At 42.3% G+C, this 71184-nt stretch overlaps 3 protein-coding genes across 6 annotated transcripts; 2 read left to right on the top strand and 1 right to left on the bottom strand.

The window, feature by feature from the left end:
- The first annotated feature begins 24703 nt into the window (after positions 1–24703).
- KDM8 (lysine demethylase 8) lies at positions 24704–33061 on the top strand. Its single transcript, XM_076351020.1, has 7 exons — positions 24704–25210; positions 25577–25743; positions 27713–27845; positions 28777–28818; positions 29884–30033; positions 32646–32738; positions 32837–33061. Exons 1-7 carry the CDS (start codon positions 24704–24706, stop codon positions 32999–33001), a joined length of 1257 nt encoding a protein of 418 aa, XP_076207135.1. The 3' UTR covers positions 33002–33061.
- Positions 33062–33978: 917 nt separating this feature from the next.
- NSMCE1 (NSE1 component of SMC5/6 complex) lies at positions 33979–51313 on the bottom strand. 2 transcript variants are annotated; one of them, XM_076351021.1, is made up of 8 exons: positions 51209–51308; positions 49956–50099; positions 39618–39739; positions 38318–38395; positions 36821–36967; positions 35726–35842; positions 34696–34816; positions 33979–34228 (listed from the first exon to the last, which is right to left on the bottom strand). In XM_076351021.1, the coding sequence occupies exons 2-8, from the start codon at positions 50071–50073 to the stop codon at positions 34152–34154; spliced, it is 780 nt and encodes a 259-aa protein (XP_076207136.1). In that variant the 5' UTR covers positions 50074–50099; positions 51209–51308; the 3' UTR covers positions 33979–34151. The 2 variants fall into 2 exon arrangements, with proteins under 2 accessions (XP_076207136.1, XP_076207137.1); XM_076351022.1 differs by lacking the exon at positions 38318–38395 and having other exon boundaries at positions 51209–51313.
- Positions 51314–51728: 415 nt separating this feature from the next.
- IL4R (interleukin 4 receptor) lies at positions 51729–70974 on the top strand. 3 transcript variants are annotated; one of them, XM_076350718.1, is made up of 10 exons: positions 51729–51896; positions 57104–57217; positions 61046–61187; positions 62045–62199; positions 63275–63429; positions 64042–64198; positions 64999–65098; positions 65722–65791; positions 65929–66005; positions 66110–70974. In XM_076350718.1, the coding sequence occupies exons 2-10, from the start codon at positions 57139–57141 to the stop codon at positions 68337–68339; spliced, it is 3165 nt and encodes a 1054-aa protein (XP_076206833.1). In that variant the 5' UTR covers positions 51729–51896; positions 57104–57138; the 3' UTR covers positions 68340–70974. The 3 variants fall into 3 exon arrangements, with proteins under 3 accessions (XP_076206833.1, XP_076206832.1, XP_076206834.1); XM_076350717.1 differs by having other exon boundaries at positions 51729–52203; XM_076350719.1 differs by lacking the exons at positions 51729–51896; positions 57104–57217; positions 61046–61187; positions 63275–63429 and having other exon boundaries at positions 62075–62199.
- The last annotated feature ends 210 nt before the right edge of the window (positions 70975–71184 follow it).

Genomic DNA, 71184 nt, shown 5'->3' with positions numbered 1-71184 from the left:
GAAACTTTAATGAGGGTCTCTGATTTCCTCCAGACTCATAGCTGAGACACAGATTTGGCTGGGCCTTTGATTTGGCTGTCGGAGCATGCACGGCACCGCATCCTTCATACTGTTCATCCCACTGGGGCTGGGGGAGTGATCAAGCTAAACAGCTGTGATGAGGGAGGAGAAACAGCAGCACGTCTGTAATTGGGAATTTCAGTTGCTGAGTTCAGAGGTTCTGTTGTTCTAGTGACTGTTTTGCATTTTCTTATTCCAGCAGCTGTCCCCAGGCTCAGTAGAGAGAGCCTGTGCTTTTCTCAGTTTGGAATACTTTTCTCCTAACAAAGAAACAACAGTGCAGTTCCTTTAATCTACGAGAAAGCCATTTCAATTCAGCAAAAGGATACTTGAAACATCATGGTTTTAAGAATTCTATGCAATCTCAGCCACTTCTCTCTCTGCCAGGGAGCATATAAAAAATTAAAACCCCAAATACTGCTTCTTGCTTTTCTAGGCCCTAATTATAAATACATTTTCACAAGGAGGAATCAACTTAAGCCTAATATTGTGTGAAATCTCATAATTTCAATACAGTCTTCACTTGATGTGGATTGGTAATTGGAGCTGTGGGAATCAATTTTTCCCATACTTGTAACACCCAAATGAGTATGAAATGTGTTGCAATTGTTCCATGCACGTCTACAGTTCTGCACTTTGCTTGGAGTGGAATGATCATTCTGATGTATTTTTTATAACAGAGCAACGTTTCCTCAGACTTTGATGTTTCACGTATGGAGCTATTATAACCATTTGCCATTTAGATGCATGATCCGTGGCTAATCTCTAAAGCTTTGATGCATGCAATAATTATTACTATTGATGTCATTGCACCATATTTAAAACATGAACATCTCTCTGTAAGTCTCCAGCTAACAGAAGAGGGAGGCAACCAGTTCACACCAAGGCTGGAAATTTCCTGTTGGTACAGAGTAAACCTCTGAAACAGCGTAAGGTGACATCCTGTAACCTTCAGTGAGGCACTGACTATGATGAATGCAAGGGCTCAGAGAGCAGGAAAGTGATGCAATGTGTGCTCTGGTCTCTGTGCATGGAGAACAGCTCTGGGAAAATGAGCCCTGGGGTCTCCACACGCCACATTCTGACAATCTGCTCTTGATGGTTGACCCTGAAACTCAGCCATATGACATGATTCAGGCAACTCCAACACCTAGGGCTCTGAGTGATTTTATCTCTGCAGTGTGTCACTGGCATTCAGGAGCCTGGTGTTCACTCAAACCATGGTTTTCAGACCTGGCTAAGCAGAACAGCTGGAAGTTCCCCAGAGCTCTCCACTGCCCTGTCATGAAACCTGGGGCTGGATAATTGGGGCATTGTCATAAGGGTTTTTCATGAGGGCTACAAAGCAGTGTAAAAGTCAAACATCATCTCTCCTGGTCTAGTTGCTTTCACATATTGACATTTAACCAGAACTGCCTGTCCTTCACAGATGCACAGGAACATGGGGAGAAAGTGAAAGTCCCCAGAGAAGTTTGCTACTTGTGCATAAATTTTGGGTGTAGGTTTAGCCTTGGAGGAACAAATGTCATGTTTGTAAAGTTTGAAAGATGCCTTGACCTGGCTTTGATATGCTGCAGTGGAGCCAATGTTTCTCATGAATTTCATCAAAAAGTTCACTTCTGTTCTCCTGGAAACTCTTCTTACTCTTTGTCTGCTTCTTCAGCTTTTTGGGGACCATCTTTGCAACAACAAAAGCCAAAATGGTCAATGGCAGCAGCCTGTGATGAGCTGGGGACCAGTGGAGAGAAAGAAGCAGCCACTGGATTACGACAGAGGAAACAGACCCTGGAGAATCTTTCTGGTGCAGGGGGCAGAGGGAGAAAGTTGGAGTCCCAAAAGACTGTGAGGCACCAGTAGCAGAGGAGTTCAGGACAGTTTGTCAGGCCAGCGCCACACAGTGCAGAAAGCTGCGTTTCCAAGCGTGAACATCTCTAGGCAGGGAGCAGTCTGACAGATTCGCATTGTAGAGGTCACTGAGAAGGGCATGCTTTAATGAACACCTTTTCCACTACCTTGATTACACTGTGCAGAATTATGGCCTGCAGAGAGGCGTGCTACCCCAATGGGCACACGTAGGGTACAATGGCAGCCTGGACACATACTGTGCAGTAGTGGCTGCGTGGCCAATCTCCCACAGACCCCCTGGGGATGGTTTGCTCTTCCATGCAAGTTGTGGCAGGTGTGGATGTTTTTCATGGAGATGAAGATAAAACTACACTTTGGGAAGCAATTACTGTGACACACCTGCAGAGGAAAAAACAGAGCGCCTCCACCACCAGACTCCTGTGCACAGCCTAGAGACCCTGGCTGTGCTAAAACATCTTCTGGAGAGGGACCTCCAGCCCCGCCAGGCAGACACTTGCTGTCGAACCACACCACATTCCTCAGCCTGGTGTCTCAGGGAGAGCCCCTGCTGCTGTAAAAGCATCTCATGTAAAAGTTGGCCAGTTTTAGCAGGCTGAGTCTGAAAAGCAGAAGTGCAGTCACCTCTTCAGCCTAAGCCCTGTTATCCTCTGTCTCTCCTACACAATCTCACAATAGCAGTGCTGGTCTGCTCACAAGTCTGGGAGTAGTTCTTACCCCTGAGACAGTAACAACCAGTCAGGGCCAACCAGCTAACTAACTGGCCCACTAACTAACCAGCCCTCGCATCACACACACAGAGGCACTGAGTGGATGTGCCACATCTGAGGTTCCACAGAGCGCTGACCGCGCAGGCAGACCCAGCCCTATAACGAACACTAACACTTTTTTCAAGTGTCAGCTAAATTACAAGATAAGGAAAACTAACAATGCTCACAGCTGCTGTGGTCTTATTTGCTGCAGTAGTCTGAACGTATGTTTATCATTAGAATGTATCTAGAGCTCTTCTGTTCTTGCAGAAGAAATGCAAACACATTTAACAGGCTGCAGGAAAACACCACAGCTCACATGGCACTACCCCAGACTGGGGAAGGCCAGTCCCTGCTGGGGGAACACATGCGAGGCAGCCATGCAACTTGCTGCCCAATTACTTTCAATGCAGAACTGGCCCCGCATCACTGCCATGGCCAGGCACAACTTCAGCCAACTCTGCACTCTGGGAGCGCACAGTGCTTGCACCAACCACGAGTTCAGCCCACGGGTGGGTTCATCTTCTAAACCAATCAACAGTTCTCCAACAGGGATTACAAAGTGGTTGGAACCTGCACAGCTTAAATCATTTGGTCAACTTGCCCCACCAACCCCCGCAAAACAGGTGTGATTCCTTGGTTTGTTCTAAGAGCACTGGGAGGTTTAGCCCTGGTCTCCACACTCCAGCAGGCTAGGTAATGTTACAAAGCTGAAAATGTGCAAATGTGTGGGCCTGTATTAACACTTTCAACTTGCTAAAATGTACTTTATAGGTCTCCAATTACACCAAAGCAAACTGCATTAATATATTTAGTTAACTGTTCGATTATGCTACCAGCAACCATTTGTGGAAAGTCAAATTTAACAACTCTGAACATCTAACTAGTAGGAAAAAAGTTACGTTTTGATTGCACATGAATGTTAATGGTCAATAAATTCTCAAAGCTTCTGTATCAGAATAATTTTGGTGTGCAAATCCTCATTTTTGTATCAAGAACCAATATTTGCTTTAATTATCTTAGCATAATGCTGTATCTACAGAAAAACTTATTAGAAAATAACAACAGACAGAAAATAGACCAAGGTCTTCAGCCTAAAAAGTCGCATGGGTCTGAATGCACTGGGAGGAGTCTGCTTGGAGCATATAGGACAAGATTAGTTTGATTCTGAAAAGTGGATGGCTTAAGCTAAGCTCAGCCTCTTCCCGAGGACACCTGGAAGCAGCCTGCAGTGTAGTCTGGCTTAAAACAGCCAGCTCACACCAAGCTAAAGTTGTTACCCTGCATCTCCTTACAAGGAAAGATGTGCAACCAACAAAACTCTGGCTCTTGCAAGCCAAGCCAAGTGCCAGGGAGACAGTCTGTCTGGACAGGGCATGCCCTTGTGCCCCTGTGCAGTGAGACAGCCTTTCTGCACTTCCGTAAGAGGTGTTAATTATAGGCTGCCTTTGCCTTGCTCAGACTCCACTGGTTGGTCTGACATGTCATGTCTGAGTAGAAATTTCATTGATTTTATTATGTACAGCCAGTGTTTTACATAGCAGGATCAAGAGACAGAAGACAGAAAGTGATTAGCTGAAAAAGAGAACCAAAGCAGAAGGCCAGCAAGGGCAAAATGCAAGGATCAGGAGTCGAGGGCAGACAAGAGCATCAGCAGTTAGGGAAGAGAAGAGGCTCTTTGGAGCCACAAGCCAATTACACATAGCAGAGACATTCACTGTTCACTGGCTGGATGGCCTCATCTTGCCTCCCAGCCTTACTCTGCCATTATGATCAGAGCCATGGCCTTTACTACCTCTGCCTCTTAGGAGGTATATGTGGTTGCCCTGCTCATGTGGTCCTGACCTGCTCTGCTGGCTTCAGAACCTCTCCTCCCTAGGCCCCTGGTGACTTAGGCAGCTGCTGGTAATTCAGGAGCTGAGCCCTGCTACGCGAACAGGCTACAAAAACTGCTCCCAAAGATATTGCATGTAGTCAACTATCTGGAAGAAAATGTGAATCCACGCAGAGAAGTGGAACCAGAACTCTATGCAGGTCCTGACCAAGGCAAACCTCTTCCCTGGCAGGCAGAAATTCCTTTGTTGGCCTTCAAAGGCAGAGCTCTGCATAGCTCCTGGAAACCCCAGTGGACACCCTGGTGCTCCCAGTATCCATCACCTCCTTCTCAACTGCTTTTAAGATGATCACTGTACATGCCCTTCCTTTCCTTTTCTTTAATCTACCAAACTAGAAAGATCGTCAGTGTCACGGTTAGTCCAGCTGTGCTGTATTGTCATTTCATCCCAGGGGCACAAACCAGGGAGACACAAGTGTAACTTATTCCTGTATGAACACTGTCTAATGTCCATGCCTGACAAACTAACAGCACAGAAGACAGACATAACAAGAGCTTGCTTTACAGATCACTTTATCCCCTTTCTAGTTAATGGAGTTCTGGTGGCAAAATTAGTGAACTCTCCAGTTCCAGCTTCTAGGCAGTACTACTGCTCTCTTGATCCAAGACTGAGCAAAATTAGCAAGTTTGACATACTCCCTAGCAAAAGCCCAACTGCTCATCTTACCAGTGTGCAGAGAACAAAAAAAGTGAGTGCAGGAACTAGATTCACAGCTGGTGTAAATCATACTAACTCCACTCTCCTCTGTAGGGTTGCTCAGTGTGGAGCCAGCCCAGCACCATGAAAAGGCCTTGGCAGTGTTCATGTATTCCTATTTTACCTCCAAAACAAATGAGCTGAATGCAGCATCGTGATCTTTAGCTGGTGACAAGAGACCTAACATGCTTCAGCAGGATGACACAAAATGTTCCCAGATATCTTTATCACCCTCCAGGGCACTCCATTTGATTTCCCCAGCAGAGATCCTTGGTAAATCTACATTGTGAAGGAGAGACCAAGTTAATCTAGAACTGAATCAGGCATTTCATTCTGCAATACAGCAATACAGATCAGAAAGCACTAGGAAGGAGGTTAAACAAAGACAGAATCTCTGTGAAAGGGCAACATCAAGCCCCAAGCCTGTTAAGACCGAGTGTTGCCTATTCAGAACACCCTGTGGTCACAGCAGGCCTGCCTCCACTGGAAACAGCCACCTCACGGAAGCTCTCCTTAGGCGTGAGGCTACTTCCCAGCCTGACATTTGCGTATCAGTGAGATATCTGCAAAGTCTAAACACAGTTTTAAAAATAGATGAATTCAAGCATCAAATAGAGTAAGTTCAGAATGCAGGTAATAATAGTAATCAAGTCTGGCCTGCATTCCCTCCTATTCTGGACCTGGCCAAGAGACCCGCAGAGCTGCACGTAGAGATGACACGGTCACCTGAGCAAATCTGCAAAAGAACCTCTGGGGTATTTAAGCATTCAGTGGCAACGTAGCACAGCACAGTCTTGCTTTAATGTAGATTACCAGCTGCCCTTCATGAGTCGGGTTGTTTAAAACAACAGAAGAACCGATGGGGTGCACTTTTCATAAAAATATGTTTGTGTATCTAAACGGCATGTAATAAAGTTCCCTGGTATAACACTGATTACACATTAATCCTAGGTGTATGTGCCCAGGGTTACATACGTTTCCAAACTAACAATTCCAAACCAACACTTCATGTAGATTGCTTTGAATTCACTGAAATAAGAAGCACAACCAGCACAAGGTCATACCCGTCCCATCCCCTCCTGCTCAGTCCTCATGCGTGTATCATCAGTTTCTGGATGATGCACAAGAATACCATAACTCCTTATCTCTTGCCAGCCTACAGAGATGGTGGAAAGTCTGTGGAGAAGTGACTGTGCATCCTAGATGGCAACAATTACAGTCACTGCTTAGCAAAGACACAGAGAAAATGGTGAAGGATGAAATGCCATGCATGGAAAATTGCAACAACTTTTTCTTACTACCTTGGGTTCCTCATTTTTTCTGCGCAGTCACTATTACATGACAGTGACTCCTAGCACAGTTAGATCATGGCCCTCTGGGGCCAAACACTACACATAGACACCATGTGAAACTGTCTTTACCACTGAAGTTTATATTCCACTGGATATATTTCTTCTGAATACCAGAACAGAAAACAGCAGCTGATGCCTGTATAGCAGAAAGGTAGAGCTTGGTGATAAAACAGCAGACCTTCATCACTTTTCTGCCTGTGAGTACTTTTGGTGCTTGTAAAACTGTCCCTGCATCACATCTCCAGACAGAATTCTCCTCATTTTTCCCAGTGAGGCCAGAAAATGTCTCAGGGATACATTCACAACAGCTCTCTCCAAGCAATTAAGGAATGAAACACCAGCATCCTTTTCCTCTACTCAGCCCTCCCTCCCTTCCTGTCCAGGATCTTTTTGGCCAGCTAACTAGTTAGAAGAGAGCCACATTCTGGGCAACTTCAGGAATAAGGAAAAGTCCCAACTTCTTGCAGCAAAGTGCCAGAGTTGCTTATCATCTGGATACACAGAAGAAATACCTGTACAGTATATAAATCACCTGTCATCATCCTCCCTGGAAAACTCATTATTATAATAGTCTAATCATTGTGATATCCACTGGTATTACTCCCACTAACATTAATCCTGATTAGTTCATCTGGTATTAATGTAGATGTCACAAGTACTTCCATGTGATTTTCCAGGCTTGTTGTGTGCCTAAGACCATCCTGGATTCTGCTTTGAGGAAAAAAGCTGTTCATTCATCACCTTTAAGACACCAAAGTCCCAAGATTCATTAACTAAGCTGATCCTTTCCCTTAGGTCTCCCAGTGTCTTCCTCTTAGTGAAAAAAGTACTTCATACCATGCCATTGTGCAAGCTCCTTGGTCTAGGGGATTTGTATTTTCATTTTGTTATTTTGTGTACATTGCACAGAGCTGAGCGCAACATCAGTGCTCAACAATTAACAACAACCTGTCCACAACTCTGAAGTCTCAAAATCCATCCGATACGTAGGGTCAGTCTTTTAAAGAGAGGGGAGCAGCTGGGGTTTCCTACATGTGGTCTTCTGTGTCTGCGCTCTCCCCTAGACAGCAGACACAGGCACCAGGCATTTCATGTCAGCCTGTGGCAGGTAGCACAACTGCTGGTGAAAGGCATATTCTCCTGTAGTAACAGGAATGGGGATAACTGTCTGCTCAGCCCAGGCATCTTATCACAGAGCCAAGAGTTTTACTACCAATTCCTTCAATGCTCTTTTACATTTCACTAGCTCTGCCTTAGACATGGCTGGAATATAAAGTATAATTCCACGTGAAGGAGCATCAGCTAATCCATGCTGCCCTCTTCAGGAGCTGCTATTAAACCATTACCAGGGTGCAGCACAACCCTGCTGGGCAGGGAGTAATTTGGACTGGTTTTCATAAACAGTCATATCAAGAACTTAATTTTAGCAAAGATAAAGTGCTTCTCAAAAGGAAGGGCTTTTTCTACGGCACTGAACGCACTCATCTTCATCTCAGGCTCATAGGAGCAAGAATCAGCTTTTCTTCAGGAAGAATATGCACGCAGGAGATGCAAAGGAAGATGAAGAGTAGGGCAGTAATGACAGTAGCTATACCCGCTGCCTGTAACTGGGGGAACGAACAGATGGAAGGAGATGAAGGGTAGCAAAACCCATACTCCCTGCTTCACGTTCTGATGCAGTGTATAGGACACGCATGGGGATTCCCTGACGGCACATGCCATCACACCCACACCACAGTGAGCTCAGCTGCTTGATCAGAGTCACAGACTAGAAACACTGGCACCATCCTACTTCAACAGAGGACTTTATAGCTCAGGAAGCAAAGCATCCATTGACAAAGCAGTTGGTCCACCCAGTGACAGAAACATGTTGCCCCAGCACCAAAAGGATGGGCATGTCACGCACAGGAGAGGAAGAATGCCAGGAGCCGATGTGCACACTTCTCTGGGGCTTGTCCAGTCATAAACTCCTGAAGTAGGTGTGGAGAAGGGGTGAGTATCAAACAACAGGGACATAGCAATCAAAATGCAAACATTAATAGATCGCATGAAGTGGGAACAAGGGAGGATTTTAGCATTACATCAGTATGGGGAAAGACCACAAAGAAAGTCTTTGAGAGAATTTCAACTAGTTACGTTTCATTAAGAGCTAGAATTCAGCACAATGAGGCTATGTTTGAAAGGTGCAACTCCATCTGGGAGGGTCATGGTATAGCATGTGCTGCAAAGGCCTGCCAGTAATGCTGTCTCAGTAAAAGGCTTTTAGCTTCTTCCCATTACACAAGAGGAAAAAGCTAGACCCATCATATCCAAAGAAGCTATCTGGAGGCAAGCTATGGCACATTTCAGAGAGCGTGTGTTTATAGTCCAATGATGTTTAAATCTTTTGCTCCCATCTGCCATCAAGGGACATCTTTGCATTTTGCTTTTATTTATCACCAAAGTCTATTCTCATTCCAGCCCACAGAGGCTAGTGAACAGTGTTTCTTTATTTTTCATTCCAGAGGATTATTACTTATGTTGAACCCATTTGTCCTTAACAGAGATGTAAGATGCAATTCCCTAGGAATTCAGATGTTATTTAAAGTTCTTTGCCAATATCCAATTTGCCTTTTATTTATTTAGGGAGCTATTTCAGCAGGAACCTTACTGTTGAGAGATGCTATGACTTGTTTACAGTGCTGGTCCTGAAGGCGCCCAGGAGCTGGGGGAGTCGGGCAGGCGGCAACATTACAGATTAAGGAAGTAATTACAACAGAGAATACAACATTAAATAAAAGCAAAAATAGCAAAGACAAGGGAGGAAAAGGAAACATGAATTGGGAAAAATACACTGGTGCTTAGGATAATCACAGTGCAGGGACTGGAGTGTGCTCCTGAGCAAGCACTTCCCAGCCAGACATCACCTCACTTTAGAGTAGCTCTCCCCGTGCATGTTGTGACCGTGTATGTGGCTGCTAGCTGGGCTGGCATGTCACCTTTCCAGAGGCTATCAGCCAGGCCTGCACTGACGGGATGGCTCCTGGACCACCATTCAGCAGAAGGTCTTGTCTGGCTGCAGCAGAGCATGGGGCTGGTAACTCCCAGCAACAGACAGGTGAATTCCTGACTCTGCCCGACTCTGCTCTGTTGCAGACACACTGTGCAGCCCTGGGCAAGCCTCTTCACCTTCTGTCAAAGGTGCTGGGTGACAATGACACTTCCCTTCTCACTGTCTCACAAGAAAGGGATATACTTGTGACCGCCTGGAGCTGCTTTGAGCCTGCCTGATAGGAGAAGAGGAACTGAACAAAATCTTGCAGCCGGGCATTCCCAGGCCCCCCTCGCAATACAGCTCGCAGACAGACATGCAGCAAGGAAAGGGGCTGGACTCGGTCAGGTACCAGGGGCTGAGTAGCCTCATTCACATGGAACTTCTCTGGGAATAAGGCTCCTTGTGCCGAGAACTAGCCAGGTCCCTGTGCACAGCACCACGCTGCCAACCAGACACTCCCTCTGTGGCACTCGCTTGGCAGCACCAAAAAAAATGCATTCTCCTTAACTGTAGAGGCTTCTGAAGAAGCATTAAGAAGGTACATCTGTGCCCCAGACACAAAGTAGCTGCTAATTATTCCTGCTGCTATTAGTTTCCTTTGGTCTCACTCTCTGATCATTTAATGGGAAGTAGATTATGCAATAATTGAATGTTGGAACCAGCAGACACATACCCCCCCAGCAGGGGATACACATTATTTACCCATAAACAATATTCCAAGGATTATTACCATGTAAACTGTGATTAATTAAATTCACAGGAATTATTTCTGAGGCATGTAAATGGGAAGACTCCTGCAGAGGAAAAGCTGGGGAGCTGGTTCCATCCTGACAGCAACACAGGCATGGAGTGAGAGCAAGCCCTGAACTTACCCCCATGACTCTTGTGCTACACAGTGAGGAACAAAGCGTGCAAAGGAATGGGAATGGTGGAGACTGGAGTCAGTGTCTGCTTAACCCATCCAAAATTTCCATCTAGAAAGGCCACAACCTCCTGACGATCTGGGTTCCTCCGTGCTGGGAGGCTGCTATCCCCTTGCACAGGCATTACAACACTCACCAAAAAGTGTATAGACTTAGATCATCATCCACTGCACAAAAGCCTCCATAAACATACCCAGGGCCTCACTGACTGTCTCACAGAAAACTCAGAATAGATCCTAGATGCTAACTGAACCTCTTTGTCCTCTTTCTTCCTCCACCCCAATCAATCAGCAAAACATCACGAGATCAGCAGCTCACCTACCGATCTCCAGTGGAATCTGACATCCACACAACAAGGCACTTGTCTCCTGTCTTTAGATCTGACGTCCACTGCTGGCAATACAACTTTCACTGCAAGAACCAAACACATCGCAGCCTAAGGTTGTAGTTATCTCTGACGAGCCAGAGGGAAATTTTAGAGGTAAATAAAACAACAGTAAAAAATATTGGCCTTAAGTGTAAACCTATGTCACATGCAATTTCTTACCTAAAATATGTCAAATTTAGGATAACATAGACATGTAAGAGTGGCCACATGAGTTCAAACCTAAAGTCCATTCAGCCCAAGATCCTGCTTTTGGCAACAGACAGGAGAAGAATCTCTAGAGAAGAGTGTAAGAATTAGGAAAGCACGTAGCAGCACGTCCCCAGCCTCTAGTGATGTGCATACAGTTTGGAAACTTTCTGAGACAGAGTGGGGTGGGTCTTTGATATTTAATATTCACAGATGGATTTTTCTTCCACAATTTTATGCTTTCATTTTTTGAAACTTTTAGCACCTACATCATCCTGGCGCAAGGAGTTCCACAGCTCCAGTATGCACAGTGTGAATAAGTATCTCCCTTCTTTTTTTTGCTTTGAGTTTGACATATGTATTGTCATGTCCTTCCCTCCACCCCTAGCTCCTTCATGAACAGAGGCAGTGAACAATCATTCCTTCCTCATCCTTCCTATTCCACATGATTTTATACACATATATTCCATTTAACCATCTCTTTTCCAAGGCAAAGCTCTCCTCATAAAGAAGCCATTCCAGATCTCTGATCATCTTTGTCTTTCTTGTCTAGCATTTTCTAGTTCAATTCTTTGCTTTCTGAAATGGGGGAGCAGCACTGCATAGAGTATTCAAGGTGCGCAACACCAGGGATTTATGAAGGACATAATCCTGTTACCTGTTTTGTTCCTTCTCTAAGAACTCCTAACATGTTATTTACTTTTATGACTAAGTGCTACACCAGCATTTCCATGTAAGTATTTATTACAATCCCAGGCCTCATTCATGACTTAACAATCACCTCTGTACCCATCACTGTATACACAAAATTAGGATTGTTCCTCCTTCTGCTCATCACTTTCTGTTTCTCTACACTGAATTACATCAGGTCAGTCACTCACCACATAGAAGAGTTTCCACAGTGCTCTGCAGTGAACTCCTATTTTTCCTACCTTGAATAGCTGAGAATTGTCAGCAAACACAGTTATCGTTCATCCTTTTCTCCAGACCATGTATGAGTATGTCAAACAGCTGAAGCACGGATCCCCACAGGATTCCTCTGGTGACTTCCCTTCACCGTGAAAACTGGCCGTTTACTCCTATATGCTTTTCAAGTTATGTGTCCATCTGGGGACCTGTCCTCTCATCCCATAGCTGCTTGATTTATTTAGAAGCCTTTCAAAAGGGACCTTGCTGAATCTTTTTGGAAATCCAAGCGGAATATATAAATCCAGTTCTTCTGTCCCTCATGTTTGCTGCCTTCTCCAGAGAACTCCCAAGAGATTTGTGAGACATGCCTTTCTCTACAGGAGTCCTAAGTCTTCAGTGTGTCACATTTACTCATGTGCTACTGACTTCATGCATTCCTAAAAGAACAAGACACTGATTCCTCCCGCACCCCATGCCATCTCCAGGTTTTCCCTGATTAGGTTACAATGACTGGTGCACAGGGAGTTTTCCCACGTGGTAGCATTGACATTCCCTGGGAATATTCAGCCAAATGTTCCCATGAAATCCTGCCTGAAGCTGCACTGAGCAGCACAGGACAGCTGGGAGAGGTGCCCCCACTGCGGAGGTGTGTATCAGAAAGGTCAGAGGTGGTGCAATGAGGGGAAGGTGAGCACTCTCATTCCATTTGCATGATGATGCTCCTTCTCCGGGGGCACAGGAAAGCTCCCTGGCTCTAGGGTGCCAGTCCACAGCTCTGCCATTGGCAATGGGCTGTTCATCTCTGTCCACTCACAGCTTTTAACATGCTCTGCCACAGGGACTCCCAAAACCAGCTTCAAAACAAGGGGTTTGGTTCCATGCTCCAAATAGCGGCACAGGTGCAGCAGACAGCAGACTGAAAGAGCATGTGTAACTTGGGAGCCATTTGTCACAGATTTTGTTTAATTTCTTAGAGTGAAGAAGACAGAAGAATATAGGATTCATCACTTTAAATTCTATATAGTGACAAACCAGCAAGTGCATTTAACAACCGAAATATACTTTATAGACAGTAATGGATACTGTTAAAGTGTAACCTAGTATTTGGATTATCAAAGGCAGAGTCTATCAATTTTTGGTTTTGTATTAAAGTTGTTTATTCCATCTGTTGAAAGTGGCTCTTTGTGATTTCACAGGGCATTACACTTTATGTGTCTTATTTGCTGCACCCAGAGGAATTTCATTCTGCTACGTTAAAAAATACCTTGGGATGCTGGCTAAGCTTTTAACTTTCCAGAACACGCTGTTCCATGTAACTCCATCCCAGCAGTTACCTTCTTTGAATGTCTAATTTATACATACATATACATATATAATGTAATTCACATGTCATATTGCCTTTGTCACAATGAGGATTCTGTCTCTATCCCGTTGTGCCAAATCCATGGTCAGCAGCCCAGCTTCTACCACACTTGTCTGGAAGGGATACACCTGATCTCTGAAGCACACTTAGATCTGTATAAGTGCTTTTGCTTTCCTGTGCACTACACACAGGTGGAGAAACAGGAAACTACATCGAAGTTCATTTTTCTGCAGATGTCATACAGATGCATACTGCACACACAGATACACGTGGGTATGCTTTCACTCTCATGTTAATCTTACTTTTTTCTTTTAAAGTAAAGTACAGGTCATCCTAGCTGAGTGTTACCATGCCAAAGCAGGACTACCTCTTATTAGAGGATCATCCCAATCGTATCACCACGACTACCATCCATTACAAGTGCCATCACAAAACCCACTTCCAAATGCATCATCTATCCTCCCTCTAAAACCACGGCAACCAAACACCAGCAATTTTGCCTCAGTAGTAAGCCTGGTGTCCCATTTGTCCCAAGCTCTCAATGCCTCTAGCTCCCTGCACGCTTGCCCTTCCTGTTATTGTCACTATATTGCATTGGCATTAGATCCTTATTCTGAAGGATCTTGCTACAAAGTAGATTTGGGGAAGGCTTAGTGTATTGCTGAACCTAAGCTTCCGACTGGGTCTTCCCCTGCTGCATTGTTGCTTCACAAAGCTGTTAACAGGAACTGACGGTTTAGCTTGGTAGGTGGTTTGAACCTGCTGTGCAACACACACTGGCAAAAGCAGAGAAGGGGCTAGGTCCTGCACAGTTGTGCGATCTGGTGGACTACCTTTTTAGACCATCGCTATAGTCCACAGTTTCCAAACACAAGCTGTGTGTAAAGCATAGCTAGGTGACTCATTGTGAAATGTAGCCCACTCCCACCGTGATGCATATTACATTCCTTTTAAAGTCATTATGGAGTGAATTTCCAGGGCAGAGGAAGCTGCACAGCATTTTCATGGTTTGTTACAACATGAAGGGATCCAGAGTGCATGCTGCTTCTCTAATCTTCACTGCAGTGACCCAGAAAGTTCTCTTCCCCAAGAGCTCCAGCCTGCTTGAACTAGAGAGTTGCTCACAAATAAACAGAGGATATTGCTTCTCAGAATGTGGATGAAAACACACCTTAACTTTTCTATTCATTCTCCTCACCATGGCAAATAGCTGCTTATTTTCAGAGCACAATGGGAGCATGACCTGACTTTGCAGGATGCCAACCACTCCCACCCTGGCCAGCCTCTCTGAATGCTCTGTGAGGAGCTTTGCTACCACCTGCACCATACAAGGTGGGTACGCAGCTGCTCAAGAAGAGTCAAAACCAAAATTCCACTCTATATCAAGTGCAACATCTTGAAACAAGTCAGGAGGAGGCAGCAGAGCAGCCAGGGCTTCTGCCACCGCAGCAAGCGTCCATCTACAATCTGCCTGTATGGAGAAAGAAAAAAAACTGTGCAGTCTGAGAAGAATGACAGAGCACAATGCTCAGAAACAGCCCGTGATTCCTGCTGGGCACACACAGAGCCACAACAGAGTGGAGCTTCATTTTTTCTGCCACAATTTAAGCAGTGACACCAAGCTATATACAAAACAGAGAGATGCTGGGCATCACAGGCAAAACTGAGAAGTCTGAGCTTGATGTGTTTCTCTCCTACATTTTCTCACAACCTCCAATATTATTATAGTGACGCACAACACCAGAGAATATAATTGCTGGAGTGATTACTTACAGCCATTACATTAAGCTTTAAAATGCTCCTTTCAAATTGAACAATGTTTTTTCAAAGTCAACAGCTGGTTCACAGCTTGAAAGCAGCAGTTAAGATAAATTAAATAAAAAGGATAATAAAATCACAGACTAAATTTAATTTCTGAAGCACATGCAAACTCCAGCAAAGCCTTTAAAATATCTTTTAAAAACATTCACAGAAACAAAAGTCAATACAACCAACAATTATACTGTGCTCATTAATAAGAATGTGATGTATGAACACAAATAACTGTGTACACTTCTAAATATACTTAAAACAGAGCACAAAAACAAATTCATGAAGCATTTATAGCCCTAGTCCGGGGGATAAATCAAACAGAAGTTTCAAATGAGATTTGTAAATCTTGGGAGGAAGAAAAAAAATGTTTATACATATATTCTTCCTCTTAAGGTACATAAATATATATATAAACTGTGTTTAATGAAAATGACACTTCCCTACCCTTAGGATAAAAAGGTGATCTGCTGTGCGCTCAAGATCAGTACAATGCCAGGAGCCTTTATCAGCTCTTGAAATGCACTACTAGAACGACAGGCAAGACTTACATTTCTAGAGTGTACGACTTCATTTAAATGCCAAGAGACTTTTCTCTGGCCTGATCTTCCGTTTGCCATTGGGGGAACACTATTCACAATTCAAACGGCCTCTGCTGGGCTAGCAATGAAGTGCCGAAGATACACATCCATTCGGATGAAGCAGACAAACGTAAAGGAGCCATGCCCTGGCTTTCTTCCACACTTCCGTCAGAAAAGCTTTCCACCTGCCACACCATTCAAACAGGCCAACTAGCAAGCAGGCTGTCTCTTTGCCTCCATCCTTTATATTGTTGATCAGCTGTTCAGCATTTTACATCCTTTTTCACTTGAAAAAGAAAACAATGCAAGAATCAAGAATAAATATTCCACCTTCTTTATCACAACTGGGTTTTTTGCCATATCAGAAAGGCTGTTTCTCATCAATGCTCATTAGCAAGAAGAAATATCCCAAATCAGTTTTCCTTGTAAATCTTTCCAGTAGGCAGACAGATTTGGTGTCACAGTTTTACAACACACGTATATGAGACAGGTATATTGCAACAGACAGGTATATTCTCTGAGTTACACACCATTTTCCTTCCTTCCCTGTTGTTCGTCCCTTGCAAGCAGCAATAGGGACTATGACAGAAAGAAGAGATTAGCCAGCCACTTGCTCTAGAAATCACTGGGACTACCTGTGTAGTAAAAACTGCACTAAGTACACATCCAAAAGAATGAGATGAATATGTAAAGGAGGATGTACCTCATTACTTAAGGAGAGGCATCTCTGTGAAGGTGGATTACACCAAATATTTTCCTACACTTGGCGCACAAGCAAGATTTTGGCAGGCACTCGTAACAAGAGGACATGTTGGCTTATATTCTGTATGTGGTTCACCTCATCTACATTTATCTGCTGAAAAGGCAAGGTCATCTAAGCTAGTCTTTTAGCTTCCTTCTGTAGCCTGAGGAGAGAAACAGACACGCACAGAGAGCAATTTATTCCACTTGCTTGCCTACCCTAAGTATCCCGTCTCAGGCTGGGATGGATCCCTCTCTCTCAAACAACTCAAGAGAGCCCAGAGGATCGGCTTAGGCTGGACACCTAGTGGAATCTGGCCTAGTCTAAAATTAAATCTCCTACCTAGGGTCCAGCTGAGACAACAGAAAGAGTACCGACTGCTATAAAGATTTTTTTAAAGATTTGTTGTAAAGATTTTTTGTTTCTTTTAATGTTGAAGGAGCTGTCTGAACACGTTTGCAAATATGAAGGAGATTCAAGTTGATATAAGCAAAAAAAGGAAATAACTAAATTTTAAAAATAGTCTAACTTACATCATTTCCATCCAGCAAAGGTAGCTAAGACTACATATGTAAGCAATACTAATACTGACTATGTCTCAGTTGCATCTCAGCACTGACACATATGTCCCAGATGGATGTTACATAATGTTTTTGGAAAAAATAAGCATTTTCCAGTGATTTCTGAAAGTAGAACTGGGTGTGCTGTTATAGCCTGCTCCAGAAAGAACATTGTGTGTCCTACACACTGCAATGAAATGCATTCCAAAGTGCCATGCAAAATGTCACCTTATCTCGCTTAAAGTTATTCCATCTAGTAATATCAGAGAAATTATGACAATATGTTGTTCTACAGGAAAGTACATGACAGCGCTATTTGTGAGACCTGGCAGCTGCCACTCTCAGCAGAGCAGATGGCAGTGTTAAAAACACAATGCAGGGAACAGGTTGATAAAGACATATCCGTCATTACACTTTCGCTGTACAATTACACTCGGCTCCACGATACAATCGAAATGCATGGTTGTGTCACTCTCGAGCAGGAAGACCTTGCATATCTGAGGAAGATAACTCTTGTATAACAATTAATTCCGTACATATTATTAATCAGAATCATTCCTCTCCTACCCAGGAGCAGAAAAAGCTAACAGGAAAGACATCCAAAGTCTTTCAAGTCTTATGTGTTCATACTTTCGTTCTTGCAGAGGGAGAGATAACCATTCATCCCCTGTCATGGAAAATCACAGTCAGCCATGATAACAAGCACTCTCATGGCTATCATCAATTTACACTCCCATCTAAGGACCAGAGGGCATGTTACCTCCCATTTTCACTTCTTTTTTTCCCCTTTTTTTTCGGGGGGGGGGTGGGGTTGGGGCAGGCATTTAATGAGTATAATGCTCATGGAAGGTACGAGCCAACCACTCCTGGAAGCAGAAACAGTCTACTTACCCTAAGGCACACACAGCACGGCAGCAGCAGTACTAGCCTTTCCTCCCCCTTCATCCCTGCCCCAGGCAGAGAGGGCCATTGCTAACACTGACAGGCACTTCTCTGCTGCAATGGCCCGTAAAGGCATACACCACCCAGGCCAAACATGACAGCATCTTCCTGATGCAGATGGCTGGAGGGGAATTGATTGCCATCACCTCATAGAAGCACCACAGTCATAAGTAGCAGTCACTACCAGCATGGAGACAGTAACCCTGACGTGGCAGAGCTTCAGGTGCCCTCAGCAGCACAGCGGCTGGACATCAGTCCTGCAGGGAGACCGTCAGAGCACCAACATCAAACTAAACAGCTTTCTCTCACTTTGCAGAATGAAGAATCTACAGATGCCAGTTCAGCTTAGATCAACCACTGGAAATACTGATTCAGAGAACAAGGATGCTAAACAATATTCATAGCTTGTTAACTCCATTACGACACTTGGTTATAGTAAGGCTTTCTTTCTAAATGAGCAAACTAATAAAATCAACTAGAATTTTAAGTTCTAGCTGAAAATCTGTTAGCTTTTGTAACAGAGAATCTAGACCTGAGGCACAAATATAAAATGCATATATAATGTTTACTTTAATATATGACCTCCAACCATGATACTTTTTTAATGTTGATTCCATCCTTGCTTATTAAGTAATCAAAGTAAGTAACCTTGCAGTACATGTGTACTAGTTTTGAAATGTCTGTATAATAAACAATGAGTGTTTTTAACACTACATATGTTCTTACAAGACATTAGTGGAGACCACTTGTATTTTCCAAGATAAACAAAAATTAATCTCTAACACCACAATAATTAATGATATGCAATGTAAGACTAATGTACTGGTAATTAACATGACAAAATATAACATGGCTGATACACAACCAATAGACACAGCTAAATGGATATATAATTGAAATAGTTAGGAATAAAGATTAGCAGGTTTTAAACCTTTGTATAGTCAGAGAAAGAGCTGCTTTCCTAGGAAAACGGTGCTCATCTGTCACTCATTTTGCTTCTACTAGAACAAGAGATAGTAAGCCTGATAATAACCTGTTAAGATATTCTACTTGCAATTCTTATATAAGATTGGCTATATTATTACATTTAATTCTTGTGTGGTTTACTGTACAAGCAAGCATACATTATATGCTGATACAATTCCAAAAATTTGAGTTAGTTTAGGAAACAAATAATTAAAAAACTGGCATCTAACTAGTTCGGTTTATGTAACATTATACAAGCCTAATAAAGAGAGCAGAGCTGACAACAGATGGAACCCCAAAAGACGGTTATGAGGTATAAATTATCAGGAGATATTATTCAGCTACGCCATCTCACTCCTGCAGCACTCAGAACTTGGCACTTCCCATGGAAGGTGGCAACACTGATCTTAAATGCAACTGCCTATACTAACACACAAGGGAATTAATCTTATGATGGTTTGAGAAGTGGAGAAGTTTATTTATACCAGAAGCCTGGCAGCCTCTAACACCCACTCACAACTGCAATTATTATTCATCATAAAAATACCTGGTTGTTAAAAATGTGGCTGCAAACCCTGGATTTCTGCAAGGTCCACCTCATTCCCCATGCCCTGAACTGGATAGGCCACACCTTGCAGGTTGTTTTTGAACTTTTATGCTTTCCACTTGCAAAGGCATCATGAAATTCCGGATCTATGCTCACCTGACGTGACTAGAGAGTCCTTTTCTTTAATAGCCCACTACAGTTACTGCTAGACCCTCTTTCCTTTGTACAAATAATTGGCCAAATAATACCATTTAGAGGCTAATGTGTTTTAGGGTCCCACCTTTACATACCATAGCAACACAATGGCAAGCTAGAGTGTAAGCTTAGTAAGATGTATATAAAATTAATATTTCTGAAGATACAGGATTTATAAAATATTGTGACAGCCATCAAAATGTTATGAAATGTTATGAAAGTTTCAGTGTAACTTCCGTAGTTTCACCTTGGTTTATCTTCTTCTTTACAAAATGGGAAGGAGATATATCAAGATTGTAAATTTTTCATTTGTTATCATAAATTTTATTTTATTTAAGAGCAACTGCAGTAACTCTGATAAACACAATGTAAATTCCAGCTTGGGAAACCACCACCACTGAAAGTCACAGTGGAAGGAGACACTAACTCTCAGGACAGGCTTTCCGCATCAAGCTGCATCAGGGCTGGTCTCATCAACTGTCAGGATAAGGGCAGAAGTCCCACAGAAAGCATCTTCCGATGATTCTTTTGCAAAGCACAGGTAATGACGAAACAGATCACCTCCCTTGGTAATTCCAGAGTGCTAGGCTGCCAAAAGGGACACGGAGTTCCTGAGGAGCCGAGTGGCTTGCCTGAGGAGATGGCAAACCTTTGGTGCTGCTGTTGTGCTCCTGCAGTGACTGTCCAAGAAATTACTCAGTATAAGAACACACCTCAGTAGAGCACCAGAAAGAACCTGAGTCACAGCGCACCTGGGATTTGAGACAAGGTGGTCCAACAGCAGAGCTGCCTCACACTCGGATCCCTTTTGCCTTTTGCCCACTCTACTAATATTATTGGAGAGGCAACTGACGGAAGCCACCAGAGAGAGCTGCTGTGCTTTGCATGCTATTGCCTACGCCGGCCATGCACTGCAGAAGTGCTAGAATTAGACCCAGGACGCTCTCCAGAAACGCCCTTGCATGGCTGTATGTGACGCGGTGGTGGAGAGGATTTCATCTTTAATAAAAACTCCAGACAAAGTCAACCCATCTGACACTATTTTGCCCATCAGCAGTGCAAGTAATTTACAAGTCCCTACTTGGGTTTATATATTTGGGACATCTGTTTAGTTTTTATTACTTCTGGCCTTGGCTCCCACACTCCTTCACAGATCAAATAACTGCTTTCCCTATTTGCTAATTCCACCAGCTGGTTATTACTCACCAGACTCCTGCTATACTCGCCTGGGGAAGAATCATAAATAAATGTGTACAAGCAAGCAGATGCTGTCATTTTAAAAATTGATCCACCTAGTAAAAATGTCCTACTTAGGACTCAAGTGGTAAATCACTTAGCATGTGTCTTGATGACATTTTAATAAAATCCAAAAACAATCACAAGACTTTGTTCATTAATTCAAATTAGCAAATGAGGAAAGAGTGTTATAAAAGAGATTATTACTACAAATAAATAAATAAATTCTGAACAGGCCAAACACCTGCTCTTTCCAATGAAGACAAAGACAAGATAAGATACAGAGCATTTTTTTTATATATATTTGGTGTAACTAATCACTTTTCCACCAGTGGCAGACAAGGTAGCGTCAAGTAACCGTGGGTCCTGGAATCTATGACTGTGAACAGAAGAAAGAAATACATATGGTTTATCAGACTTTATTATCTCTCTTAATTGTGTGCCTGTTAATTTGTTTGGTTTTTTTAAATAGGTAACTTCTTTCTGAATGTCAGTGCTAGAAGAAAGTGAGCTGCCTGGAGCATATTTAAAAAATACACAGAATATAAAAGAGAACAAAAAGTACTTTGCAGACTATACCGTAGGAAGCAGCAGGGAAAAGATCTTGGTACCAACTTTTCCTCCATGTTTTAAAAGGGACATCTTTCTGCAAGATCAGGTAGTTTGGCTGCCAAAATCTTTAAAAAATGTACGTCTGATGAAAGCAGCACAAGTTTCAGTGATGGTGGCATAATCCACAGGGAAATGGGACCCTTTTTCACATCAATTTCTGCAGGTTACACAGATGACAATAATCTTTGTTTGTTGGCAGCAGGAATTAAATTATCTCTTGTTGACTTAGAATGGAAATGTCTAGCACTGAAGTCACCCACTTCCTTGGTCAGACAGCTCACAACAAAAAATATCTGCATTAGTTTACAGACATTTCAAAACTAGTACGTATATACTGCAAGGTTTATTACTCTGATAGCAAAACTTCCCAGTTCAGCTTTTGCAAATCTGTTGGGTTTTTTCCCAATAAAGACAATTTCAACCAAATTGCTAAGATGCAGTATGACTTTATGAGATTTTAGTGGATTTTCCTCCTAGACTGAAGGCCAAACACACAACAACAAGACTTAATACACACCTGAAAACCTATCTTTATTAGCTTAGCAGATATACAGCTCAGCCCTTTCAAGACTATTGATGCTATATCAGCATTCAAACCATTGTACCAAAATACGACCGACCAGAAATAATTGTCTTCCAGTGTACGCTCAAACACTGAACCTCCCTGAATATCCAAGAATGAAAATCTGCTCCCAACTGGTTCTTCACCTACAGTAAAACTGATAAAGCTTATCATGGCTTTAATGCCCCACCACTGTGCTAGAGATTACGTGTTCAGGACTTGGTGTTATTTAAAATACCAGAAAGAAAATCCAAATCTTCAAAACGTAATTTGTGAAAATATTCCTAAAATTTAAACTGGGAAAACTATGATTTAGCAAGAATTGCATTAACCAACTTAAAGAGGAATAACAAGTTAATATAAATGGCAATAAAAATTGGACAGTCCATAAGCACAAGACTAGCAACACTTGCTAGCATCATAAATTACAAATACTGAACACAAGGTCTAACAAGAAGCTTTCCTTGCCAGTTAAATACTTTCTCCTATAGCAGCATGTATTAACATTTAGCAATCAAGGAGGAGAAAATTCTAGATGAAGGTGCTAAAATCACACAGTCACAGGACGAATTTAAGGTGCCAAGAGAAAGGCAGTTAGAAGACAGAGAATAGATGGGCCAGCATGATAAGCCAACGCAGCAAGTCTAAAGTGTGACAGAAGAGGAAGTCATTCAAACAAGACAGCTGGGGAATGGGGTAGAGGAGAGTCACAAGCAGCAGCAGCAACAGGAGGACTAAAATCAACTTTTTTTTCAAAAGCACTACTGACTGAACATGGGACAAAGAAGAATGAGTGTTCTCTCAGTACAAAAGGTGGTGATTTTAACTTTTCCTGTAAACGTAAGATTTTGCATCAAGTCTGAAGATTTCAACCCCAGACAAGTGACTAGGGTTGTTTAAAATTTTTCATGAGTTACAAATTCCTCATTTCTTGTTATGTTGCTTTAGATTTTGGTTCGTGATGTTAAGACATTCCTCAGAGTTGCTGAATTTTAAATAAAATAGTATTTCCTTTGCAGTCAAGTATTAAGTACTGAGAAGATGTTCAGGGCACATCATCAAAGCAAGCTGGGGCTGAAAGATGCCATGCAAAGTGAAGATTGAGGTGCATATTCCATACAGGAAGCATGTCTTAAGCACAGATTAAAAGCAAGCAGCATAAACCACCAAAAGGACATTGCCCCACAGCAGTGTTCATCCCTGACACTTCTAGGCTCCTCTCACGTTACTCAGATCAGCATGCAAGGTCCCAGATACACTTTCTTTCTAATACTTAAGATCAACTTTGATTAAAGCATCTCCTGCTCTTCCAGGAGTGATCTACTTGTTAATAGCTGTCCCACTTTTGGAAGAGATATTTCTGAAGTGAAACAGCTATCTTCCTCATACCATCACTGTATGGTTGACATGTAAGCTACAGCAGAAAGAAAACGAGATTAGATTTATATGTTCCCCTTCAATGCAAACAGCTGCATCAATCATACAATTACTAAATTCCAGCAGACTCCTTGGTCAAGGGCCCAAACGACAGTATCTAGACTGAGTTTTGGTGATATTACACTGCTCATGGAGACCTGGGCTACAGTTTCACGGAGCCTTTAACCCAGCAAAAAACCAGCAACGCCACCGAAAGGAATTGCTCCACTTTCTTCACCCACTTAAACCCCCTATTGCTCCCTTCTTTACATCTGTAAAAGCATACACAGTTACGTGATGAACCAGGTGATGAGACTGATCTGGGCTAAAACTAACCTAAAGAAAGAGTATTTTTTTAATCTAGGAGAGGTTTTCCTTCCAGTTCGTTATGCGGCTGCATGAAGACTTGTAGCAGCATAAGGGCACAAACGCAAGAAAGCACAGCCCAGCATGAGCGGGACTGCTCCTTCCATCAGCGGCACCCTGGAGCACCGGCTGACAGCGGCCAAGAAACTCCCCATTATGAAAATGCATTCTGAAAAACGCCGTCAAGAGCAGCGCAAAGAAAAGCCTGCATCTGCCACCGTATCAGCTGCCGGCAGCAACCGAGGAGGTGCAAGCATGAGAAAGAGGTAATTGCACCCGACACCCGCACGCCACCACCAGCCGGCCACCGGCCCCTCTGCCGGGCAGCCAGGACCCCCGAAGGGGCCCCGCCGCGGCAGCGGCCGAAGCCAGCGGCAGCCCCGCAGGGCCCACCCGCGGCGGAGCGCGCGTGGGCCCCAAGGGCAGCGCGGGGCTGGCAGCGGGGGCAGTCTGCCTCAGTCGTGAGTCCCGTGGCAGCCGCCCTCTCACTGCGCGACGCCAACTCTGGCTGCGGAGCCGCTGGGGCGGAGCCGCCCGGCAGCGACGCCCCAGGCCGCGCCAGGCCTCCGGCCCCGCTGGCGCAGGGCGGAGTCGCGGACGGGACCGGCCCCGCAGGTGCGCGGCGCCGCGCAACAGGCCAGACCCGCGCCGGGCGCGCCGCCCCGCCGGGGCCTGCCCGCCGCGGCCCGCCCCCGAGGCCCGCGCAGGCCCGGCAGCACCGCGCCGCGGAGGCCGGCAGAGGCGCGCTGCCATGGCGGCGCCCGGCGGCCCGGAGGGCCTGGCCGCCGGCCCAGCGGCGGGCGGCGCGCTCTGGGCAGAGGTACGGGCGCTGCTGCCTGGCGCCGAGGAGGGGCTGACCTTGGCGCTGAGCGGCGAGGTGGAGGACTGCGTCCTGCCGCTGCTGCGGCGGGCCCGCGGGCTGCTCTACGGCGAGGCGGGCCGGCCCTGCGGGGCGGCGGCGGCGGCACTGCGGCGCCTGGGCGACGTCCTGCGCGACTACTCCTGGGAGAAACTAAACGCGGGGCCGTGGCGGGAGGTCGGCAAGGCCTGGCGGCAGGTCTACGCCTACGGCTGCCTCTTCGGGGCGCTGGCCGAGGTCGCCGCCGGCCGCCCGCTGGCGCCTGCCGTCCGCCTCTGCGACATGGGGCTGCTCATGGGTGCCTCCGTCCTGGACAACGTCCTCGGTCGCCTCGTCCGCGTCCTGCAGGCGCACCTGCCCCGCGGGAAGCGGCGCGCCGCCGCCGAGGGGAGCGCCAAGGTACCGCCCGCCTGCGGCCCGCCGCCCTGAGGCGACCTGGTCCCCCGCGCCCCCCCCCCCCCCGGGCCTCCCCGCCCGCCTCCCCCTTGCCATCGCGGCCCCGCCCCCGTGAGCTCCCCGCGATACCCCCCGTCGGCGCCCCTCCGTTCTCCCCCCTCCCCTCGTTCTCCCCCCGCGGGCCCCTCCTGCCGCCGGGGCGAGGCCGGCCCCCTTGCCGCCCCCCCCCCCCCCCCCCCCCCCCGCCGGCCCCGCGGCCCCTCCGGCAGTGCGCGGCCCGGCGCGGGGCGAGGCGGGCTGGGCCGGGCCGGCGGGGAGGTCGCGGAGTCCTTCGCTAGCAGCTGTCGAAGGAGGACGTCTCTGTTCCAGAGGGTCCGGATTGGCCCCCCTCCAGTCCCTGTTGTGCAGCCAGAAGATGCGCTTCCACACCTTCACTGCCCTTCGCTGGAGCATTTCAGAGACAACTATCTAATTCCACAGAAGCCTGTGGTCTTAGAGGGGATTATTGACCACTGGCCATGTATGAAGAAGTGGAGGTGAGAAATAAAGAGTTTCTTCCCTGTCCTAGTAAGGGCGAGGATTGTTTTCTGTGTCAGGTTGTTACCGTAAGTTGGCAGATGAAAAACTCTCTAAGACTCAATTTGGAGTTTTAGAAAGCAGGCATTCTTTACTGCGGCACCGGGCACTCAGGGGATCGCTCCACCTAATGTGCGCGCCGAGCTGCTTAACCATAGGAGTTAAGTACAATCAGAATATACATATTCATTAGATTTCCAAGAAATTATTAACATATTCATGTTATTTCATTAACGTATGTAAAAGTCTTTAATGCATGCGCTCTTATGTCCATTGGTGGTCTTTCAGGGTCCTCTGGTGGTTGTCGATAGTCTTCCTCACCGTGACCACTAGTTGAACTCAGTTCTTGCGCATGCACAGTTTGTTCTTTGGCTCGGTTTGCACAATTTTACCTTCACAAACTAGCTGTCTTCAGCATCACTTCCTTATCTACAAAGTTTCAAGGTCGTCTTTCCTACTGAATGTTTAGCTTATCTATTCACAGAGTATACCCCTACTGCACAGAGTATACCCCTACTGAATGTTTAGCTTATCTATTCACAGAGTATGTCAAGCTTGGCTACATTGTGTCCAGTGAAGAGAACCGTATGTCTCTTCAGTATTCCTTTGTACTCGGTATCAAGGTATCTCAATGCTCAGTAGAGCAGTAGAGACTTCACAAAAGGCAGGTGCCATTGGGAGTGACTTCTGTTGGCAGCACCTTCCTGCTGCGATGTTGTCTTTGCTCTGTAAAAGTTGCTCCATAGATGAGGGAAGCGCATCAAACCATCCAGAGCATTGCACAGTAAGTGCTCCGGTGCGCCAGGGAAACCCAGTCCTGGCTGGGACGGCGCTGGAAGGCAGCCCTCAGCCCTGCCTCCTGGGGCTGTGCGGGGGAGCGCTCTGGCAAATTGCTGATGCTGTGTGTTGCTGAGCTGGAAACCAGCAAGGAGCGTGCATTGCTAACTGTTCTAGTGAGCTGCTCACATCTTAAGTGGGTCTGTGTTAGACACAGATCAGTGATTTTTTACGTCTCAGAACTTGCTGATAATTGGTGCAATGGAAAGTGAATTTCAGAGATGTGTGAGTAAGCATGATTGCCTCTTTCATTCACAAGTACAAGCATTGATGTTTATTCAGTGTGGTGTTTGAGTGTTGAGTTTCAGGCATTGCCATTCAGGAGTTGAGTAATAACATTGTGCTGCTTGTGTAATGTAAGCAATGGAGCCAACATTTCCATTACTGAGAATCAAATATTTGTGAGATAAAGCTCATGATTCCTTAGAAAAGGGGAAAAAACACGCTTAGTTTGAGCAATTCATTCCACAGCCAAAGGTAAAATTTACATTAACTGAACACACCTGTTATTTCGTAGGGGTTTTATTCTTTTTTGAGGGAAGGTACTCCACTGCTTAACTTCAGACACTTAAAAAGATGAACTCCATTTAGTTAGTATCATTGTCAGTGGAGAGATGTATACCACCCGTCAAAGTAATTCCTCTGACTTTAGCCAGGATGGATATTATTGGCACCTGCATACAGAATTTGCCACTGGCAGAGAGTTGATCTACATTAATGATAAAAAGATACATCATTTTATTTAGCAAACGTGGCAGCAGGCAGCAAAAAGATTAGCCATCCCTAATCAAGAGAGACTAACAGCTTGAATTTCCTTAGCTCGTAAGGAAACAATAGTTAACTGAGGTAAACAAGGTTTTAAAACAAAACAGACAATTGTGGCATAATGTACACACAAACTTGACTGCTTGTTTCCTTGCTGCTTGCATCCTTTTCTGCTGCCTTTTGTCTCTGGTTGGTCGGTTGTAGAGAGAAGAAACGCATGGTAGTAGAGTTTTATTACTCTAAAAGATGGATTTTGATTGATTGCCTGACATTCAAAATTAGTAAGAAGAGCAGTATAAAAGAGTAATGGAACTTTCTTTATTTCAGCGTGGACTATTTTTGTCAAGTCTCAGGGTGCCGCACAGTCCCCGTGGAATTGGGTACCCGATACACAGATGATGAATGGTCTCAGAAGCTCATGACTGTCAGTGACTTCATCAACCAGTATATTGTGAATGAGGTCTGTTACTCTCATTTTGTTTCATCTCCAAATACAGCAGTCTGTTACTGGTACAGAATTTCTGCTTAGAACAAACATGCTTAGAGGTTATGTCAAGGGAAGGGGTATGCTATAATTCAGCACAACTCTGAATTGAAAGGTTTGACATATTTTCAAGATCTGAAGCTACAAATAGTTATTGCAACAATAGCTAGGTTTGATTTTTATATATAATCAAATGTACAGCAGATGGAATTTGATGAATAGATAGATACCTTCTGTGGCAAAAGCCTGAATGGTGGGGTCTAAGGATAAGGGATCCTCAGCCAACAGTTTTGTTCCTCTTGGTTATTAAACTGTTTAGTGAGATCTAGGTTCAAGATCCAAATTCACATGCCACCAGGTAAAAAAATAAAAAGTTGATTAGCAATTGAATGTCCTTCTACTTTCACAGCTGAGGATCGGAAGCCCTGCCCTCATTTCTGTTTCCTAGTCTTCTGGCAGGAAGGACCATGTGCCATTGCAAATTGGTCTGTGGTGCAGCTTGGAATAGAATATAGAGAGTATACTTACAGGGAGTGAAGGTGAACTAGTCTGTGTACTAGCAGGGTCTAGCTATAAAGATGCAGAGTGTTGTCACAGGATTGACAACAGAGCTGTCGAGACTCCATAGGATTATAGCTAGGCTTCTTCCAGTAACTTGAGCTAGATAATTTGTTGATTGTGGGGATATATCTACACTCTTACAATTTCAGTGTATCTGTAAGTTACTATTTCAGAAGACGCCTTATACTAGTCAACTGTTGAAACAATTCTAATACTCTGAAATAAGACATTGGAAATGGATGTTACCTATAAGTAAATTCTGCTCACCTATAAGTAAATTAACTGACCGAGAAGTCTTACCCTATATGTCACTATGCATTTTTTTCTTTCTCTGCTGTAATTTCAGAACGGTGTGGGATACCTTGCCCAGCACCAGCTTTTTGATCAGGTAAAACTGAGTGAATGTTTTTATCTTTCTGCAGTCAAGTGTTCCCTTTGTAGCACAAGTCATCTCTGAGGATGTCAGCTCTACTAGATGGAAGGGCATACAGAGAATTCACAGTATTTCTTAAGTTTCTGTTCGCACAGAAACAGGAACAGAGGGAGGGGTTTGTTCCATTTGGCTGAAAGGCGTGGAAACAAAACCCTTTCAGGGGTGAAGACATTCAATCTTAGTGCTGTTTCGGTACAATGTAGCATATACTTACAGGGATATCACCTGGAAAGCAGCATTTCCCCAAAGAATAAGTAAGTCAGGGAAAATATTTGGACAGGAAACAGTCTTCAGTGGTGATACATTCAGCATATTCTGAAATGTCATTCCAGTTAACCAGAGATTAGGTTGCTGGGAGACGTAAAAAGGAATCTCATGGAAAAGCAAGCTTAGTGTATAAATGATCAGGTGCTCCTTTTCCATGAACAGCAAACCTACTTATTCTTGTGGGTTTCTCTGGTTTCTGCTAAAGCAAAGGGTCTCTGAAGAATGAGAAACCCCTTTCTTCTCCCACCTCTCCTTCCAACAGAATCTGCTTGCTAAGCCAGAAAGTGTGAGGACGTTGTGGGTGTCAGTCTCTTTTCCCAAGTAACTAGCGATAGGATGAGAGGAAATGGCCTCAAGTTGCGCCAGGGGAGGGTTAGATTGGACATGAGGAAAAATGTCTTTACTGAAAGAGTGGTTAAGCATTGGAACAGGCTGCCCAGGGAAGTGGTGGAGTCACCATCCCTGGAAGTATTTAAAAGACGTGTAGATGAGGCACTTAGGGACATGGTTGAGTGGGGATGGTGGTGTTGGGTTGACGGTTGGACTCGACGATCTTAGAGGTCTTTTCCAACCTTAATGATTCTATGATTTCCTGCAGATTCCTAGCAGTTCAGCTACTTCTCTCCTGCCTTTGCTGGACAAGCAGGTCATTTGTTTTCTTTGTGTCAAGCCTTGTTCCTCTGTTCTATGAATTACATACCTTTGGCAAGTCAGCACATACCCTTTTTAATGTTTATTTCTTTATGGGAGTAGATCCCAGAATTGAAAGAGGATATCAGTATCCCTGACTACTGCTGCCTGGGGGAAGGGGAAGAAGATGACATCACCATTAACGCTTGGTTTGGTCCGGAAGGCACTATCTCACCTCTTCATCAGGATCCCCAGCAAAATTTTTTAGCCCAGGTCTGTACTCTACTTACTCTACACATGTCATTAATGCTATAGCTAGAAAAAATGCTTATGATACGTGAGTGTTAGAGACAAGGGTAGCAGACAACTTGATGAACAATTGAAGGATAGGGAATATGCAGATACTATTTTGCTATGCTATTGCATTTGTCACTACTGCAACTTAATACTCAATGTAATCTTGTAGGCCATAAGTACTCCTCATTGAGATAGGCCATTGCTTACCCTCATTTTACAGATGATAAATGGAAATCACAAGAAGTAGCTTTTCCAAGGTCACACAAGGAATTTGTAACAGAGTTGGGAAGAACCTGGATCCTACCAGCGTGTACCAAGTAACTTCCTATTGTGGAACAGCAAGATTTTGGGGTGGACTTGCATATTTTAATCCACTTCAGGTTATATCTATTTGTGCATGCATTGAGAGTCAGATGAAGTAATATTTGCACTTGTGACCTCATTGCTGCTAAGTGATTTACTGTTGGTAGGCTTCTTGATGATGACTTTTAGTGCAGAGTGACACAGTAAAATACTGGGGCCCTTTGTGGTAAGCACTGTACAAGTCCAAAGATGTATTCCTGGTCCAAGCACTTGACAACTGTACATCTTCAAACACTGAGGGGTTTTTTGCTTACTGAAAGGAGATTGCCGTTTCTTCTTCCATCCCATCAGACTCTTTAAAAAAAAAAAAAAAAAAAAAAGGCTTACACTTTCAAACATTTTCCAGCAGGATCATGACATTGAATACTTTCTACTTGTGCTTATTTATGGGTTGAGCCTTAGTTCTTCTGTCCCAAACAGTTGCATCTTGCTAACCTGTGTTTTCATTTGGAACTGAGGCTTAATTCAGACCTTCCTAAAGTGGGTTTTTACAACTGCTGCGCAATTACGTATGTATGGTATTTCTCTTCCCCGCTAACCCGCCTCACACACACACACAACTGCATTTTGAAAGCAAAGTATCCTGCTATACACACTATGTGAAGCTTGAGGGGGATTTTTTTGGGTGGAAGTCCGTTACAGTAGTTGTTGGACTGGGAAAAGATACTTCCCATACAAACTTCAGAAGTTGTATTCTTCTGCCTGAAGAATGGGAGTTTATCTGCCAGTGCTGTAAAAGAGTCTTTGTAATTAAACAGCAGGTGATCTGGCAGTTTTCAGTTTTCAATTAAAACTGCCCTGCCTCTTGATGCCATTTAAACTGTGGCTGTGGAGTACAGGAAGGCACAAGTACAAGTAACAAAGTGGAATGATCCCTACTGGCTGGGTGGTAGCTGCTGCAGAGATCATAGTATTTCCCTTAATGGGGAAAGCAGTATCTGGAGATGCAGGCTGTTGCCCATTAACTTGGGCACTCAACCTTGCAATATACAAGGCCTTAACCCAGCGAGGCAAGTGAAGGAAGGAGCCATTAATAGCTCATGGCAGTCCAGGTAACACCCATCCCCTGAAAAAATTCAAGGATTCCAAAAATGTGCTGTTGGAGCAATAACCACCATTTTCTTTACTTCCATACATCACCAAAAATATCACTTGGTTCTTTAGAGAGCTAATTAATATCCATAATCCCTTTGGGGTATGGAAGGTGTCTGAAAAACACATGGACATAGTTGTTTGGATCGATGCTCTAGTAGTTTAACCAGGGATAGTGGAGAGTAGGACAGGGCAGGAATACATTGATACTCGCCCAGCCTTTAGAATGTGTTTACGTGCTGTCCTTGAAGCAACAAACTCTAAACATCTAGCATTACAACTTGGGTGTTGATAAGGTTGCAGGAAATCCTGTTCTACTATATGGGAAGAGATGTTAAGATAGAGGAAAAGCAGCTTGGTTAGGAAGTTTGGTAGCATAATGCCAGGCCAGGGTGCTGTGGTTAGTCAGAGTACTGACTTAACCCTTTAATGTGATAGTTCCAAACAAATATGATCATGCCTGGCCCTTGAAGAAATCTTGAATCCTGGCACAAGCAGCATGAAAATTCACGCTATGCCTTCTGTGGGCATTCCACTGCTATCAGTGCAGGAATCGGCTTTGACTTGTTTATCCTGCCACTTCATTCTAGGCACTGACAACTTGCAATTCAGTGTAGTGTTCACATCAGTCAGTCCATTTGCCTTATGAATTCTAGTCTTTCAATTAAGCTCTCCAATGAAAGAACTCATTTAATGATGACACAGAAAGAAGAGCTAAAGGAGTATATGGAAGCTTAGCAGTCACTCCGTGTGGATACCGCTGCCTGCTGACGTGAACTGCACTGAAGTCTCAACCTCCTTATTCTCGGTTCTTCTAATTACTGTCTAGCTACATAGAGCCCAAATAACATTGTATAAATTGGGTGCCTTAAACTTTGAATTTAAAGTAATTTGGTTAAAGGCATTTCCTGGTATTTCAAATTCTTATCTGCTCCAATGGAACAGGTACTTGAATTCCGACAGTCTGATTTGTTTTAACTTTTTATCATAGCAGTATGTGTTTGTTACTAACAAAGATAATGATGTTTCTTGTAATCGGGTATATTTTACTGTTAAATGCCAGCTATGGCCCACAGTTTCCAATAATGAGCAGGTTAATGACAGATGGAAAACGTTTATTGTAATATATACAGGTATTTGGAAGAAAGTATATCCGTCTATATTCACCACAAGATTCAGAAAACCTGTACCCTCATGAAAGCCAAATTCTTCACAACACTAGTCAGGTAAATAGTTGCCTGAAATTTTAGTATCAGTAATGTTACTTTATCAAATCATATTTGAGTGAAGACATTGTACTGATGATTGTTTTGGTTTTTTATAGGTTGATGTGGAAGATCCTGACTTAGTTAAATTTCCCAATTTCAGAAAGGCTGCATTTCAGTCCTGTATTCTGATGCCTGGACAGGTTCTCTTTATTCCAGTTAAATATTGGCACTATGTACGATCGCTTGATACCAGCTTCTCTGTCAGTTTCTGGTGGTCATAGCTCTGAAGCAGGCATAAAGTCTGTTAGCATTGTAACAGGAATTAAAAATCAGAAAAAGTAGCATCTGGCATCTTCTCACAAGAGAATTCTTTTTAAGCATGAGAATGTTCTTTCCTATCCAGAGGTTAGAGGTGAATTAAAAAAAAACAAAACCAACAAACTCTTGCTTCAGCATGGTGAAAGAATCTGGATAGGCAAATGGAAAGAAGATGCTACAGCCACTTTCTTTGTGTGGATGTTTCTAATATGAACTCAAAGAGCATCTGTTAGATCATCATCTTTTATGTGTGTGTACATCTGAAACAGCTCTGTATATGGGCACTGCCAGGATTCTGCTTCAAACTGTATTTGGAACACCAGGTTAGTGTTATCTTCTACTTGGATTTAATAACAGTAAAAACTGGAGTTACATAAACAATGAGGGATGGTGCTACCCAAAGGTTCAGTACATTAAAAGAAAAAAAGCTAACACGAAGCAAGATACCAGTCTCCTATACGGAAAAAGTTACTAGTGTTAAGGCTTAGGAACATAATTAATTGTAGTTAATCCATAGTTCAATTGCAGTTAAATAAACTGAAGCTTAATCATACTTTGATTAACCATCAGCTGAACTGCTGCCACTCTGCCTTCTGCAGTGTCACACATTTCTACCAAGGAAAGATATGCTGCTATTCCATTCTGGTACCTGGCAATATCTAGTCCTTGTCTTTTTTTCAAGTAACTCTTAAAGGAAAAAGCATCCTTACATAAAACTGGAGAGTGAAGTGCTAATACTAAAAACTAAAAGAATCTTAAGATGATAATTTTTTCAACACTTTGCAGACATAAGCTGGCATTGCCCCAAAAGTCTTGTCCTACTCCTTCCCAATTGTTTTGGCTGTGGGAATATTCCCTCTCTTACTGAGCATAGCTGCTTGTGACCTGGCCTTATGTTTGATAAACTCTTCTGTGTCTAAAGAAGGGACAACAGGCATAATTGTGAAAAAGGAGAACAGGAAGGTCAATGATAGCTTTATTGCAAGATTCTTAAAACTTCAGGAAAAAAATAAGTACACTGAACAATGCACTGTTAGTAACGAATACAATATAGTCTGGCTATTCTGCAAGAGTGGGGAAAAAAGATTTCACTGAAAGCAAGTTTCACTAGCATCATCTAGTGCCAAGAATGAAGCTCTTCTCTGCTCTCCCTGTTTTTGATGGTGACTGGGAGTCTATCCGACTCATACCTGTAAAGAAAACAAAAGAAAGGTTAGTGACACAAAAAAAGGATGATACTGTATAACCTCCAGATTTTTAAAATGCTTTATATATTCCTATGTTCTTGTTCAGAATGTCCAATTTCCCTGGCTAAATAGAGGAATTCTGAAGAGATTGTGCTCTTCTTAGAAGCTCAGTGTTTACAGAAGTTTTAGTGTCATGCGTTGTGTCTGTTCCCTACTCCCCCCCACACACGTTTTATTGTTGTTAGAAACACTATGCAGAGGATCTGCTAGTGACCATAAGGCATAATCCTTGCACTTTCAGGGCTCAGTGTTGCCCATGTATAGTTTACAGTCTGAAACATACAACTGAAGTCAGAAATAACTGATACTCAACTACAGTTATAAATAATACAGGCAGTGCCACTGAATATCACAGTCCATTCTCTAGTATTATTACGCTAAATTTTTTTTTAAAATAGGTTGCTTGGTACCTGGAATGTCACAAGACCAGAAATCATTACACTGCGGACAGCGTGGTTCAGTCTGAGCTCTAAAGTACTTTCTGACACAAGGTAAATGCATTCCAGTTCCACAGGATTCACATACTTGGCTCTGAAATCAGAAGTGTTGATAATAAAATCTTTCTAACCTGTCCTTCAGTTTAACAGAAAGTTGTTACAAAGGGCGGCAGATATGCAATGCTTTATTCCAAAGAATGGTTCACATAGTACAGTTGGTGGATACTCAAAAGTCAAAGCTGGTAAATGATAAAAGGAGGTATTTTCCTGGAAACTAGGAAATACCATTTCTCTATATGGATAAAATTTAGCTTGAATGACAAACAACACTGAGCTATTTGGGTGCAATAAAGGAGACCAACTGGGATGGAAACAGTAACATGGAGGCATGTTAGTTGGGAAGATGAGAAGATGCAGGGTCAAGGAGCAAGGGACTGCAGTAGTTTTGGAATAGGAGTTCAGGCTGTAACTACTTATGCAAGACTAAACTGGTAACTTACCAGCTATCAAAATACAGTACTTTAGCATGCTATATATAAGTGTATGTGTTCATTCTGAAGTCCAAGACACAAGCAGTTCCTGAACCAAAATCCCAGGACCAAAGATGAACGTGTCACATGAAGACTGCTATTTGTAAGGTCCAAAGATAAGATAGCCAACACTTAACTGTTATGCCTATTTAAGGATAAGGGGTTCATCTCTAGCCTGCTGGCTTTGGAAAGCAAGACAGCACAATAATGTACCTCATTGGGCGAGTTCTCTTTCTCCAAGTTTATACTTGAAGATACTGCTCCAAGACAAGTTTTTTTCCAAAGACAGAAGATAAAATAACTACACTGGGGGGGGGGGGGAAGGATTTTCTTCATATACATGAGCAGCATTACCAGATTACAAGACCAGAATTTTCCGGGGCCTGCCCAATACTCGAAGGAAAGTATTGCAAACTTCAGCTATGACCACATACATCAGCAGATGCCTGCTGAGGTAATAAAACAAATGTTACCTGGATGGCAAGGCTGTGACAGATGTTACACTTCCTTGCCACATCTTGGTAGTTGCTGAGAATGTATTGTTCCATCTCAATTATGCAGCGAGTATGCAGAGTATATTCTCCATTTCTCTAAGGAAACAAGACAAGGAATTTCTTTTAATGCCTTTTACTTTTTTTGACTTTTCTAACCACCTGCTAGCAAGTATTTGACATCCACTTTTTTCTGCCATCATGAAACTAACATGCTGACACCGACATAATGCAAAGCCGAAATACTCTTGAAGTAGTAGCAGAATAAATTTGTTTAGAGGATCAGAATAAAGATCTCACACCTTTAGCAGAGATCTAGTCCATGGAAGGTACAGATGAGTAAGCATGCTCTCCTTAACAAAGACATACAGTTTTGGGACCCTCCATTTGCACATTAGCGGAAATTCTGACTTTCAGCAAAATCTAGGCATTTACTGCTTGAGGTATCTTTGAAAATCTCTGCTAAATCACTCTAACATAAGAAAATGTGTGGCAACAGGTTGGAGATCTATGATGCAAAGAATCCAGGAGAAAAGGGATTGAGGTCTCACTTGTCTTGGCAAGCAACTGCAGTGTCCACATGGTAAGTTAATCTCAATTTCTCCCTCATGAAGTAAAGGAGATTTAAAAACGTGCACAGTAGCCCATGTGTTTCTGGTACAGGAGTTTTCAACATGTTTGGCTTCATTGCTTTTCAGGATATTCTAAATGTAAGTAACAGCACTGATCACCCTGGAAAGTTTTCCCCAGCTCTTGTTCCAAGTTTAAGTATGCCATGCTGTTGTGTACAAAGGATGTCTGTATGTCGCAATGCAGAGCTGTACACACATACCCACCTAACTCAGGTACAAGAAACTGAAACCACGTTATCCTGTATAGACCTACCCAAGGACTTTTTCCTTGTAAATGTACTACCTTTTCTGCAAAAACCACTGGAGCAGCAATAAGCACAGGCCCCACAAAACCATTTTTGCCATCATTCATCAAAGAACAGCTCCAGTTTCAGCCATCACATCTGTAAGAAAATAATAGCTGGACCTATTAGAATACGAACACTTGAAAAGATAGAGCAGTTACCTCAGAGAGCCACTTATCTTCCACAAAAACTTTCAGCACTTGTTCCGCTTCTTTTTTCTTCATTTTCTTTGTCTTAAGTTGGTCAGCCAAGTTTAAAATATCTGTAGAAGAGGCAAAGCCATTTTCTGATAAAATGATTAGGTCCATCTACAGAAAGAAACATTTTCAACTATTAAAAAACCCATGCAATTAGATAGACATGCCTTATAGTAATGTGCAGCTTTTTTAGGATCCATACATATGAGAGATACTACAGTATATGGCTTGAACCAGAACTGTAAAACAAAGGCCAAAAGCTGAAACAATCATTGTTACCTTGACAGTTTTAATCTTTGCCAAGAAAACATTTCCACAAATAGAACTGTACAGTGCTGCCTAAATGAAGCTGCATTCAGGGACCCTTGAGCATGCTCAGGGATGACAGTTCTGTTTCTTTTTATCTGCTCTTTGTCAAGGTTCTTCTGAGGAAAAATCTCTCACTACTAAAGTAAGTTTGTCCACTCTGGAGCTGTTAGTACTGCTGAACCTACCTGGCACTTGAAGGTTGTAGCAGTATTACTAATCTTCAAAGAAATTCTCATTGGAAACATTCCTGCTGCTCATTATCACAGAGCAGCATGCAGAGTTTTTATGCCAGTAGTAATACGTGCCACAACAGTGCCATCTCTGCAGCGTCGACATGGCTGTATAGGTACTTCACCAATAATAGGAGAGGGCAGGGATATCTCTGGGTACTATCCATGTAGATTAGACTTTTGCAGCTGTCACAGAATAGTCAATACACCTCTCTTTCCAGTTTATACAGAAAATTTTATTTTCAGGAGGTGGGGGGGAAGTCTAGTGGCTGGAGAAATTAAGTCCTCAAAGTTCAAGACACTATGAGAACAATTCACTAAAACATGCAAGATACATAGCTATGATCACAACTCACATTAGTGGTTGTTGATAAGAAATTAGACATCAAATGTCCTGGAATCTCAGCCCAATAGTCCTATTTAAAACTTTAAAAAATTCTCAAGTGTATGTTTTCTTGTTTAAAAAGCAGCATTCTGAGTAGTTTGTTAAACACAGAATTAATTGGCTAAGCAGTAACAATAGACAAATGTTTCTGTTCAAATCAGCAAATCCAACTTGTATGTTATTAGCATTAAAATCTACTGTATATTACTAGATTACTGAAGCCAGTGAAAAATTCAGCAATCACAGCTGAAAATCCTGAAGAAAGTTGATTGTTTAACTAAAAGCAGATATGTCAAGTCACTAACTCCAAGGAGCACTCCCCTATTTTGGATTTCAGTATACCGGTAACTGACTTTCAACAGAGAATCATTACTTGCATATACTCCCATCCCCACCCTCCCATTTGATTTGGGATAAACTTAGGTAAGATGGCAACTAGTTCCTGAACCACATCTCCATTCATTTCCATTTCCATTCATTTTAAGATGGTACCTTCACAAATAATGTGATTTACTAACTAATAACTGACATACTTACTGTTTTTCTGAACAATTCTAATTCATTTTCTGTATAGTCAGATGCCATTTTAGTTATCTCAGTTTCTGCCAAATTCACCTACCAAAAAAAAAATACTTAAACTGAAATCAAATTGCCTTTGTATTTCTACACCATAAATTGTAAAAGATCCTTGGGGGGTAAAGAATACATCATCTCACAATTAACAGAAATGTCATTTCTTTAAGTGTCATGAAAGAGGCTGTTCCTTAAAGATGGCACTCAATGGTACTCGAGTCCTTTCTTTACAACCCCTGATCTTCCAGCCACATGTTCTCCACAGCTGCCTCTGTCCAGCCCAAGTTCTTAAACAATCCCACCTCCCCCCTATAGAACTAATATAGAATATTAAAGATATTACACCCAGATACTGTGCTGGACAGTAGCAGTAACTATGTTATAATACACATTTTTGTTTCACTTGAAAAACAGTTACTGATATTTCATATTCTTATTGCACGTGCTACTGCTATTTATTACTAGCTCAACTTAATGACCCAGAAAGGTTAAAAGCAGCAGCTAATGTTAGAATACCTCCTGTATGGTCTTTTGAAATTACTATATAACCTTCCCTCTCCAACATGCACATTTCAGAGCATCTAGGGAAACTTTATAGGCCATTCCTTAGCAACCCTTTTATGCTAGGTTGATTTTTGAGTAAGAGAAAAAGAAAACTAAAGTTGGAGGGCTCTCCATGTTTTCTAGCTTAAAAATTCCTCTTGAGAAAGAAAGTCTCCTGTGAAAAAGAAATCTCGCTTCAGCACTTAAGCAATGTTTATGCTGAATAAATAGGACGCTGCTGTAGTCCTTGCTGCCATGTTCCATTTCCACGCACCTAGGCTGTTGGCAGTTTATCCTACCACTTCCGTGTTCTACCTACAAGTAGCTTCTACAGCAGCTGCCAGCATAACAGTGGAACAGCCCTGCATAAACCACACAAGATACCACCAAGAGGAAGAAGCCTGCTGGCACATGCAGCCTATAGTTCTAGATTCTCTCTGTTTTCTCTGAATAGCAGTTCTATTACAGATATACTGTAGGAAAAGGACCCTAGGTAACTCAATCTTTCTAACATCCAAAGACGGCACTTAGGGCAGCCTTATGTTTATTATGCACAGATACAGCTAGATTTTTTTGCCAATTTACAATCGGAAGGTGTGCAGACTTTTCATTGGCATGTTATTCAAAGGTTAAGTTGGAGAGACATGGGAGGCTCCCTTTGCTATCCGTGCACTAGTCATGAGAAACCAAACCACGCGATGGCAGCACATCACATACTTACTAAAGCATAATGTGCTTTCCCATCACCTTCCGACATTCCTTTCCGGATCTGCATAAACAAAGGCTGTAGATGGCTGTTAACAGTACTGATGAAATCATCCAGTTTATCATGCGCGTAGTAGACTGAAAATAAATAAGAAAAAGCACATACACAAAAACCCCAAACAACTACACATCAGGCAGATCTTTTGTCTGTTTTATCTGCCGAAACATTTTTTCCTAGGTAAAAGAGCTAAAAGTTAGTGAGGAAGAATTCAAACGGGTCTGTTATATTCAGCAGACATTATCATTTTCTTGTGCTGCTGACTACTAGCCTTCAGAGAAGCTCAGCTCCTTGAAAGTCAGAGTTTAGAGACAGAGTCCAGACATTCTGCGTCACTGTATGGAACCCACCACATTAATCCATTAATTACAGTGACTTGAACTAAGTTGAATTGAAAATAAAACATGAGCAGGAAAAATTATTATGCACAATACAAAAATATACTTGCTTCCTTTTACACACAAGGGATTCCTTGTTTCTTTGTGTTCTGTTTCACAAATTAATGGCATCTAAATGACCAAGTTACATGCCAGAAAACTTAGAACTCTAGCATTGTAGAAATACAGGTAGTATCTTGTGTCACGTTCTACAAACAAATTAAATACTAGCAGAAGTTCTATCATAGACATAATAAAGATGGACTTTGGAGTCATTCTGTAGAAGCACGTGCTACAGCTTTTGCTTGCACGGCAACAGCACACACCCTCAAGAGTTTCCATCCAAAACAAAATTATGTCAGTGGCAAAACTCCTGTTGACTTCAGCAGGCCAGGCTTTAGAAAGCAGAGTTAAGTAACAGCTCCTAACTTTAGAAAAATGATTGATGTCTCAAAAATACTACCAGTTATTGCTAACTCAATACTATTCTCAGTTGTAAGAGTCAATCGCTTGTGTAACAGCATCAGACAGAGGTCCCACTCTCAAAACCCCACTATACTTTATAGTGTAGTACAATGCAAAAACATCAGTCACAGGATGCTCCTGCCCAGAAAGTTCATGATTCTGATCAATAAGACTCCTTAAGTGAACAAAACCGACAAACAGCAAGAACAATAATAAAGTATAATATTTAAGTATAATTTTGTCAAACTGTCGTGCCACCTGCCTGGCACCTGTCAGCAAGAAACACTCTGCATACATCAAAGCCAAGGAGTGTTGCTGACAGATCTAAAAGAGGGTAAGATGAAAGATAACAGAAGAATATTCTTTTGTACATCAGCTGTAACATTTTAATGTGAGATGAATGGCTGCTCTAGTAGATCTTCTGTGAAAAAAAGGGATATAAACTCTCCATAAAAAATGAACAGGGGACAGACCACACCAAAAGCTGCACTTAACAATTTTAACATCTGAAAAGTTCGTCAATTTACAGTTCGACTCAGGATGAATAATAAATGCCCTTTACTATTTGCAAAAGCTTGTAAGTTACCTCTATGAAACAGTTCTTGTGCAGGCAGCCATAGCAACTGATTGGATAGAAACTGTTTATTCAAATAACATTACTACTGAAAAGAAGTTAATTATTGTCAACAGATTTGATGAGAAATTAGACAAACTAATGTGATCTTCATTCAGTAAGTATCCACAATCTTCATATTCTGATTATGTGTGTACAGAAATCTCTTTGTCCTTCTTTCTTCTGGTAAAATATCTCAGAGGTGTCAGTACTACTTCGAAAGACTGTATTTAAGAAGACCTTGCTGTAACATGAGTATGTTAGATGCATATTAGAGCCAGGACTACCCTACTTCCAAAATACTGGATTAAACTCTTTGAAAAGTCTTAATTTCCAGTAACTTCCCCTGTAAAATGTAGTACCTTAAAAAAAAAAAAAACAAACAACTAAGACTTAGTTACAATTGCTGTAAATTAATTTTTGTAACAGAAATAAATTATTTCCTTCTCTAGGGCATAAAATGCAATCTCAACCAATACTATATCACAGATGTACTTATTGTAATCTGTTTTCAGTCAAATAAAATTAAAGCAAATTGCTATTCCAGTACCCAATTATGAACAGAACAAAGTTGTTCATAGCATTTAAAACCAAGTATATGCAGGAACCAGGTATTATTCTTTCTGTCAATGAAAAATTCTCAGCCCTGAAGTCTTAATGAAGATAACACATGACAGCATTAGAAAGAGAGCTCATGATGTGTTACCCTGGAACACTGCTTGGGAGCATTTTCTTTAGAAGAAATTATTTCAATTCAATGACAGATAGCAGATGAGCAAATAGGAAACAGCAAACAGTAAATAAATGGAACACAAATATTCTGGGGCTTTGGGGTTTTGGTGGTTTTTTTTCTCCTAAATTTAAACAAACTTAATAAACTCAAATATTTTCCACAGAAATGCTGAACAGATCCCTCACTGAAGATAAAGCAGAGGTGCTCAGAGAAACCATAAACTTTTCTGAATGTGTCTGTATGCAAACTAAACAGCAGGTAGCATAACAAACAAACTTACACTCTTGGTTAATTATCACTTTTCAACAGGCATTGTTTTAAACTTTCTTGCTTAAAGACAAGGAAACAACAGGAATCTTTATTACTTAGATTAGTCTGAGATGCCACAGCTTCATGATAAATTTAAAAATAGACTGGCACGGTTATAAAATTAGAGCTCCCTTGTTTACAGCAAAAGACTACAAATAAGCTAAGTGAATGTTTTAAAAGACACGAGATAGGACCTTTACTCATAAAACCTAAACACATAGTTATCATATTGTCCTGGTTTTGGCAGGGATAGAGTTAATTTCCTTCCTAGTAGCTGGTACACTGCTGCGTTTTGGATTTAGGATGAGAACTAAGTTGATAACACACCGATGTTTTAGTTGTTGCTAGGTAGTGCTTACACTAGCCAAGGACTTTTTAGTTTCCCATGCTCTACCGACTGAGAAGGCTGGAGGTGCACAAGAAGCTGGGAGGGGGCACAGCCAGCACAGCTGACCCAAACTGGCCAAAGGGACATTCCATACCATGTGCCGTCATGCTCAGTACATAAACTGGGGGAAAGCTGGCCGGGGGGGGCCGCTGCTCGGGGACTGGCTGGGCATCGGTCGGCGGGTGGTGAGCAATTGTACTGTGCATCACTTGTTTTGTGTATTATTATTATTATATTACTATTATTTCAATTATTAAACTGTTTTTATCTCAACCCACGAGTTTTTCTCACTTGTGCTCTTCCAATTCTCTCCCCCATCCCAACGGGGGGGGGGCGGGGAGTGAGCGAGCGGCTGTGTGGTCCTCAGTTGCCGACTGAGGTTAAACCACAACACATATCTATGTACTTCAGCTTCCATGTTCTCTGTAACCAGAAGATTAAGCAGAAGTACAATTGTAGTCTGCGAAGTAGCATTACAAAGATGTCATGTTTTTCTTCTACTTTGATGACACTGAGCAGATGTAATATAAGCCACTGACGACCAGTGTTGATATTTACAGCTGATTTTCAAGATCAAACCATATTTAAAAAACTAATAACTATACAACACCTTTTGGCATAGTTAATCAGTTTGCAAACTTCCGAATTAAACAAAAAACTAGAACAAACCATGAAGAATAACATGACAAATTACTTTGTATTTTAAGTCACCGATGCTCAGTTTTCATTTCACAGAAGAATAAAACATTCAGAAAAGTTAATTTCTTTGAGGAAAAAAATGTGGTGGGGTTTGGGGTTTTTTTTCCCCCATTTCCTTCAGTTACTCTCTTAGTACTAAGGTGATTAATATAATAAGAAGCTTCCTATCAGGATTTGAAAATGCTGCCATCTAACTTCATTATAGCTAGAAAAAACTGAAGCAACAGGACCATTACCTGTAAGAGAAACTAAAAGCACGTTTACAAAGTTCTTTAAAAACAAAACATTCTTAATTACACTTCGCAGCAGCATGTTGTACAATACCTTTTTTTTTCCTTCTGTTTAACAACATCAAAAACAAGCCAGAACACTTCCTTGTAATAGCACAAGGTATTATACATAAATACATAAAACCAGGCAATCCCTGCCTCAGAGAGCTTAATGACATTTGAACTATGGAATGACTATGTCATTCACTGTTAATTTTTTTATATGTATCCTGCTTTACATTATTTTAAACTCATATGAAACCATTCACATTAAACTTCTTTCTACACATATGTCTATGATACCTGTTTCAGCCTCCCCATAAAAAATAGAATCGCTGGGAAGAAGTTGCTGCTTCTAGTAGCATACTGCAACACAACAATCTAGAACAAAAACAATCAGACTGCAAAGGAGTTTAGGGGGGGAAAATACTCAGTTATTCAGACGGCACAGATGGATTTTCACCAGCACTGCAATGTTGATACACTTGAAAAGTTCTAATGAACTTCAGTAAGAACTCATAGCCAAGACTTCAGTTTTAAACTGTAACCACTAAACCGCTACCTGAGTAATGACTAACACCTACACTCTGCTACAGTGCTCGTTCAGTAGAACTTGAGACTGACACATCCAATCTTTTTTCAGTCTTCTTAACACAGGGAGTGCTGAATTTTGACCCAAGGGATATAGTCAGTCTTCATTACCAGAACATCTAAATGAGTAATTGGTAAGCTTCTCTACATTTTATGTTTCAATCCAGCTACAAGGCATCTGATCTGCAGCAAAAAATATTTAGCAGAAAATACGGCCTGCATTACGTGGGACACAAAAATAGATTACTGCATTCTGACCTTAAATTCTATGGATAAGTAGATACAAATCCACAGTAAAAACAGAATAGTCCCTGTAGAGTGGGTAGCATTGTGACAAGATACAAGAATACTACTAAGCCTGGCAGGAGCATGGCTTCCAGAACTAGTAATGGGCAATATGATGCAGGTGAGATGGGAGAAGGTACAGCCATCCACCAGAAAACCTCATCTCATCCTCACCGAAACGTTTCCTTGGCATTCACTTCTCCCACAACACGTAAGAAAAATAACTTAAGTGCATTTACTTAAAAGCATTCACTACATTATAGCAAAGTACTGCTGAGGAATTGTGTGATCTCACTGTCTATACTCCCACTCATCTCCCCCAGTCCCTTTTCTGTCAGTGCTTTGTGATGTTCTTCATTGTCTACACAAAAATGCCTAGTTTGAGGAGCCAAGAGCCATGTTTTGTTTTTCTAGTTTTGACGTATTTGATGCACTATAAAGCAAAATATCAAAACAACAGTACAGTGGATTTTTCTGTTGTTTTGCAATGCAAACACTTCTCTGGTAACATAAAACATAGACTTCAAACAAATTGTTATCTGCAAATTCCACCACAGATAAGAAAAATTCCCCTAAGCTCTAGCTGAACTTTGCAGACAAGATAGAAGCATAATGAGCATACTGGGTCACACATAGGAGCAGCTGCTGGGGCTTTTCCTAGAATACTAAATACTAAAAGACATACAAAACATGTAAAGCAAAAATGCTTGCTTATTCTATGAATCCCTGTTTCTCACATGTAATTTATTTAGCGGGTCTTTCAACGGCCAAGCACAAAATATATTCTGCTTAAGAAATTGGCATGACTGTAGACTAAAGTTGACACTAACAGTTACTTTCTTCTGAGTTCAGCTACCAAGCCAGTTAAATAAAATACAAAACATAGTTAGACAAAAGCCAGTCTGATACAATCCACGTTAATGAATGGTTAATCAATACACTCCTTCTGTACATCCAAATAGACAAGAAAAAAGCAGTTTTCTCTCATTCTTCCATTTTTCTAAACATCCTTTCATATACAGACTGTATCAGCCATTTTTCTAATGAACTTCACTGTAACTTCATATACAGTTACATTTTATAAGTAATTGTATAAATATCACCTAATATTGTCCTTCAGTAAATACGGCCATTGGTTTCAAAGGCAACCTGATTTTGTCCCTCCAAATTATCCTTAGGTCCATCAAAAATATAGCAAAAGAAAATATATCTGTGTTTTCTGTTAACCTTCTGGCCGTGAAGAATGTGGCAAAGAAAACTCTTGTGAATGACCATGTCTTTGGAAAATAAAATGCTGGTCACAAAAATACCTAATATTATTATATTTAAATACTCATCAAATGAAGATGTGCTGAATCCAAGAAAAAATAGATAAACTTGGAAGTCTATCAAGGGATAGAAAGCACATGAATCTCAATATTTATTCCATGATCCGTTTAAAAAAAAAAAAAAAAAAGCCATGCTATTACAGAGAGAAATGTGTTTTCCAGGGGAGAGGCACCATCTTTCCAGCCGTATGTACTATTTAGAGTAGTGTAAACCCAGAGCTTCAGTTATTAAAGAACTTCAGCTGGCTTGGAAAACAGCAGGAAAAATAACTACAAACTCTCCTATTTTTACTGTTTCCTGATTTCAGGCTGGGGTCAGGGTCAGAATAATATTCTACATATTCTCCTCCCACAGACAGTGTCTTGTAAAGGGATCCAACAACAGCCAACTCAGATACTACCATTTCCCTAACTACACAAACAAAGGAAAAGCCAGCTTGCACCCACAGACAACACACAAAGCCACCCCAGAAAGGATGCTGACGATGTCATGGTACCTTAGCTATTATACAATGCTAGAGATCAGCAAGATGTCTTTAACTTTGCACTTAAGTTTTTACTATAATGTGTTTCATAACTGGAGAAGCCATAACACAATGCAGACAGAAACAGCATGCATTAAGAGATTCCAGTAAAAAAAGCATTAGCAATTATAATAACCTTCCTCAACAAGCCTGCAATTTGTATCCTAACTGAATTGTACACTTTCTAGTGGTCCTACGCAGCACTTCGATAGATGTTTGGAGCTTTTCCTTCAGAGCTGTGTGTGGATTTTAGCATAGACGCTTGTCTGCTAACAGGAAGCATGCAGGTGATACACAAAACATAAGGTGTCTCCTGGCCAAAAGGCTTAGGATTTTGAAATAAACCAGAACAAGAGAATGTGCCAAACACCAGGAGGGAAAGTTTTCAGATCGCTTTGCTCAGAGGCTGCACAGGCTGTATGACTTGACTTCATTTGACGCAGCTTTTTTATCCTTTTGTATTTAAGGAAACCAATGTCATAGAGAGGAGACCGCCTTGTTATGTAAGGCTTACAACCTGCAGGAGAAAGGAATTAATTCAAATAAGCTAGTTTTAGTAACATTAGCTTTGATCCAATTTGAAAGTTATTGTTCAGATTGCACTAAGCGGTATTAAGATGTGTTTGAAGAAACAACATCAAAATCAGAGCTTCATCTAGAAACAGTCCAGTCAGCTGTTTCCTCATAAAAATGCTATTACTGTGATCTCGTAAATTGTGATACTGTTAACATTGCCCCTAGCAAGGATGGGTTTGTCAAATCGCTGGTTCTTTTGTTCATAAAATAAATGGGGGGGAGGAAGTGTTCTATTCAATGAGTCAAGTTTAACATCCTTTTGCCTCCCAATGTGATAAAAAGCTTTCCTAAGGGAGCATTTAATTAAACTGCAACAGTTAAAACTCCCACACTGTATCTGTGTAATTTCACAAACTTTTCCATTACACATCAACTGTCGCTATGCAGAAAAAATACCAAATGCTTGGTAGGCAGCAGTTGCAATGGAGCCATTTTTTCTAAAGCCTTATATTAAATAAACCTTCCTAATGAATAATAACTCTATCAGCTCTCACTGCAGTACAGCTCACTGATCCTGCACACTGAAAACATGATCTAGCTGTGAAGTTTTTTTTCTTAAGGTCCTGTGTTCTTAACACACAGTAAACTCATTATAGCCATGCTATTGGCTTAGGCCATCTCTAGCATTTATGATAAATTCTTTTACAAATCACAGTGGCTTGGTTCTCACAAATACAGGAGTAAACCTGTAAAAAGCAACGTTTAGGGAAGCGATCGTGCCCCTCTACTCGGCCCTGGTGAGGCCGTACCTCAAATACTGTGTTCAGTTTTGGGCCCCTCACTACAAGAAGGACATCGGAGGTGCTGGAGCGTGTCCAGAGAAGGGCAACGAGGCTGGTGAGGGGTCTGGAGAACAAGTCTGATGAGGAGCGGCTGAGGGAACTGGGGTTGTTTAGCCTGGAGAAAAGGAGGCTGAGGGGAGACCTCATCGCTCTCTACAACTCCCTGAAAGGAGGTTGTAGCGAGGTGGGTGTTGGTCTCTTCTCCCAAGTAACTAGCGATAGGACGAGAGGAAATGGCCTCAAGTTGCGCCAGGGGAGGTTTAGATTGGACATGAGGAAAAATTTCTTTACTGAAAGAGTGGTTAAACATTGGAACAGGCTGCCCAGGGAAGTGGTGGAGTCCCCATCCCTGGAGGTATTTAAAAGACGTGTAGACGAGGCGCTTAGGGACATGGTTGAGTGGGGATGGTGGTGTTGGGTTGACGGTTGGACTTGATGATCTTAAAGGTCTTTTCCAACCTTAATGATTCTATGATTCTATTTTTCCACACTTCCACTTTTTTCAGACAGAAATTTGGGCAGATGCTGAAATAAGCTCTTTTGGCTCAAGAGAGTTTGAAAACCTATGGAGTCTGCTTGACTCCTTTTAACTAAGGAAAAATACATCAAAAGTGCCACCACCCAGAAAGGACTCCACTTGTGGCAACAAAGCAAGAGGAGTTCACAACAGATTGTGTGCATCAGTGACTACAGTCTCTTCTCTCTTAACAGAGAGAAAGAATAGTTAGCAATTGTGATGCTAAAGTTACCGTCCCAGTTAGCCACCAGCAACTGAATAGTTCAGTTCCCCTGCACTTATTGGTTCAGCTCTCAACAGACTCACACAGATATCCTGAACTGACTAACTAAATAACTGTTAAGAAGGCTTTTATTTTTAAAGTCATAAATACTAGAGAACTAGAAAATAACTTGAGACATATATTCAGTGCGTATTAGATCTCAGAATGTGTCATTTAAACAACATTTGCTGGAGTTATCTGCCTTTCAACAGTAATGGTTTAAAACCACTAATTTGAACAGCATTTGGGTGTTTCCTTTTAAATGGCACTTTTTGTTCTTACACCTTCCTTGTCCTTTTCAATTTTGTTCATAAATAAGGAAAAGATGAAAATAGAGGTATTTTATTCTTTCACTATTTTCTGGGAACAAGCAACTGACACATCTAATACCTACTGATTAATTAGTGCTAAACACATCACTCATTACAGCTTTATTTTGGTTTGTGCCCACATTTTCAAGATTAGTGAAGATGAAATACAGATCTCTGAAAAAAATCCTTATCAAGTTGATTACACGTTTCTGTACTATTTAAGTTTGAACATGAACTTCAGACAGATTTGATAGTATACAACCAAATTTTTGTTACGTGTGCCATAAAATTCAGCTTGGTATAGCATATATTAAAACTAACCAGCTGACCATGTAATCAGTCAGATGTGACAGATTTACTCAAGATGGATAACAGCATACACTTCATATTATATTCCAAAGGAAATCTTTCCAAGTAAGTATGAAGGAAAACATTCTGGAAATTTCAGCACTATTGTTGTAAATACTTGTAAGATAAACTGCTGGATTAATCAAGCATGTGTCAAACATACAAGGCCAAAGCTAATGAGCACATCACATACAAGGCCAAAGCTAATGAGCACATCATGAGATAGATAAGTACTAGCAGAAACCAGACAAGGACAACCAAAACTGTGGCAAACGGCAGTGATGAGCCAATTCTCCAAATGAGGAGAAGGAGCCCAAAGGTTCAAGAAAAGTTCACCTCCTGCAAAGACCACAAGAGACCACCTAAGACACCTGCAGATGCTCCTAAGGACTCAAAACGCATGCGTGAAAGACTATGCAGATATTATAATTAGTTCTTAGAAACATAATGAATATGTACGATTATTCCAAGAAATTATTATGAATATGTATATCGAAGAGCCATACAAGGGACGGTTGATGCAACATATGGTGTGCATGCTAGGAGGAAAGATGCCCCATGCACCCAGCCGAATAAAGTAATGCCTGCTCTTTAATACACCCAGTGTTAAGGAGTTTTATTCCTGATTTTTGGTGATACTATCAGTGTCAAAAAAAATTTTTTTTAAATGTATAACCTATAAAAAACATCTTTGCTAAAATAGAAATTGCTCTGTATGAGTCTGACCTGATTAAAGCTTATTTCCTCATTGCTGTGTTATTTATCTTTTAGGAAAGGGAGAGAACACTCACATCATTAAAGTTTTTAAACTTTTTTTTAGATAGTGTATGCTTTTCAGAAATCTAATTATTTGTAAGCTGCACCAGGAAAAAAAGTAATTCTTCCATCTCCCTACTTTTTCTCCAAAAGAAACACACACCTTGATGGATTTCACAGGAGCACCTGTGTAATTTCCTAGCCTCTGAGCCTTCCATTATCCCATGAGACATCAGGACCTGCAAGAACCGTCGATGAGCATCAGTCATCTGAGCTGCCATCGCAATATTCCACCAGGCTTCAAATGCTGCAAGAGGTATAAGCTGGAATTAATGCACATGTTCACGCAAATTAAAAATACATAGTCCAAGCATACATAAGATTTCAATTAAACTCTCTAACATTGAATCAGGGCAAAAAAGCAGATCCTCCAGGTTGTTCTCAGAATACCAATGGTGACTAACTCCAAGGTTCCAGGAGAAGGATGCAAAAGATAAAGCCCAACTAATTTTAGCTATAGGATAAAACAACGTAGACATTGCGCTATCATACCCCCAAACCAAAAATAGTAGTGTTGTATGTGTAACAATCAACAGAACACCTTGCATAGTTTTGTGTTAGATGCTTCTGCTTACTACATATCCTAATAATTTGTCTAATTAGAGTGTAACTTACTTCAGACAGAAGATCCTCCTCTAAATGTTCTGAAGAACATCAGAACTAAATAAAAGCATCTCAAGAAATTCCTTGACCACCGCAGCCAAATAATCGTTAACAGTCCACAAGAAAAAAGAAGCTTCCAGACTTCCAGACCCCTCCAAGCTAAAGGACCAAATAACGGACCAAACTGAGAAAAGCTGGTGCGTGCTGAAATTTTAAAGCCTCGCTCTTCCACCCCGCCCTGGCACACGGACGGTCCCCGGCCAGCAGCGCCGAGCCCGCGGACGCGCTCGGGAGAACAGAGCCCAGCACGCTGCTGCTCTTCACCGCTCCCACCTGCCCAGGCGTAAAGCCCCAGCGCACCCCAGGCCCCCGCAGCTGCCCTGGCGCGGGAGATGCCGACGCGGGCACGCTGTTAGACCGATGCGCGCTGGAAGCTGCCCAAGGGAAAACGGGAAAGAGCTTCCTCATCAGCTTTCTTAATTCGTGGCAGCTTTCTTCCTCACTCAGACTCACAGAGCGACCGACGGCCTCTGGCCGAGCCCCGGCCCGCCCCGGCCATCGCCGCTTCACCGCCCGCTCGGCCTCGGGCCTGCCGCCGGCCGCAGCCCACCGGTGAAGCCACGGGCAACCGTCCGACAAACCGCCCCGTCCCCGCCGCCCGCAACCTTCGCGGCCCTGCCGAGGCCTACCTCCCCCGAGGCCTCCGGGCGCTCGCCCCGCCGACCCCCCCCCCGCTCTCCCAGTCCGCCTCACCCGCCGGCCTCTGGCGCCGCTGCCTTCCACGCTCGGCAGCTCGGTGATCGCTTCAACCGCCTGCCATCGATCGACTCAGCAGCAGGCGGGCCGGGGCCCGGCAGTGCCCGCCCCTCACTAGTGCGGCGGCCTCGCCTCGCCCCGCCCCGCGACGGGTGCGGGGCGGGTGTGGAGGCCGGCCCTGCCCCGCGGCGGTTGGGAGGGGCCCCCCCCCCGCGTGTTTTGCACCGTCCCGAGGCGGGTGGCGGGCCTGGTGCCGGGTCGGTTCTCCATCCCGCCCTGGGCCGGGGCGGCGGCAGCGACGGACGCCCCCCGCGGTCCCGCTGGAGGAGGGCCTGGCTGAGTTGCGCCCCCGCCAGCGCGGAAGGGCGGCCTGCCCACGGTACCGCGCGGGGCTGTCGCGCGTGCTCGGCCGCTTCCGCCCGGCGTAGGCGGCGCCGCGCTGCCAGCGGGAGCGGCGAGGCGGGGTCTGCCCGCGCGGCCCACAGCCGTTTCCGCCGGGCTGGGCCGCGGTGCCGCCGGCGGGGAGGTGCTTTGCGGCGGGGCGGAGGACACGGATCCGGGGAGCGCGGTGCCCGCGTCGGGGCGGACCAGCGGGTGCCGCGGGGCCGGGACCGCCCCGGTCCGGACCGAAGCCCGGGCGCGGGAGCCCGCCGCGCCGCTCCGACCGGGAGCCGGACCAGGCAAGGTACCTCCGACGGCTCCTCCTTCCCCTCCCCGCTCGGCGGAAGGAAGGTCTCCTTTTTATTAACTGTGGCTGGAGCTGAACCGATACGATTTACGCTTCGCGGCTGATGCGGCGTCTGCCGTTCTCTTCGCCGATGCTGAAAAAGAGCTCGCTTTTCTGTGCTCCTGACCCCGGTGCGACGGCGGTCCCTGCGGGCGGAGGAGCAGCCTGAGGCGGCCCGACAAGGCGCCGGGCTCGCGCCGGCGTGCCGAGTGGCTGGCGGTGACGGGGGACGGGTCGGGCAGAGTTCCAGTCACCGCTGCGAAAGGTCCCTTGGTCTTGTAGGGATCCGGGGTGGGGGGCGGGAGGTCCCCGGAACGCGCGGGCTGCCGGGGGGGGCGGTGGCGGCAGCGTGGAGTGCTCGCCCCGGCGCGGGTCCTTGAACACCCCCGGGGTGCCGGTGCCGCCCGGCTCGGGCCCCGCTCGGGGTGGGAGGGCTCAGGACGCTGCTGGAGCCCGCGAGTCAGCAAAAGCGTTGTTGTTGGCAGAAGTATTTTTCCTCCCTTGGGGTCGTTTGGCTCGGGCGCTCCTTTTGAAATAACTTAAGGCAAAACTGGTGTAATTCCCAGAGTTTTCCTTTCTGCTGGAAATCCTGCCTGAGGGGCGCAGGAAGTACGAGACCTCTCGCTGCGCTCACTTTAAAAGCCGCGTTAGCCAGGACCCGTGTTCCGTGACCAGAGAATCCACCACACTGAACTCGCTCTGAACGGCAGAGCTGTTCCCGAATCTCAGATTTCGTTCTTTAAAAATTACTCTTAGCGTGTATGGATTCCAAGAAAACTTAAGCCAAATTTAGGCTAAATTTTCAGAACCAGGGGTTCAGAAACGTAGGATCAGAAGTGAGCTGTTCTAGTCGTTTTAGTCTAGACATTTTGTATTTTGGGCATTTTTTTTCAGCATGTCCAAATTCAGCAGTTTCTATAGTTTCTGTCGGTTCTAAATTAGGAAATATCTGAAGTTACCTTGCTGCTTGCAGACTGTGATTTGCAGTTTGTCAAATTATGTGAAAGTACTGTATTCCTTATAGGCCCAAATGCCCTTTGCTGACTTCCATCATCTCAATATGAAAATATGCTGGAATGCAGAAACTTCAGCTTAAGTCATAAATAAAAATTGACCAGTTTCAAGTTTTTTTAAAGAGAACCCATCTGCTTGTTTTGAGAGGTTCTTCTCATATTTATGAGGAGAGATTTATCCAGATGTGCCCTGTCCTGCTCCAGAAATGCAGATACATTTGTATGTTGTTGCACGTTGTCGTGTAAAATGACATTAATGGTAAGTATCCCAAACTACATGAAGCAATTTGTGGAATGAGGATAACATTAAAATACTAGTAAAATTACTCATTTAAAAAGAATAAAAAAGAATGTCTTGCTCCTTTAAAATCCACCATTCTGAAGTTAAATTCTTCCTTTAGTGATCGTACAATGCTGCAGGAAATAGTGTTAGATAAGCAATAATATGTGTATTACGCCCTTTAAGATAAAAAATGGGACAAAGCCTCACCACTAAAGAATCCATAGTCTAAGGACCTGGTCATGGATTTGGGTTTCTGCTTGCCCAACACTTTCCACTGAAGTGGTCTCAGCAAGAAGAGAGAACATTAACACAATGGTGTATTAGCTGAATGGTAAAGAAGCATATGGGAATGGTTTACTGTTCAGTTTAGATAACACAAAGTAAGTGGGAACTATTGAATTTTATCTTTTGGCCCTTCATTGACCAAAGTTGCCATCCTTAATTATTGGAACTTCTAAATATCTTCTAGTCTACCCTTTCATCTAAACCTCCTCCTTAATGTAGTATACAGGGCTCCCTCCTCAGCTTCCAAATTCTTGTGAAAACCCACTTTGTCTGAGACGCCTACGCTTTTCACCATACACATACTTTGTGCGGTTGCCTCTGACAGTCACACTGCATATCTAAGAGTAGGTATTACGATTTATGTTCCTGTAGGTCTGCCATTTTGTATAGGCATTTAGGAAAAAAAATCAGTTAAAGCAGCAATAAAAAAAGATGGAAGTTACTCCCTAACTTTTTTCTTTTCTAATTTTGATACAAAATCAGTTGATGACCTTTTACTTTGCTTTGCTATATACTTCTTATCTCACTTTAGTCTGCAGTTACAGCCAGTGTTTTAAACCAGAAAGAATAAGACAAGATATGCTTTAATTTTAAAAAGATCCGGTTTTAAAACCGGGAGCGGTCCTTTACCTGTACAATTGCAGCAAAGGTAAACTAAGCAGTCTTATGTAGAAATTACTATCTCCTGTCTTTTGGGCATGAGTTACTCTTTGAGCATAACAATTTTGCAAATTATGCCTGTAGATTAAATGTGACCCTAATTTATTTAGAAGCCCAGACCAGAAGTTGTTACTGTTTTTCTTGATAGTAAATGAAATCTTTTCAATTGCATCATATTTTTTTTCAAGAGACAGAAATGATAAATGCTAAAAGCACATAACTTGTGCCAGTAATCACGTAGACCCGCTTCTAGCCCCAATAGAGATTTCTTTCACAGTTTTGGGGAAGTCACGTCTTTTACACCTTACTTTCCTCAAATATATTGGGATTACTAGGTTTTCTGTGATTTTAGTATTCTCTCTCTGTGTCATATACTTTTTTAAGATTGGTATTTCATTATCTGATATAAAGAAAAACTTAAGAGCTAATAGACAGGAAAGCTATTGCCATTTCAAAATTTTCTCCCTTTGCATTGGATTTATAGTTCATTACTCGTATTAAAAAAAAAAGTTTGCAGTTTCATTAGAGCTATGGGTTAACTCCTTTTTCATCAACGTGTAGATCTTTTCTCCAATGGGGGAGATTTTTTGCTCTGCCATCTGCTGATTCATACATGCTTATGTGATACAGGATTCTCTGCCAAAGTTTTAAGAGTTTCTTGGAACTCCAGTCATGCGACAGTATTACTTAAGAATGGACTGGAAAGCAAACACTTCCTCTCTTGACAATTCCAGGAAAAAGGAGGAAAAGAGAAGGATTTTTTTTTAGGCTGGAGCAGTTTGCTCTTTTTTTTTCTTAGCAGCAGCAAAGGCACTTGTGTTCTTTTCAAGAAATGTATTACTATGCTCAGTCTTGTTTTGTCTGTTCCCAAAATGTGACAAGCTCAGCTCTTGAGTAATAGTTTTCTTGAGCATTTATGAGAAATTTGTCTTTCAAGTATGTCCTTCATTACTAGATGAGCAGTAACTGTCTCAGAGAAGGTCACAAAAGAGTTTCCATTCTAATCTTCTATTTTCACTAACAATGTTCTTGTCCCTTAACCTCTAAGATTGAAATTTTCCATGTTTAATCTTTAGAAGCTTGTTTTAAAGAGTGGTCAATCATGCATGTGAGAATGGAAGAAATATAGTATCATTAAATGTGACTTTTCTGACGAGTGCAGAAACTTGGATTATGAGGAAATTGCCTTGGAGCTGAATCTGACATACTGAAGTAAAGATTGAGCATAAGTGAAGTGCTAGTACTTCTAAATATATTGAAAAAAATGAAGATTCTATTGCTACATTTCACAATAGTTTGATTTATGTAGATACATTTATCAATAAAAGGTATGGTCTTCTTTATAAAAAATTGATTTTTCTGTCCCTTACTCAACTGAGAAAGAGTCCGGCTGTTGCCTGCCTTGTGTTTATTCGAATATTTGCCAACAAATATTCAGCAGCTGTGCTTGAGAATCTTCCCACTTTTAGAGAGGAGTTATTTGAGGGGATACAGCTTTGGTAGCATGCCTTTGAGGCTGCACGTCCTTACATGTATACAGTGCCCACATGCATACTTCCAAAAGGTCATTAAATTTTTCTGAAGCTAATCACTTAACAAGTTTACACTGCAGCAGAGTTGCTGATCCCTCGCCAATGCCTTCTGTCTTCTGTGGTGGTGAAACTCAAATCTGTTAGAACCGTCAAAGGTTGTTCTACTACTGTAGTTGGAGCAGAGAGTATTGAACCACCATCAACAAATACATTTCAATGGTCTCTTCTACTTCAGAATCTAACAAAACTTCTGCAGAAAGCCCAACACCACTCTCCTGCTAAAGGAGATCTTCTGAGAAGTTCCTTCCTCTTTACTCAATCACAGAGAAGGAATCATGAGGTTTTGAAATCAAATGCCACCTGGGAACTTTGCAGGTGTAAGCAGAGCAACTGTAGCACGCAGGTAGTAAGAACACTGTGTCCAGACTCGGAGATTAGAGAATATCAAGAGCGTGAGAGGAAGGGACAAAAGGGTTGTGTATTAACAGACAATGGGCTGCTGAACAAGTTTCATCCCTCTTTATACTGAATGCAAAGTCATGGTTATTCCATATTAGTTAGCATGACTTTACCTACAAATTTACCAAAATTTTAAAGGCATTGCATACATTTCTAGTGATAGGAAAGCTGGTAGCCATATCTAATCCAGAATATGATCTTCCACTAAGTGGCTACGTTGCATCAGCAAAAGAATATTGGGGAAATAAGTTTTTTGAAAGTCTTAAATTAATTATTTCATCTGTTTTCAGTTTACTTAAACAGCTTTGCTATGCTTAAAGAATCTAATATGTGAAAGCTGCATAATTTTCCTTCTCTGAAGTTGTGCAGGTTATATCATGATTAGGTATGTGTTTTATAACTTCTAATTATTTACTGTTTTAATGAATCTGCATTCTGTTGAAGCAAGGTTTATTTCTATATAAGATAAATATTTTTCAGGAGAATTATTATTATTTAGGGTACTGGTGATAGGACTTGGGGAAAACGTTTTAGTCAATAGATCAGGCACTTCATTCTTAAATTCTTTCAGTTATCTGAGTGGAATCATAGGGCTTTGGTGACATGTTGATTGTCAATGATTTTGGTCTAGTGCTTACTCTTTTAATATCTCACATACTAGCAGCTTTGCTTTTCTAGTAGCTGAAAAGAGCGGGTCCACTGCCAATGTCAGTCCAGTATCCTCTGTAACTAAAACTTTGCAGAAAAGTCTTGTAGCTTATTTCTATTATCCTTATTCTTCTACACTTCTCATTGTTCCATGAGCTAACTTTAGGGGGATCAGGCACTGCAGGGGATCTGAATCCTAACATCTAGCAGAGTGGTAGGAAAAACTACACCCTTACCTTAACTGGGACACTGATGTAAGCTTATAATAATGTTTTCTGTTGGCAGAATTTCATCACAACTTGTCCTACTGAACCTGGCCAATGTCAATGATGGCAAGACTCCCAAGTGCTGCACCGCATACCCTGTGGATCCTTTTCTTTTCATATACAACAAATGAAGGTAAGTTTGTCAATGTTTTAAATTATTATACTGAAGTGTTTATCGACAGCATTTTCTCATGACTAGTAGGCAACACTATTACCATTAATTAACTAATATAAAATGTGTAACTTCAAATGTCAGAAATATCAGAATACTAGAATAAATTCTTAGATTTTTTTCTTTTTATTGACCTTTTCCATATGGGCAAGAAAAAATAGGAATTTGCAGGAAGGAGAAACTGAGGTTTGGAAAGTCATCTCCCTGCTTCCCCATTATCTAACCTCTGTTGGACACCTTGCTGCAAACAAGGTGCTCAGCAATAACCCAGGAACATCTCTGTAGAAACCCCATAAGAGGAGAAAGCACTAGTCTCTCATTTGCTTATTTTCATAACTGCCACTGTTCACCATGCAGGACCTTGAGGGAGCTACGCTCATGAAATGGAGCCTGTAGATCTACTGTTAAAGGGCATCTGTCGATTTGTGTTCTCTGAAGTGTGCAGAGTTACTAAGTTGGAAAATGTAGTTGACTGAATTTGAACAAATTTTGCAGGCGCTTGCTGTGAGACATTACGTGCTCTGACTTGTGCCTGTGCAGGGGCAGGTGACTGCCACGTGATGTCCTATGTGTTCTTCACTAGACCATTCTTTTGATCTGCCAGGACGTGTAGCTGCGTTAAGTCTTAATGCTGCTTGTTAGCTGATGGTTATTTTCTGAAGTTCAACTGGCAGGGGCTGAATACGAAAATGTTTTTTTCCTTGTATCTTTTATGATATTTGATTATAAAGAAAAGTTAGGTATATAAAATCATGTTTTCCAACAATGCATTTTTATTCTCTGGAAAAAGAATCTTACATTTTGCTTTCTGTAGTTATTAAGTAGTTCCACAGTAGTCTACAGTTTTTTAGTTTTCTTTTTTTTTTTTTTTAAAGCAAACGAAAATAGTTAAAAGACAATTAAAAATAGCCTGTCTCTAAAAAAGAAGGTTTATTAGCTACTTTCTTATGTACTGTGAAATAGTGCAATTTGAATTAATGAGAAGGATCAAGGCTTGCAAGCATGCATTGGCTGGGTCATCTGATCTAGGTAGTCCCACATTTTCAGTAAATGATCTTTACCAAGGTTTAATTTTACAGATCCCCCCCCCCCGAGTTAACTACATGTTTTAAGTTTCTTCAGCATGGTATTCTAGTTGAGGATTAAAAAAGAAATCCCATGTTTCAGTTCCCTTTTTAGCTACACGAACTGAAAACAAACTCTGTACTGTATGTGGTTTCAAAAGGAAATTCTCAAATATCTGAGGTTTAAAAAAAATACGGTGTACCAGAGGTGGAAAAGGGAGAAGGTCACAGGAAAAGAATACGGAAGCTAATTTAGAGTTCTGAAAATACTTGAGGACGCTGAAAGGCAAGATAAAGTAAAGCTGCTAATCATCATAGCTTAACACAGCAGGAAGAGCTTTATTTAATTGAAGTATTCTTGAAAGTAAGATCATTAACACATTGAAAAATAATTACATTCTTTAAAGGGCTTAAAATGTTAGTACTTCTTTTAAAAATGCATCTTAAAGTGGAAAAAAAAAGAAACTAACAAAAATACAAATGGCAACCAAATATAAACAACAGCAACAGGATAAATAGATAATGGTTCTTTTAAAATAAATGAGCAGTGTGACTGTTACAGTGTTGCAGAAGTTTAATCTTTAACTTGCTGCTCTTCTGATGATTCCTGGGGGTTTTTTTAAGAACTGGGGACCATGCAGAACAAAAGGGAACTATATGTGGTGCTGCCACCCAGAAAGGATATGAGAGTGATAGCTCTTATCTACAAGATAAATATCTAGCCTTAGTAACTAAAACAAAACAAAACATTTTCTAAATATTTGAACACTAATGAAACTGTGAGCTGCAGTCAGTTCTAGGTTTATAACCAGTCAATATACCAGACAATTTAGATTATGATTTTTACAGAATTTTTCAGTGGTTCCTTGACATTGCCGTACATCCTCATTTGCATAAGTGAGCCTCACTAAGGTTATTGAGTTTGCTCAAGTGATCCAGGACTGCTTGGTAGTCAAGTTTTGTGGGAGGCCTTTTGGAAAGGCAAGTGAAAGTGATGTGTGGATTTTAAAGAGGGTAAAAGGCCATACACTGACAGTACTAAACAGTTGTTTCTTTGAGTCAGGTTTTTATTGAAGTACCAGAAGGTCTGGTGGTAGATCCCATTGTATGTACTGTATCATGTCCACTAAAACGTATCTGACCATCATGTTTATTACATTTGTAGATACGGTACTGTATCAGAGTATGCAGAAGTTATGTCAGAATAAATAACACAAGTGGACTACAGAAAAGTAGAAATGTAGGAAGGATAAAATGAAATTAGGTATTTTTGACAACAAAAGGTTTTGCTTGGGAGGAATAATCTGAAACTTAGGTACCCATGGGAAAGAATAACTCTGTGAAGCAGCAGTGGCTGAAGGACAAAGACCTTACAGGATGTGAATTGTAGGCATCTTAATCTTGAATTTGCAATGTAAATGACAAGAATGGAGAGTTAGTAATGTGCTGGGCCGTGTAAACAAGATTATGTACGTACTATAGAGAAATGAAATCGTGTCTTTATATGGCCCTTGTATAATTGCCACAGGAAACCTTCTAGCAGAATCCCTTAGGAAACTATCAGAAAAATATCAATTAATAGGATTCTAAAAACCAGCCAAAGCTATTCTAAATTTTTACAGCGAATTGAGATGTAGAGCAGGAGAGAAGTATTTAGATCTGTACAACTTGTGCAAGAAAAGGGAGATATTGTTAATTTTTACCAATAACAGAGAAGTGAAACATCAAAGGTGGCAAAGAATTGTCTGGGATGATAAAAGTATTAGCTATTTCTGACTGCTTCATTTAGAAATTATCACATTCCAGTACCACGCTTGGCACACTGTTAGTCCTAATAACAGCATGACCTTACTGTCACATAGCTCCTCCTCTTCTGTTCCTTGTTTCAGTCATGTGGAGTGCATTGAAATAATGGAAAATGAGGCTGGAAGTGATGCTGAGGATTGTGTATTCCATCTCCCTTTCCAATTCTAACAAAGATATTTTGACTGATGTTTTCTATTTTTTTCTTAAATACTGCCAGTGAAAGAGATTGTAAAGGCGAACATTGGGAGTGCAGAGACTTTGGGCTTTTCTGTACCCTCTCAATGCCTGGAACAATGTGACTCGGTCTCTCCAGGTCTCCGAACACTGTCATAACAATGAAAAGTAAAAGACAGAACAGGAAATACTGAGTGAAATTAAGAAAAAGTGCATACTAGAAGAAAGCCTGTGACAGGAAGATCTTCTAGGCAATGGGGAACTGCTCTTGGGAGGCAGAGAGCATGCATTTGGGAAGCTTTAGAACCATTGTAGATAAAGCACGAGTACATGCCTGTAGGCAGTGATCTTGGTCTGACTCTGATTATCTGCATTTTGGCTTTTGTATTTAACACATAGGATGATGCTGGTTTATAATTAAATGTTGATGTGTTTTAGATAGAGCTATCAGAATCAGATTTTCTATGCTTGGAAGACTGTGTTGGATGAATTGTGCCTTTCTATTTCAATATTACTACTGCAGACCTTTTTCCTCTCCAAGACCGTAGACGTTGTCTCCAGAAAGGTGGAGACGTTTGGTGACATGCATCTCTTTCCATTTACCCAGAACACGAAAAACAACAATGCTTTCACTTCATTTATAGGGGGTTGGTAACTCTGTTTAGATGGAAAAGTTAATGTTTCTGCTTAGTCCAGTTTATTCTTTTGATTCTCTTGCTTCTCATTGTGTGCTGCTTCTCCCTAGTTATAGCTGCAGGACATGTACAGGAATTTGCATGCTTCAGTGACTATGACAAAGAGCTGGTTTGTCACTGGAAGGTGCCTGCACAAACGAATTGCTCCAAAGAATTCCTGCTCTACTACTGGAAGGAACTTTTTGTTCTGCCGTAAGTGTTTAATAAGGTGTTACATTATCATTGTTGGAACTTCATATATCCTATAGCCATTATCAGCTTTGATTCCCTCCCTCTACTGTGGGTGTGTGGGACAAAATGTAATCCAGATTATTATTCTTGCCGGGAGGAAAATGGGTTGCTGCAATTAACAGCACTCTCTGTTTGGTGGTCTACTCTTCTGCAGACCTCTCTGCACTCTTAGTACAGAGGAGTGATCAAGTCCTACTTGTAGGAGTGGTAGGGCTCTCATAAGTTTACCCAACCTTCATTTCACGAGAAATTTTACCTCCTTCAGGAGAAATCTCACCCAATTTACCAGTCTGTAGCAAAGGTACTCTCCCCTGGAGCCCAGGTGATTATCTCTGCGTACAGTCTAACTCTGTTCAAGCACAGACTGTTGTCCCTGTTCTGCAGCAGGGCCAGTCGTCATCTCCTACAAAGGAAGATGCATCTGGACTCTCCTGTTCCTCTCCATATGATTTCTCCACACAGACATCCAAAGATGTACACTGTAGTAAACCGTTCCTGTACTAGCAAGCTGTCAGTCCGCTCCTTCAGATGTTGAAGTGTGACAAAGGGTGTTAATTTTTCCTGTTGGGATCAATCCTTAGCCTTTCTGTCAAGTTTTTCATTTGTGTGATACAGATATCCAAGGGGTGTTTGGGGAGGGTGTGTTGTTTGGGAGAGCTCAGTTTTTGTTTGGATTTGTTTGGGCTAAACGTTTCTAGGACCTGAGCTTGTTTGCCTCAGACTTGATTAGCTCTACACATTGGGAAGCTCGATTTCACCTTTTCAAGAAATAGTGTGCCACACTCTAAACATCACATAATTTTCTGCCTGTTTTTCAGAAATCGTGTGTGTGTCCCTGAGAATGGAAAAGACAGTTTAAGCTGCGCTTGCACAATACATCCGGATTATTTTGTATCAGGCCTCACGTATATACTAGCTCTACAGTTCAATGGGACTGATATGTGGAATTACAGTGTTACACCAGCCCTGGTTGGTAAGAAACTGTTTACTTTGTCACCAGGACATCTGGTTCCAGGCTATGCAATCCTAACTAACTCCTCATTCATTTCACTGGAAGAGTTTTTCCTTACCAGAGGTGAAAAGTGCCATGCTGGCTTAAATGCAAAATCCATTTGGCTTAGAAACCTGATTCTGGAGTAGATTCTTAAGGAAAGAGTATAAGTAATGGGGCAAGCAGAGAGTGATTCTTCCTCTAGCTGTACCCTCTCAGCTGCCAGACAGCAGCAGTTTGGGGGCTTAGACGTGCATTTTACTTGTGGCAGTAGAATTCAAGGATGAAGAGGAATGTGCTACTTCCAGTTTCTAGAAAGATACTAGGCTATCCGTACTGAAATTTCTTCCATTCCTGTCTCTGTCATACTCTGATTTTTCATGCTAGTTGAATCATCCCCCTGAACAGAGATTTTTACAGTAATTGCTGTTGGATTATAACAACCAGTGATAAAAAGTTAATGACTCCGCTCTTTCACAGGACAGAGCATAGATACAGTTTATGTCTCTCTATTTTGCACCTACTTTGTTTAGAACAGTGTGCTTGTTCGTAACACTTGTCACCTCAAACACTCAGAGAATATCATTCACATACCTTAGGTGGGCATTCATCTGCATCAATGAGCTGGTTCTTTTCAGAATACTTGATTGCCGCTGCTACTTATCAGCAGAATAAGCAGGAGCCTGCATCAGTTTCTAAGAGACAGGTAGCCAGGACAGCCTGGCTGCAAAGTTGTCAGAAGCTCTGTGCCTACCCCATGGCACAGCATGCTATTGTGAGGGTGCAGGTTGTTCCCATTTTTCCAGGCTGAAAGCTGCGTCCAGTGCACCAAAAGGTTGACCTTGCAGTTTGTTCAGCCAGCTTGAAGATTCAGTGCTTGTTAATGAATACCTTGTATGCTCTGTTTTGGCCTCTATATCCTCATGCTACAGCATAGTGAAAAGGGCTAAATGCATTGACTGCGATGAGATTCTGGTCTCTGGTGAATGTTTGTGTCTCTGCTTCTCAGTGCTTTCCCATTGCCATGTTCTCCTTAATTGTATTTTTTAACATACAGTTAAACCAAGGGCCCCCAAAAATCTTGCTATTGAGAAAGTTGAAAATGGTAATTTCAATCTGAGCTGGGAGGAGAGCTACTCTCCTCCATCCATGCTCTCTGGACAGCCGGTCATCTATGAAGTGAAATACTGGAGGAAGCAGCACCCGACAGAGGTAAGAGACAGCCAGTCTCTTGATTTTTCTGTCTCTCTGGAGCTTTCAGGTTTAAAAAGTCCTCTGAAAAGTCTTGAAACCATTTCATGAATAATGGCGTAAGGGCCAAGCAAGGGCAAGTCACACAATGTTCCTGATCACACGCTTGCCACAGGTCACATTGTCCCAAAGTGATTCAGCTGGGCTTTAAAGGACTGAAACTCTTCTGACTGCCACCCCAAAATGGTCTGCTGCTCACAGTAGACAGGGCAGAGATTGAAAATACAATGCTTCTGTTCCCTGAACTTCATTTGCTCCTTAGACGTCAGGAAGCTGGAGGCTGTTCATGACTCTGGCACACTTGAGGCATTTCAGACACCCTCCTGAACAATCCAGCACTTTAGGGCTGGGCTTCCTCTGGTAGGGGATGAACATGCACGGTGGCATGTCACAAATACCACCCGCTCATGACAACAAAATGCAGTATCACACACAGCGGATAAGGTATACAGTCATTCATTTGCCCATTTGTGAAAGGTTGCTGAAACACATAACACTATTGTTGTTTAATTGCTGTCACTAACCTTTCACCTCATAAAGAAGCCAAAGTGAACTTTCTCACTTTCTTTTCAGATTTCTGTAAAAGCAATTAACTACCAAGCAAAAAGCTTTGAAATTACTGCAAGCTCCTTGAGGAGAGGCTATGATTACGTTGCAAGTGTAAGGTGTAACTATACAGACTACCCGGCGTACTGGAGTGAATGGAGTGAAGAAGTTGAATTTCACTACGGTAAGTATTGTAACAAATAGCAGCTTGATAAAAGTATGGTATATTTTTATAAACCATATCATATATACCCCGCTGCTCTCCTCTCAGAGGAGAGTTATGGAATCATCATCTTCATCCTTTTGAATATATTGTGGATACATCTGTAAAGGCTTCCAAAGAGACTAAATGTAAAAAGGCAACTCCTGGGGAAACTGAGGAAGAGAAGACCAAGGGAAGTTGGGTTGTTTAGCCTTGTGGGAAAAAAAGGCTGAAAGGGAATGTGTTTATTCTCTATAAATATTTCATGAAGTAGACACCAGGGAAGGAGAAGAGATGTTTAAACTAAAGAACAACATTGACGTAAGAGCAAGTGGATATAAATGAACAAGAGATATTTAGGCTGCAAATTAAGCAATACTTTAACCATCAGAGGGCTGAGGGTTTATAAAAATCTCTGCAGAGCAACGGAGAGGACAAGAAGCATAGCTGCACTACAATGGAGATGATAATGCCATTTTAGGGACTGTGTGACAGGTTTGTCCCCGAGAGCTGACAAATGGCCTCACAGTACATGTTGGCTCTCCCAACTCCTAACACTCAGAGTAACTGACTGCAGTACCTGCATTGACCTTTCAGACATGCTACACACCGTCACCACTGGTAGCTGTGTATGTTCTGTTGTTTATCTGCTGGAGGCCTTATTTTACATCCTCTAAAGGAGCATTTTTTTAAGGTGCAAAAGAAGAGCAATGAATTTGGTATTGCCCAGTACTTGTATTTATATGCACATACACATGTAAATGTATATGTTTGTTTAACAGATTACCAAGTAACAGCTGAAGACGTTCTGCAGATGGCTGTTCCCGTATCCTGCATACTGATCATGGCAGTATCTGTAATTTGTTACTTCTGTTTTACCAAGTAAGTGTCATACTGTCCACAGGTTTTATAGAGTAGCAGTTTGCACACATACCAGTATTGCTATTGATTAGCTGAATGTCTAGTAGTACAGGAATCTAATGTTTTATTTTTCCTCAGCACCTTTATCTCACTCTCTAGGAGCAAACGTTTTATAAACTCAAGTCAGTTGCACGCTGTCATTTTCTGAATAGATAACTGAATATTCTTTATTAATCTTACTAGAATGGGCTTGTTACAGCATCCAAAACAGGCTGCAGTTACGGGGTTTGTCAGTTTTGAACCCCAGTCTTTGCTGGAATTCCAGTAATGATGGTTAAATATCTGTATTTCTTTTTAAATTTTTTTAGTGGTAAGGTGAAAGTGGGATCCTATCTGTTTCGCACATCATTTCAAACATGATTAGAAGAACACGTGACTGTGGTTGTGCAGAGCAGTCACGCACCAAACATATAAACATCTTTGCACTAGTTTAATGAAAAGCAGCACTTGGAGATGCACAGAACAAGCGCTTCCTGTTGCTGCAATGCAGATGGCTAAGAGGGAGAGAAGAACAGAAGAGGGAAGTGTACACTGATGAAGCCAAAATGCAGTCAAAGCAAACAATTTTAATTCTTCTCTTGCAGAGTGAAGAAAGAATGGTGGGATCAAATCCCAAATCCAGCAAAGAGCCATTTGGTCGTAAAAAATGTCAAGGTAATTTAAAGGCTTTGCAAAAAATACCTTTTCCTGATCACCAGAAGTAGAATATGTAATAAGTGCTATTGTCTGGCTAGTGCAGGGGATACTAAATACAATTCACGTGTCCTAAATCTCATTTGTATCTTTATTAGTTTTCAGTTTTGTGCTACATTGATGAAATTAAGTTCCCTTTCCATGACTTAAAGCAGAGTCATATGGAAAACCAAATGTAAGTAAGATAAAGGGGAAAAAAAAACCCTCTGCTTTACAGCATAAAATAGTTTCCTATTATATAAACTTTAACTGTCCTTTCCTTTTGACTTCCAAAAACAGAAGTTGCAAGAACTGTCTGGCTCAAAGTTTGCCAAGCCAAAACTTCAAGGGAAAAGATAACATCAGAAATGTTGAGAAATGTTGCAGTTGCCACAGCAAGTCTGAAGAGTGGTTTCCAAAAGGCAGCAGTGCAGTTTTAACCCCGGAGACAATTGTGGTTGAAGAGTCTATAGAAATCTGTGAATGTTTAACAGACATTGAGGCTGAGAGCCAGGAGGAGACTAGTGACCAGATCACCATGTTTGAGCCTTGTGAGAGCAGTGTCATTGCTTTCAGAGAGCACACTGAACACAATGATGCACTAGCTAGCATGTTTATTGAGCTCCTGGCAGATGAAAACAACGTGCAAGACAATAAAGACCCAGACATCAGCACAGGTGAGAATAAAACATTTGAGAAACTTGAGTCAGCAAATCCGTCACAGCGAAATCCAAAAGAAAGCGCAGCCCAGAGTCAGCAGCCATGTGATATTTCTCATAGTGACTCCCTTTTCACCAAAGCCTCTCAAGATGACTACAATTGTAGTACAGCCAGCAAGAAGTCAGAACAATCAGAAGAATCCTTTGAATCTGGCTATCAGAGCTCCAGTATAAATTCTGCTTCTCTGGATGCAAGAGATCTTCAACATGTGGTTCATCAAAGCCTTTTTCCATGCAGTTCTGAAAGTCAGCATGACTCATGTGTCCTGATCCAAGAATCTCCAAATAAACCATCCTTTGGGACCAAAAAAGACAGAATAAGCAACCCTGCACACAAGAGTTTTGATACGCTTGTGTCTCCATCCATGGGGCTGTGTAGCTCTGCATATAAGAGCTTTGACACCCTTATGTCTCCATCCGTGGAGCCCTGTGGTTCTGCCTACAAGAGCTGTGACACCCTTATGTCTCCATCCGTGGAGCCCTGTGGTTCTGTCTACAAGAGCTGTGACACCCTTATGTCTCCATCCGTGGAGCCCTGTGGTTCTGCATACAAGAGCTTTGATATTCTTGTGTCTGCATTCAAGGAACCAAGTAGCTCTGCATATAAGAGCTTTGATACCTTTATGTCTCCATCTATGGCTAACAGTAGCCTGACTCTGTGTTTTGAAAATGTGTGCTCCTCACCACCTTTGACACAGTTTTCAGAGACGCCAGAACTTAGCTGCAGAGATCAAATTTATCGACCCCCTAGCAATCAGACATGTTATACCAACTACAGATCTCCCTGCACTGAGCTTGATTTTCAAAACATCTGTTCAGAACATACTGATTTTCCATCTTTCTCTGCACATGCAAATGACAGTGCTTCAGCTTTCCTACCAGAGGAAGAAATGCATAAGCAAGTAACATACCAAAATGTTCAAAAGAACGCCAATATAATTTCTTGCCCCACTGGACCTCAACCATCTGGTTATCAACCTTTTGATAATGCAGTTAAATGTAATGGTATATACTGTGACAATGACAGCGAGGTTATCTCTAGGACACTATATGAACCCTTCATTCATCTTTTGTACAACAACCTGAGAGAAACACCTCCAGATACTATAATCTGTGAACCTGACCAGAGGGCAGATGGCCATGTATGTTTGATTCTACAGGGTTTTGACTGCAGCATTGTCCCAGGTTTAGCCTCTAGTGAGAATGTCACGCAGACCAGTGATGGCAGCCTTTGGATCATCAACTCTAATGAGCTGTCTAGTGATAGCAAAGATGAAAATACCAGCAGAGACGAACAGCTGTTGCATTTGTTAGAGCTGAACTGTCAAGATTTTAACAACAGAGAAAGAACTATAAAGGGGACAAAACCTAACAGCTTTAACTATACTGGTAAAGGAACGCAAGAGAGCAGCAGTAACAGACTAAATACTGACTTTCAGCGCCACATGCACAACCACTTGGGGAAACTTGGAAATGCAGGGGAAAATAAAGAGGTGATAAAGCATGCCGTAGGCAGGAGGTGTGGCTCAGCAACTAGCTTACCAGAAGAATCGCTGGACAGCATTGGGCTAAACTTAGAAAGAAAAACTGCAGAGCTCCTGGTCTCAGACAAGTTGTCACGTCCTCTTTTTGTGGATAGTTCCTGTCCTCCTGATTCTCACACCATTCACAGTGAGGGTTCCAGACTGGCACCTGCATTTAAAAAAAGACCAGTAGAACTATTGAGGGAAAACAACAGGAAGAATGAGAAAAAAATGAAACTTGTACAAGCCTTTGCACAGGAGGACAACTGCTACATGAAGGTAGCCTAGCCACGCTTGCCAAGACTAAACAAACCAGTCTTTGGAAATAAACTGTTTGGCAAGTTGAAATGTTGTTTGTTCTTCCAATCTTGCCTGAAGTGAGGTCTGCTAAAGTTCAGACATGGGTTCAGTGGGTTGTAACACTCATGCCTGCTGCAGGGCTGGCAACCAGTATGTGATGCAGACCCCTGGGTAACAGCAGGGGTTAGCACCTCACAATTGCAGCTACAACTCTATCAGGGGGGCGAAGCCAGAGCTAAAGTTTCTCTGTCTGTGATTGTTCTCTAAAAGTGAGCAGCAGCTGCGTAAAGTAGAAGTTCTTAGTACAGCTCCTGTGGTTATTGCCCTGGCTCTCTATGTTGCTTGGGAAGCCCACAAAGGTGATGTGGAAGGTGCTGACACACCTGGAAATGGGATGTAGGTGCAGGTTAGAGGGGAAGTGACTGACTTGCACTGACAGCATCACACAGCTTCTATAATTTATTTATTGGGCGGGGAGGGGAGGAGGGAGGTCCTGTGTGCCTAGCTCCAGCAGGGGATATATGTTTCTATACTTGCTCAGCCAAGACCTGAAATAAAGATTACTGTCATTTGGGCTTAAGCAATGCTATTATTGATGATTAGTTTCTTGTTCTGTAGAAGCAAACGGAGTTATTTCATACTTCTACAGCTGTAAATGGAATCAGACATTTCTAAGCAGTCTTTTCCCAGAAAGTTTATCCAGTCTATGGTCAGACTCCCTAAATTGATGGAGCATTTTTTCAGCTTCTTGTTCTTGTGCAGTCAGAATGGGAATTATGCCTGCAGCTTTAAGGCAGCATATACTTCTTGCTGGATAATTGTTCCAAAAGTTTTAATCACAACTCTGAACTTTTCTAGGGCATTATCATACGTTTTGGTATGGTAAATTCCACCCTAGTATGCTGGCAGTGGCACAAAATAGTTAAGAACCATTAAGTAATTTTGTGTGTATTAAAATATGTATGTGTATTCTCAGTTAGAAAACCCTATTTGCATTGCCATTCATAAGGAAGGAAACCATAATGCTAAGCACAGAAACTGGTTTAACGTGTTTTGTAAGATTTTTGTACTGCAAATATCTTTTCAAAGTTCAGGTTGGCCAAGTAGTAGAGGTATCTATGCATCAATTTTGCAGCAGTAAAAAAGGGTATGTAAGCCCTGGAAGGAGACTTGCAGTGAAGTGTCTGTATTTAGATGTGATAGTTAGTATTTGTATAGGCACTGGTTTGTAGCTCACTTTCACTAAGGTGGTGGTTAGTGAAAGATCTTACTGCTTGTAGCTAAGGTGCTGATGACCATGTTATTTATTTGTTTTTACTGAAAGTATCAGGTTGAATTTTATTTTCACTCAGGTGAGGGTTAGTTCTATCAGAAATACTCTTTCTTTGCATGAGGGCAGTCACTGCCGTAGTTAACATCAGCACAAATTCCGTGAAGTGGGAGGGCTGTGAGGCAGACAGGTGAAGAGGCTTTCCAGGACCCATCAACCAAACCCACACTGAAATGGTGGAACAGGAAGATGCATAGAGGCCATGGTCTGCCTCATGAGTAAGCTGACTCACTTCCCTAAATCCAAGCAAAGTCAAGTTTAAGCAAAAACCCACAGCTAGTTATTGCAGCTACCCAGAATGGGTTACTCACTGTTTACTGTAATAGCACAGGGCTGTTAAGGGAGGCTCAGGGACACCAGCGGTGCTTTCTTCCCCTTCTGCTCCTGACCTCTCCCTTGTGCTCTTTGTGAAATCCTCCTGGAAGGCTTGCACTTGGCTGGAGCAGCCAGGAGTGGTCTGCCCAGGCCAGGATTGGAAAGCTGTTTGCTGTAGCACTTCTCTGCTGAGCCCCAGCTTCATTCTGCCTTTCCCTGGCTTTTTTTCTTCTACATAGCTATGCCCTCCTGTCTTCTCATTTCCGTTGGATGGCGTTCTGTGCGTGGGTATTCTTCCCCTTCTCTCTCTTCAGTATTTCTTCAGTGAAATCAAACTGTAACTCTTCGAGAAGGGGGAGCCCTGTTCCTATGCCTTTGCATACATAACACAGAACTGGCGATAAACACCGGGGCTGGCTGGGAGGCTGTGGCAGGTGCACCTGCCCTGACAAAGACTGGGGGCATTAAGACCACTGCGTCCTTACTTTTCATGTCCTTACTTTTCTCGCCTTTACTGTGGCAAGTGCTGACCATCACATACACACTTTGGGCCAGTAGTTACTGTTACGTATACATGTATACAGGTGGGGCGAGGGCTAAGAAAGTCAAGGCCCTCAGTCAATCAGAACTGAACACAGATCAGATTCGACCAGGGTATAAATGGAGCCCTGCCAGAGGGCAAGGGGAGCGGGTCCTCCTCCTCAGAGCAGCGGGTCTGCAGTTGGGTACTCTCCCCTTGGGTCAGGATGCCGCCCAAGAAAAATCCTCGAGGTTGAGAGCCCTCATCTTATAGGTGGGTGACTGAACGTTTGGATCCTCATTTCTAAAGCCAGCTGTGCAGTATTAATTCCTCGTACACCATCCTGAACCTGTGGTTTACTGATGTTGTTGGAGTGTTGAATGATTTTGATGAGCCTCATTTCTTGTTAGTTTTCTGCTAAACAATTTTGGTTTAAATAAAGTTTATTTTTTAATCTATCACCTGCCTAATTTGATTCTGTGAGCCTCCGCAACAGCAGCTGGCCAGCTCACACCCTGTCCTGCGATAGGCACTGTGCATGACTGCAGTGGGAGCTAAGTTCATGTTCCGTCCTCCACCGCCTCCACTTTTGCCACCCGGAGCTATTGCCAGGCTATAAAACAGGTTTCAAATGACAGGCGTCTGGCCAAAGATGATGATCTGCCCGG

This window comes from Aptenodytes patagonicus, chromosome 13, assembly GCF_965638725.1.
Source record: "Aptenodytes patagonicus chromosome 13, bAptPat1.pri.cur, whole genome shotgun sequence".
In the NCBI taxonomy this organism is placed as follows: domain Eukaryota; kingdom Metazoa; phylum Chordata; class Aves; order Sphenisciformes; family Spheniscidae; genus Aptenodytes; species Aptenodytes patagonicus.
Note: the sequence above shows the minus strand (reverse complement) of the source record. Positions and strands in the feature narration are given on the sequence as shown.

Coding starts and splice junctions, on each gene's coding strand:
- KDM8 (XM_076351020.1), top strand. CDS start 24,704: ATGGCGGCGCCCGGCGGCCCGGAGGGCCTGGCCGCCGGCCCAGCGGCG. Junction 27,846..28,776: donor ACCAGTATATTGTGAATGAG/GTCTGTTACTCT, acceptor CTGTAATTTCAG/AACGGTGTGGGATACCTTGC. Junction 28,819..29,883: donor AGCACCAGCTTTTTGATCAG/GTAAAACTGAGT, acceptor TTATGGGAGTAG/ATCCCAGAATTGAAAGAGGA.
- NSMCE1 (XM_076351021.1), bottom strand. CDS start 50,073: ATGGCAGCTCAGATGACTGATGCTCATCGACGGTTCTTGCAGGTCCTG. Junction 38,396..39,617: donor GGAAAGCACATTATGCTTTA/GTAAGTATGTGA, acceptor TTTTTTTGGTAG/GTGAATTTGGCAGAAACTGA. Junction 34,817..35,725: donor GTCACAGCCTTGCCATCCAG/GTAACATTTGTT, acceptor TTCTGATTTCAG/AGCCAAGTATGTGAATCCTG.
- IL4R (XM_076350718.1), top strand. CDS start 57,139: ATGTCAATGATGGCAAGACTCCCAAGTGCTGCACCGCATACCCTGTGG. Junction 62,200..63,274: donor TGTTACACCAGCCCTGGTTG/GTAAGAAACTGT, acceptor TTTAACATACAG/TTAAACCAAGGGCCCCCAAA. Junction 65,099..65,721: donor TGTTACTTCTGTTTTACCAA/GTAAGTGTCATA, acceptor CTTCTCTTGCAG/AGTGAAGAAAGAATGGTGGG.